Genomic DNA, 72,089 nt, shown 5'->3' with positions numbered 1-72,089 from the left:
AGATTTGCATCAATTAAATACTTCTTCACAGCAAGAAAAATGCTTATAAAGAATGTGTGGTGCTCTGTTTTCCAGTTTTCCTTTAACAGATCAATATAGAATATATAAAAAATCAACTATATCAAACACAAAAGGAAGTGAAAATGGTTAAAACAAACACACATATGTTTATATCTTTATTCTTGATGAAATCCAAATCCTATCAGTATGATACTGCATCTCATCTAACTCATGATGTTTGTCATCAAGAAAAGTAAATAAGAAACAACAGCAAAACTGTTATCAAAATAATACATCCAAACTGCTAAAGAAAATATAGACTCCTCTGCTGAGAGTTCTCTGTTTAGGTCTGTACTTCATTATTTATTGGATTATGTGATCTTTTGGTGTCCAATTTCTTGAGCTCTTTGTATATTTTGGAGATCAGATCTCTATATGATGTGGGGTTAGTGAAGATGTTTCCCATTCTGTAGGCTGTCACTTTGTCTTGTTGACCATGTTCTTTGCTTTACAGAAGCTTTTCAGTTTTAAGAGGTCGCATTTATTAATTGTTTCTCTCATTGTCTGTGTTGCTGGAGTTATATTTAGGAAGTGGTTCTCTGTGCCAATGTGTTCAAGTGTACTTCTCACTTTCTCTTCTATAAGGTTCAGTGTGGCTGGCTTTATGTAAAGGTCTTTGATCCATTTGAACTTGAATGTTCAACATCCTTAATCATCAGAGAAATGCAAATCAAAACAACTCTGAGATTCCATCTTACACCTGTAAGAATGGCCGTGATCAAAAACACTGATGACAGCTTATGCTGGAGAGGCTGTGGAGGAAAGGGAACACTTCTGCATTGCTGGTGGGAGTGCAAGCTGGTGCAACCCCTTTGGATGTCAGTGTGGTGATTTCTCAGAAAATTAGGAAACAACCTTCCTCAAGACCCAGCAATACCACTTTTGGGTATATATCCAAATGATGCTCAATCGTGCCACAAGGACATGTGCTCAACTATGTTCATAGCAGCTTTGTTTGTCATAGCTAGAATATGGAAACAACCTAAACGCCCCTTGATCGAAGAATGGATAAGGAAAATGTGGTAAATTTATACAATGGAGTACTATACAGCAGAAAAAATAACGACAGCTTGAATTTTGCAGGAAAATGGATAGAGCTAGAAAACATTATTTTGAGTGAGGTAACCCAGACACAGAAAGACAATTATCACATGTACTCACTCATAGGTGGTTTTTAAACATAAAGCAAAGAAAGCCAGCTTAAAACCCACAATCTCAGATCTTAGGCAACAATACAGACACTAAGAGAGACTTACATAGAGCTAATCTACATGGGAAGTAGAAAAAGCCAAGATCTCCGGAGTAAATTGGGAGCATGGGGAACTTGGGGGAGGATTGAGAAGGTAGGGTAGAAGCAAGGAAGGAAGCAGAGAAAAATGTAGAGCTCGATACATATCACTAAAAATGTATAAAGAAGAGCATAGGATAGCAACTAGGAAATTTAAATATGTATAGTAAGCACTGAATATACATGTCCATATAATACATTTATCTCTACAAAGTACACAGATGTTCATAAAATCAATATTCATAAGAAAGAAAAGATGAAATTTTCTGAAATGAACATCAATTAATTAGTTATGAACAAAATGTGTATACACACCCATATATTTAATTTAACAAAGAATAACACACTGGTTTTAAAATCAATGAACACTTAGTATATCAGTTACATTATAAATGTTAATCAGAAAAGTCAACATACAATGCCATTTCAATTAATATTTATCATTTTCCAGAACAATAAAAAAATCTATAAAAATAGAAAAATTATTGTTTTCTGGTGCTGGTAATGATAGAAATTAAAGAAGCAAAACTGGCTGCAAATAGATCTAATATTAACTTTCAGTGGTGCTAATGCAGTAATGAAATTTAGCATGGTGTGCATGGAAAGAAGAAATAACAGTGTGAGAATGACATCTCAACAAAGCTAAACATTTCTTTTTTTTTTTTTTTGATTTTTTTTGTGACAGGGTTTCTCTGTAGCTTTTTGGTTCCTGTCCTGGAACTAGCTCTTGTAGACCAGGCTGGCCTCGAACTCACAAAGATCTGCCTGCCTCTGTCTTCCGAGTGCTGGGATTAAAGGCGTGCACCACCACCACCCAGCTTAAACATTTCTTAAATCAAACATATTAATATGTTATAACATTACATTATCAAATGTATATCTGTGGACATAGAAGAATCCTATGAAAAAATCCAACATACTTTCTTTTAAAAAAGCAAAATAAAGGTATACTGAGGCTATAAAAACACAATAAATATCAATCATGAAATAGAGCATATCATAATCTATAATAACAATTATAATGACTGAGATCCCTGTCTTTCACACCAAGATCAAAGTAAAGATTTCCACTCATTTCAATCTTGTCTATCATAGTACGGCACCTATTACTGACTATAATTAGCTAATAAAATTATTTAAAATCAAATAGAGAAAAAAAATGTTTCTCAAGGAATCAGACCTAGAAAGTAGTGATATAATGTGGTAAAAGGGGAATAATAGAACATGAAGGGTCAAAATGGGATGTCAACAGAAACTAGGGTAGAGAAGGGAATATGGACTCTTATAAATAGCACAGGTAGCCTTTTGAAAGTCTTATTAAAAGACTCAAGGAAAGATGTCATCCTAAAACAATGGTGTTGGGAAAAACCCCAATTCCCAATGTAGAAGAATTAAACTAAAACAAGCTATCACAGTGCAAAACTATCAGACAAAAGATCCCAGTGTGCAATAAGGAACTATAAGGAGAACACTACATTTGACATGGTTGTGAAAAAGGGCTTTCTGAGGTGGAACGCATTTGCTCATCAATTAGTCTCAAAAGTGATTAATGTGACCTCATAAATTAAAACACTTCTGTACAGAAAAGTGAACACTCAGTCAAAGGGAAAACATTTGTCAGTCATGCACCCAATAAAAAATTAACAGTCAGAATATACAACAAGATAAGAAAACAACAAACCAAGAAAACAAACAAACCTGACACATTTTTTTTTAAATGATAATCCCAGTATCAGGTATAGGATAACTCCCTAGGAATTGTTGCCCTGCCCCTCACCAAAACTTGCTAAGTAATAAAAGATTTTTTTAGTTGATAACGTCTCCCTACAAGCAACAGAGAGAAAAACCCCGTGACTGAAAAAACCATACACTTTTCATACAGGTCAAAGAGAAATCAAGTTGGAACCAGTAGAAATAGCTAGGCTGCTAGTTTAACAAGTAAATTAACAGCCTTGCCCAGTTATATATCCAGTACGATGCAATATTGACCAAACGGGTAAAATGTACCCACTAATTTAATAGTGGCTTGATACTAAAGGGGCCATGGAAATGTTTAAAAGATACTTTATAACTTGATGTGAGGCCAACTCTGTTGCGAATAATACATGCCAGAAAATGTAAACCTGGTTTAAATCCTATCTCTGGGAGATCACAGGCCCAGGGTGGAATTTATCACTGATATTTTGATAAATGAACATCTTACTTGCATTTCTACATGTGTATGTTTGTGCTCTTAAACTATTATTACTCTCAGCCTTCTTCAGAGCAGAGGATTAATGGCTAATATGTGTAATATAGTATAGTAGAGTGTAACATAGAAATACATAGAACAAGGAGGCTTTAATAACTAGGGAGGGTTGAGAAAGTAAAACATAGGACACTTAATGTCACTTCTTCTGACTTGATTAATCTTCCATCAAATGGTAGCTGGCCATAGTCATGTATCACTTATACTAACCAACACTAGCAGCTTACTAATAAAAAAATATATCAAATCTATTCAGGATATGATAAGAACATTTTATTATATGTTTAGTAGGAAGATAATTTTTTCACTGTAAATTGAAAGCCTAAACTTTCTGATTCATGCAGAATCATCTGTTTTCTCATACATTGGCAAAGACGAATCCTATAATTTCAGTTTAACTGTCAACTGTGCCATCTTCAAAGTGATATGTTTCTCAAGCAGTAGTGACAGCAGTAGCAGCGGCAGTAGTAGTAGTAATAGTAGTAGTGGTGCTCAGCTGAATAACGGATATCTCTGTTTTGTGTGTAATTACCCATACTTCTTTAGATTCCAAATGCAAATGTTAATAATGATTAGGGAAATGGATTAGTTGACAAAACACGTGCCTTGAGAGTAAAAATACCACAGCTATATCCTTAGAACCAATTCGTAAATGCTGAGTGTGGTGTCATGTGCACTCATAACTAGTATTAGGAAAGCAGAGACAGGAAGGTCCCTACAGTGCCTTTGGATACCTTGTCTAACATTATTTATATACTAAAGAACAATGTAAGACCTGGTCTTAAAGGAGGTGGGTAGAATTTGCTAGAGAAGGTATACACACATATACACATACACACAAACACATACAAGCAACTAAAACAACTAAAGGAAAAACAAAGATTTTTAGTTTCTTTTTAGGGAAAACAACCAAATATTTTTAATTTGTCACTGACAAAAAGAAATTTCAGTGCATTGTATCACAGCTGTGATGTGGGTTATATTTAATAGCCAGTGGTGAAAGAAAGAGATCATGGTAGACATGACATCAAAATGACCTATGGTCATCCAAAGAAGAAAAACAGCAGCAGAGATAGACTATTTGACTCACTACTAAAAAATTGACAAATAAGAACCACATCATCCAATGACATTTTTTTATTTATGTAATCCTTTTTAGGACTTGTTAGAAGCATTAATAATTTTGAGAATGCGGTCTGACATCAATGAAAAAGAAAAAGTCATTTACTTACTTATGTTGTCAAACTGACAAAATGGTGAAGGACCAAAATTTTTCAATGCCAGATAACAAACCTACTAAAAAGAACAAGTTACAAATTCTTCCCTCCATGGTATGAAAAAAAATACAGAGAGGAATATAGAAAATATATTGACAAATATGCACTAACTCTTGGTGATATACCCACAATTAAAAAGATATTAAGTTGTGCTTAAAACTTTCTTTTGGTTAGAGTTTTTTTCAAAGCAATTTTAACATCTTTGTTCCTAAGGCTATATATTAATGGGTTCATCATGGGGACCACAATGTTATAAAATACAGAAGATATTTTTCCCTGATCCATAGACCCAGCTGAAGAGGGTTTTAGATACATGAATGCACATGAACCAAAAAACAGAGAAACAGCAATTATGTGGGAGCTACAGGTGCTGAAGGTTTTGAACCTCCCTTCAGTAGAACTTATTTTCAGAATGCTGGAGAGGATGAAGCCATAAGAGGTAAAGATGATGACCGTGGGCACAATGATGTCTTTTCCTGCTACAATCAACAGCTCTATCTCATTGACATAGGTGCTTGTGCAAGAGAGCTGTAGCAAAGGTAGGAGGTCACAAAAATAGTGGTTGATGGTATTTCTGTCACAGAAGGTAAGTCTTAGGACACATCCTGTGTGGATCATGGCACCAGAAAACCCCATCAAATATGAACCAAACATGAGGTAAGAACACACCTTAGGAGACATAGTAATGTTATATAAGAGTGGATTGCAAATGGCCGCATAGCGATCATAGGCCATTGCTGTCAGCACGTAACACTCAGAAATGACAAAAAAACAAAAGAAGTAGAATTGAGTCATACATCCTTCATAAGAAATAGCATTCTTATTTAGTGTGAAGTTCATTAGCATTTTGGGTGTTATGACTGAACAATAGCAAAGGTCAATGCAGGACAAATTAAATAAGAAAAAGTACATAGGGGTGTGAAGGTGAGAGTTCAGTACAATTAGCATGATCAAAGCCAAATTTCCCAGTGTTGTTATCATGTACATCACTAGAAAGAGGAGGAACAAAGGTATTTGAAGTTCTGGCCGGTCTGTTAACCCCATCAAGATGAATTCTGTGACTGTGGAAACATTTCCCAGAGCCATTCTTCCATTAGAGAATCTGTAGGAACAAAAGCAGCTAAGATGAAATCAAGTAATATAAAAGAAAAATCACCAAACTTTTTGCTATGTAAGTGAGTTGTCTAGTAGATTTGCCTGATGTTGATCAATTTGAAACACTTCATGGTACCACATTACTCAATGTCATCATCTTCCCCATATCAGACTTTAAAAACTAACTACATTATAGAGTCAACAACAGTGTATACAAGTTGACAGCAGTACTATCATATCCAATATGACAATTAGAAAAATTAAGGGAGAGGAAAGAAACAGGTTGTCTTTAGACAAATTGCCATTTCTCTTTATACTATTGTTTCTTTGACTTAGCTTCTGCCTTGGGTAACATATTCCAAACTTCATCTAACTTGAATTCTTGTAAAATTGTAAATTTAAGAAAAAGAACTTAATTCTGAGAATATCTAATATAATGGACATTGTGTTCACTCTTGTAGTTTAAAGGATGGCCAGGTGTTGATGGATTAACTCCTTTGACAAGGAAACCAATGGTTTATTATATATACTTCAGATTGTAGCAAGCCTGGAAAGGCAATAACTAGAGAACTACTTATTGTATCAACAGATAGTTAAAAAAATCACATTTAAAAGTATTTTTAAGGTGTAACTGAGTCTCTCTCTCCCTCTGTGTATGTGTGTGTGTGTTTATTATGTGTGTGTGTGTGAATATATATTTTCCAAGCTCCTGATTCATAAGAAAAAAAGACTGGCCAAATTGAAAAGTGAGCTGCTTTGGGAGGATATTCTAAACAATTTTTCAAGTAGCAAACTCCAGTTAGATTATCTCTGTCAGGCAAATAGGGACCTTGCTAATAAGGGCCATCCAAATAAGGATGCTTATGGTTTTAGGATAGGGTACTGGGAATAGGTTGCAGTTCATTGTGGTCAGCTGCAGCATTCCTGATGTTAAGCATTTAGGATTCCCAGACATCTGCTGAAAAAAAAAAAAAAAAACTCACCTAAGGGAACCTTCATTTTCTCAATACTTGTTGGTAGTTCCTTCTCTGATTTAGTTACTAGTCTTATCACAACAAAAAACATAAAATTCAAAAGATATATATATATGTATCTGAATTAGAACTTGTTGATTAAAACACCGCAAGCAACTCCAGTTTTTATCGACTTTAAAAACAATGTTGCAGGAAATTTTCCAGTTAATATTTGTGAAACTTTATGACAACAAAGATTGGGAAAGAAAGATCTTGAATGTTGGGCTTCAACTCAACACAAAACCATTCTGCAACATAATCAAATCAAAGCTGAAATTGAAAAACTCTTCATGAACTCTATGATACATACAATATAAATAGTTATATCCACATAAGCAGAAAATAGAATGTTGTTTACTAGTGCAAATGGAGCAAAAAAATCAAATATTTTTGAAAGGGTAGAGGATGTCCAATGTCACTGTATAAGTACTGAAAGAAAAAGAAGAGCTACAAATCCAAAATATTGGTTTTAAAAATAGAGGGAATTTCTGCTTACAAGAAAGCCATTCATTTGGGAAAGATGCCTAGCCCTAGAGATCTACTGTTCAGTAGATTAACAGAGATAATGCCCCATTGTCAACTTGAATTTGTTAAGAGGATAGATCTCCAGGACTTCTTCTCTCTACATGGATACACATTAAACCAAATAAAGATAGGTTTGTATGAAAGAAGCCATGTTTCAATTAGCTTTATCATTGGGCATTTCACAAGTAACGCATGATTCAAAACAAATTTCTTACCTCACATTATCATTTTAGAGTTTAGAGATATATCATTGAAGATATCAATTAAACAATGAAATATTGGCATAAAATTCAAAACTTACCCACTTTTGGTGAGAAAACCTTCTTGCAAATTTACCATTTTTATTTTTCCTGAAGTCCTAATGAAGACTTGATTACAAGATGATGAAGCACAAAATTAATATTCCATAATCTTTTGAAATCTTTCTGAACTACCAATCATAATTCATAATGCTACTAATTCCCTAAGACTCTGAAGAAATACAAGTAAGCATTAAGCTTATCTTTTTTATCACACTGGTCACTGAGTAAGACTCCAGAATATTTTGCACAATTTATTACTACTCTATATTTGGCTATGCATAAAGAAGTGGTTTTCTTGGACTCTTACCTGGATAAAGAGCCCAGATATAAAGAGGAAACGGGGCTTATGCGTTTACATGCTCAATAATGGTGTGTATTTAGATCTTTAGGGACCAGTTCTCTACTCCAGTACACCTTCTTCTTTAGGGATTGTACTTCCTCTTTGATTTAACCAATAATGAACTCCCATTTGCCATCACCTTTCATTTCATACGGGAAATCTGCTTCTATTATTTTTATCTTAGTTCCCAAGTTCTTTCATGGTAATGTTCCACTGAGTCTAAATCCATTATCATCTAATACCTCATTATTAATTTTAGTTTTCTTTTTCAAGGAAGTCACATTTTGGGAGTTATTTTCCTTATTTTAGTGTTTTCATTTTATGATCTGTACCAAACTTAAGAATTCACTCATACCTGGCATGACTACCTCTGAGCAATATACAAAGAATTGCAAATTCATTTTTACTATTATATGTGTAGTGACGCACTCTTTTAATTAAATCACTCATGAGGTAGAAGCAAGCAGATTTCTATGTGTTCAAAACTAACCTGGTTCTACATATTTTGTCCAGGACAGATATGACTACATAATAAGACAATTTCTCAATAAATAAAATAATTAAGCAAGCAAACAAACAAAGCCATACCACATCTAAGGTATGTTACAACTCAAGTTAATTTTTTAACAATTACTGAAAATTTCTGAGTGAGTACCCTGCTTGGTCATTAAGAGTTTAATAATACAATGAACTTTTCTTCTAATGAAAACGTTATTTTGTAGTTATACAACAAAAGAATACACAATAATCTTTAAATACTATATCTGCATACTAATAAAAATTTAATTTCATGAGAGAATTTGATTTCTTCTTTTGTTTTTGATAATTTCTTTTACTATTTTAAACATTTTTGTATTGCTATAGCCTAAAATATTGCTGGAAAAATCAAGGTAGGAAGGAAAACTATACATAAAAGATCATTAAAATAATATGTTTTAAACAGTGTTCACCATGATTAGTCAGCAGAAAATTCCAGTTAAAACTAATTTGATATTCCATCTCATCCCAGTCAGAATGACTATCATCAGTTAGTCAAATGACAAGGAATACTGGTGAGGATGTGAAGAAAAATGAACACTTATTCAAGTACGCTAGCATATAAACTATTACGAATACTAAAGACATCAGTGTGGGGTTCTTCAACAGCTATAAGCAAACTACCATGACTGAGCTATACTATCACTGAATACATGCCCAAATGACTATATATCCCATTTCAAAGATATGTACTCATAGATATTGGTCACTGCTCTATCCACAATATTTAGATAGTGCAATAATAGATACAAATGAAATATTAATGGATAAATAGTTAATCGTGTAATTCTCAGTCTTCTATTAATGCATAATACTATGTTACTGAATTTCATAAATCAACGCTTTCTTAATTTTCTTAATATTCTTATATAGATAGTTGGTCATGGATAACGACCTTTTGAATATGTTGTTGACATGCTTATAAGAGACTATTTTTGCAGCCCAGGAAAGAAGCACAATTTTTTATTGTGAATGCCTTTTGAAATGTGTTGCAACTTTAATGTACCAGTATTTTAATAAAAAATGTTTCCTAACATTTTATTAGCAATATAGAACCATGATATTTGTATTGTTTTTACCCCATTTTAGAATTAGAATATATGTTTAGAGTTTTCCAATTTACTGGAATACAGGATTCTGCAATATGCAATAAAGATACTGAAAATTTCATCAGTGTGCTGTAATGTTTCCTTTTTATCTTTTATGCTATGAATTTGAGTCTTCTCTTTATTATATTTAATATGAATAATGGATAGACATTCATGTCTATCTTCCAAATAACCTTGTTTCATTATTTTTTATATTTTTCATTTTCATTTCCTTTTTCTCTGTTTGAATCATTATTATATTTTTAAAACTGCTTATTTGGAGTTCAATTCATTTTTGCTTTCCTACCATATTCCTAAAGATTTGTCCACAGAGGAAGGAATATGCTGCTCTTGATGAGGATCTGGAGCCTTGTGAAGCCATGATGATGTCATGGAGTGAACTGAAATAAGTAAACAAGATGAAACCAGTTTTTATGTTTCCGATGAAGAGGAAAGGACAGTGGAGCTCTAGAAATGTACCTGCCCTTAAAATCCAAGAATGAAGCAATCAAAGCTGTAAAGAAAGGTTAAAAGGTTTCTTAAAAACTCATAATATGATCAAGGAACTTCACAATTTTTAGCAGACCTTGAAAACTTTATTAATGCTTTGTTATGTAAATAGTCATGTATTGTACATTTGTAGAACAATAACTTTTCTCGTTGTATTTTATTGTGTAATGAACATAAAAATAAATTATCAAATATGAAAAGAGAAAACCTAAAAATCCTTGGCTTAATTGAAACAATCTTTTATCTGAATAGCAAGGCTCTTTAATAAAAAGCATTAATAAAACTCACACCGCAATTAGTTAATATTTCTGATTGAAAAAAAAAATTCTGGAAATACGTTCTAACCCGCCTGGGCACCAAGACAATGCACAATGTTCCTCTGCTACTTTCAAGTTAATGTCCAATTATGTCAAATGAAAGCCTTTGTTCTGTTGGACTTACTGTCATCTATGATCAGGACATATAGGTCCTTCTGGTATTCGCAGGTTTGTGTTTGTTTGGTGGAAAACACTTGAAGGCATAAATTATTAAACTCATATTTATATTTGAATAGGATTAACTCTTGAGTCAAGTGAAAATATGCCTAGAGTAATCAACAAGAAATTACTGGTGTTTGTTGATTTTACTACAAACACTCTTTTTAATCTTTTGCTCTTGATTTTCTAAATTGTATTTTTTGGACAATGTGATATTTGGTTGTCTTCCTTCAATTTTTTCTTCTCTAAAATTTTTATTAAAGTTGTCTCAGATAATTTTATCTATATATGTCATTAAAATACAATAGGTAATTTTCTAATAACCGTCTAAAAATAGTCATTGAGCAAAATTTTGATAATGTTTCAGTTTTTCCTATTATTTAGTTTTAAATCTCATGTCTATCTGACTTACTATACATAAGTTAAGATCTTGTCTAACTCTTACATATTAATTTAACCCATCTCCATTAATCTGTGTATATCCACGTGGAAGTGGCTTACCGGCAAAGTTTCAGCATATCTGACTCTGGCAGTAGCTCCATGGCATCTCGCTGTCTCTGCCCTTTTTCTTCCTGCATTCAGCCTAACTTTCCCTGCCTATCTAAGTTCTGCCTTGCTATAGGTCCAAAGCCGTTTCTTTATTTATTAATGGTAATGACAGCACACAGAGGAGACTCCCACATCAGGGATTGGTCCTTAATATCCCTCTTAAAATTCTTACATTAAAATCCATATTCTAAGATACCAGTTCTAGTTAACTTGCTTTCTTTCTTAGTTGCATTTGTTTGGAATTCATATTTCTAGACTATAACTCAAGGCTGTTTCCATGGATGTGCATTTCTTGGAAGCAATATACAATATATTTTAACCCAGTCTGCCAGCATGTATCTTTAATTAAAGAAATGAGACTGCCACATTCCTAACATTTTTGAAAGTCATATTTTAATTCCTGCTTATTTCATATTTTATAATTTTATAATGTATAATTTTTAAATAAAATTTATAAATTATTATAATTTTATATTTGACAAAGTTCTAATTCTCAATTGTTTTTTTTTCTTTTTTTATCATTTTTTTATTATTTTTTAATTAAAATTTCCAACTGCTCCCCGTTTCCCATTTCCCTCCCCCTCCTCCCACATATTGCCCCCTCCCCCCGCTCCCCTCCCCCATCCCCACTCCACTTCTCCTCCCCCCAGTCCACTCCCCCTCCCTCTCGATACTGAAGATCAGTCCAAATTCCCTGCTCTACAGGAAGACCAAGGTCCTCCCACTTCTATCTAGGTCCAGGAAGGTGAGCATCCAAACAGGCTAAGCTCCCACAAAGCCAGTTCATGTATTAGGATCGAAACCTAGTTCCATTGTCCTTGGCTTCTCATCAGCCTTCATTGTCCGCCATGCTCAGAGAGTCCAGTTTCAACCCATGCTTATTCAGTCCCAGTCCAGCTGGCCTTGGAGAGCTCCCAATAGATCAGTTCCACTGTCACAGTGGGTGGGTGCATGCCTCGTGGTCCTGATTTCCTTGCTCATGTTCTCCCTCATTCTGCTCCTCATTTGGACCTTAAGAGCTCAGACGGTTGCTCCAAATTGGGTCTCTGTCTCTCTCTTGATCCATCGCCAGATGAAAGTTCCTGTGCCATTCTCCTTGGCCTCTCGTCAGCTCTCATTGTCCGCCATATTCAGAGAGTCCGGTTTTATCCCATGTTTTTTCCAGTAGCAGTCCAGCTGGCCTTGGTGAGCTCCCAATAGATCGGCCCCCCTGTCTCAGTGGTTGGGTGCACCCCTCATGGTCCTGACTTCCTTGTTCATGTTCTCTCTCCTTCTGCTCCTCATTATAACCTTGGGAGCTCAGTCCGGTGTTCCAGTGTGGGTCTCTGTCTCTATCTCCATCCATCGCTAGATGAAGGTTCTGTGGCGATATGCAAGATATTCATCAGTATGATTATAGGATAGGTTCATTTCAGGTTCCCTATCCTCAGGTGCCCCAATGAACTAACTGGGGACATTGCCCTGGGCATCTGGTAGCCATTCCAGGTTCAAGTCTCTTGCCAACCCTTAGGTGGCTCCCTTAACTAAGGTATGAGTTTCCCTGCTCCCCAATCCAACCTTCCTTTGACCCCAATCACCCCGATTCCCCCAGTTCCCCTCATCCTCTCCTTCACACTTTTCTCTCCCCATCACCCCTCATCCCCATCCCACCCCACCCCCCAAGATTCCAATTTTTTGCCCATCAATCTTGTCTATTTCCCATAGCTGGGAGGATATCTATATGTTTTTCCTTGGGTTTACCCTCTTGATTAGCTTCTTTAGGATCACAAATTATAGACTCAGTGGCCCCTATCCATGGCTAGAAACCAATTATGAGTGAGTACATCCCATGATCTTCTTTTTGGGTCTGGGTTACCTCACTCAGGATCGTATTTTCTATTTCCATCCATTTGCATGCAAAATTCGAGAAGTCATTGTTTTTTACCGCAGAGTAGTACTCTAATGTATATACATTCCACACTTTCTTCATCCATTCTTCTATTGAAGGGCATCTAGGTTGCTTCCAGGTTCTGGCTATTACAAATAATGCTGTTATGAACATAGTTGGACAAATGCTTTTGTCATATGATAGGGCATCTCTTGGGTATATTCCCAAGAGTGCTATTGCTGGGTCCAGGGGTAGGTTGATCCCAATTTTTCTGAGAAACTGCCACACTGATTTCCTGTTGGGACATAGCCCCACCCATTGGGGGCGTGTTCGCCTCGGGCTAATGTTTATGGATAAATCTGCCGGGGCGTGAGCCCAGCAGCCCTCTTTTCTTTTGCTCCGCTTTTCCGGTACACCGCGGGAACCTGTGGTCCTGTAAGTTTATTTCCTTATTAAAGCTGTATATATCTATATAATCTGTCTACATTCATTTGCGCCACCACAATTTCCAAAGTGGTTGCACAAGTTTGCAGTCCCACCAGCAATGGATGAGGGTACCCCTTTCTCCACAACCTCTCCAGCAAAGGCTATCCTTAGTGTTTTTGATTTTAGCCATTCTGACAGGTATAAGATGATATCTCAAAGTTGTTTTGATTTGCATTTCTCTGATCGCTAGGAGGTTGAGCATGACCTTAAGTATCTTTTGGCCATTTTAACTTCTTCTGATGATAATTCTCTGTTCAGTTCAGTGCCCCATTTTTTAATTGGGTTAATTAACATTTTAAAGTCTAGTTTCTTGAGTTCTTTATATATTTTGGAGATCAGACCTTTGTCTGTAGCGGGGTTGGTGAAGATCTTCTCCCAGTCAGTAGGATGCCTTTTTGTCTTAATGACAGTGTCCTTTGCTTTACAGAAGCTTCTCAGTTTCCGGAGGTCCCATTTATTCAATGTTGCCCTTAATGTCTGTGCTGCTGGGGTTATACATAGGAAGCGATCTCCTGTGCCCATATGTTGTAGGGTACTTCCCATTTTCTCTTCTATCAGGTTCAGTGTGTTCAGATTGATATTGAGGTCTTTGATCCATTTGGACTTGAGTTTTGTGCATGGTGATAGATATGGGTCTATTTTCATTCTTCTACAGGTTGACATCTAATTGTGCCAGCACCATTTGTTGAAGATGCTTTCTTTCTTCCATTGTATACTTTTAGCTCCTTTATCGAAAATTAGTTGTTCATAGGTTTGTGGGTTAAAATCCTGGTCTTCTATTCGATTCCATTGGTCGACTGCTCTGTTTTTATGCCAGTACCACGCTGTTTTCATTACTGTAGCTCTGTAATAGAGTTTGAAGTCAGGGATGGTAATGCCTCCAGAAGTTCCTTTATTGTATAAAAGTTCTAATTCTCACTTGTTTTTTTTTTTTTTTGTATTCTGTAAAGTTTATTCTTTTCCATAATTTTACATGTGTATTTAACCTTCTCATCAGTACGTAGGGTTTCTTTAGGTACCTCTTAGGTCTGTAGTCATGAATTACTTTGCTTTGTGTTACTATTTGTATTAATTAAAACATTGCTTGACCCATTAGATTTAGCTTCTTATTGGCTAACTCTTACATCTTAATTTAACCCTATTAATCTGCTTACCGGCAAAGTTCACAGTATCCGATGTTCACAAGCGGCCCCTTCCTCTTATAAAAGTATTTTCAGATGTAGTTGTAAATTGGGAGCATAGCCTCCAGCCCCTGGCATCCATCCCAGCCCCCAGGTCTAGGAGTTGCTTTTTTTGCCCTGGATTCCAAATCCCAGCATGCCAGGGTTTTTAAGTGATATTTAAATACCTAGAGGGTTTTTAAATGATATTTAAATATGCATTTGGACCATCTCGTGTCAGAGGCATGCATTTAAAGTGGGTTTCTTACGAATCCTAGCCAATTTCAAAGCCCTTAAGTGGACACTTAAAACCTTTTTAAATTGTAACATTCTAACTTAAAGCAAACTACACTCCAACCCTGTGTTTTTTCAAGTTTGGCGCTTCCGCCCGGCTTCCCCTTCTCTTTCTGTGTGTTCATTCGCCGACCACGAGTTTGTCCCGCCCCTACTTTTGTCTCTCTCTATGTTTTTATTGGCACTCCTGCTCTTTGTCCCGCCTTGACTTCTGCCTCATTCCCGCACGTGCGCGCGTTCACACACACACACACACACACACACACACACACACAGAGAGTTGCGCACCACTGCCAAGCTGTGCTGTTCTGGAATTTTAACCCTCCTTTCCAAGGTGCTCAGCCCCTGTATGCCCAAAAAACCAAAGCGCACTTTCCTATCAGTAACAGAGACGTGGCATGCTGGTTTCTGGAACTCACTTGCCCATCAGCTTCTGGGCCTGTCACCAACAGGGCGCTCCATTTTACAGGGCTGCCTTTGAAGCTCTGACTGCTGCTCCCCCACCTTTCCCTGCTGTTTCCCTGGTCTCTGTGCCTCTGCTCTCTAACTGCTGCTGCCCCACCTTCTATGCTGACAACAAGTCTAACCTACTGACAAATCTACTTTTTCCCCCGTCCTTCCTTTCACTCTAAACTCTATAAAAATGTTTCATCTCTATGTTTCTGTTCTCTCTTGTAATGCCTAGTATAATGTGGCTACAACATATCTTTATATAAATATGTAACGGTGCTCTTTTAATGTAAATTTCAGTTTGGTGTTTATATGTACTTCCAGATTACAACAGCTAAAATACCAAATAATAACACTTGGTTTTCTTTTTTTTTTTTTTTTTTTTTTTTTTTTTTTTTTTTGGTTTTTCGAGACAGGGTTTCTCTGTGGCTTTTGTGGCTTTGGAGCCTGAACACTTGGTTTTCAAGTACCTTTACAGACATGAGATCATAGCATTTTAAATAAGAGTTTTTAACATAGAGACAAGCCGTTCTTTGCAGCATCCTGTGTGTCCTCCAAGAAGACAACCTGTGTCTCCAGGCTTCCTCTGGGTTGCAAAGCACCCACACAAAAACAAAAACGGCTTTCTTCTCAGGGAATCAATCTGCTTTATCTGCAAAGCCAGGTAAGACATTCTTATTCCTCCCAGATCTGTCTAAAGAACATTTGACAACACAAGGTACTGGTCTTTAACAGGCTTCATAGTCCAGGGTTAACAGATTTCAATCTCCAGAAGTTCAAAAGTTCCCAATTTATTCTAATAGCCTTTTGCTACAGGTTCCTGGAAAAGTTTTATAGCTACACCAAAATCAGGTTTGGTAAAATCTAGGGTTTCCAATTTATTTAATTGTTTTACTACTACACTAACCCCAGCCAGTTTTAAGCTTATTTGTCAGGTTACTTCTGCTGCCTACTCAAGACCAACCTACGAAATGCTTACAGGACATTACCAAAAGTACCTGTACCAGCTCCTGGGACTTAATTGGTACCAGCTCTTCTGGATCACGGACACCTGCCAACTTAAATATGGTTTCATCTGCTATTGTGTCTCATCCCAATGCTAGCCTTATTTCATAGCTTCAGTAATAACAATATTTTTTTTCCCTAGATAGCTGCCTTCTTACCTTCCTCAAGAAACAAATACCTGGCATCTCCAAAATGACAGCAGACAGAATGCCTTTTCAGCTACACCACCCGCTAAGGTGGACTCACCAACAGCCAGCACCCCCTCCCCAGTTTGCCCCATACCTGCAGGAAGTAGCCATATGTGAGTCTACGCCCTTTTTCCAAAGAGAGACTAAATGTTTGTCACAATTATCACTTCAATTTATTGTCACCCCTATATCCAAAGGGTCTGGAATGTTAAGATGGGAGCGTAGCCGTCAGCCCCTGCCATTCATCCCAGCCCCCAGATCTGGGAGTTGCTTTGCCCTGGACCCCAAATCTCAGCATGCCAGGTCCTGACCCCCTCCCTGGACCACTCCCACAGTGTATTTAAATGGGCTCCCAGAGGAGAATCATGTGGTTTTTGAGTCTGCATGGGCTCCCTGCTTTTCTGTCTCCCTGCCATGCACTCAGCCACTGGACAGCGTCATTCTTAATAAAACGATGAACATTTTGATTTGGTTTGATTTGACCTAATTGGATTTCTTGAACTGGCAGAGCTGTCCTTTTCTTATTATTTTTTTTACTTGACAGTCTTATAAAATTTTCTTTATATTTTGAGATTGGTTCGATGAAAAATTAGCAAGATAATATAATATGGATACTGGAGTTAGTAAGAAAATTTATAGTAGTGTAAGTACATCCCTACTCTGGAGAATTAGAAACAGTGGAAATGTTATTTGAACATTTATAAATAATTGTCCATTCTATAAGAAAAGTCTTTTATTCAAATTAGGAAAACTGCAGGCAAAAAAAAAAAAAAAAACCCTGAAAATAATGTCAGCTGTTTTACTTAAAAATAATTTTTAGAGTGAAAATCAGTGTTGCCAATGGCCAACATCCAATCACAATATACAAATCACTAACAACTTACACTAAATTTGACAACACTTAAATAAAAAGTTATGATAGAAACAGTAACATACAGACTGATTTTCCAGCACAAAATTTCCTATTGTTCTTTGATTACTGGTTGTCAATGCGGTCATCTTTTGGTCTTTTTCCTCAAAAAGGGGAGCGGGATAGAATGCAATCTCTTATTCTAGAAAGGAATATAATAATTGGGTCTGACCACAAAATTTCTTTCAAATTACTTGGTTTATTCATTTGTTTAACATTTGGATGTTCAAATTTTATCAACTGAATTAGGAGATATTTTAGTGACAATAGATCTATTCAGAACCAACAAATGAAAGTCCAGAGACTAGAAATTTTAGTTGACTTCAGATATTCTGACCTTCACAAACTAATACTTCTTTAATTTAAAACTATCCTAATTAGAGAAATCTGGAAATTTCAATATATATAAAGCCTTTCAATTTGGAGATTTGGATAGTTGGTGCATTTATTTTCAAAATTACTAGCTTGAACTTCAATTATTATTCCTTTCTTGTTCTTGATTAATTAGTGTTTAATTAAATGCTTAATTATCTTATGAGTGGTGTGTGCATACCACAGTACATGTGTGAAAATCAGAGAACTTTGAGATTAGTATTTCCCTTTCATCATGTGGATTCTGGGGATTGAACGTAGGTCGTCAGGTATGGCGACAGGTGACTTTACCTGATTAACCATCTGACCTGCCCACTATTTCATTTTTTGATTCCCCCAAATGTAACCATTCCCTTTTCACATCCAAAAATCATTAGCATATACTAGCTGTGGGCTGTAGCTTCTCTAAATACTTTGAAAGTAGATGGCAATACAGTGTCTCATGTAACAGATATGTATTTACATTGGAATATTTCTTTTAATCCTGTTAGAGAGGGACCTCATATATTCTGAATTTCTGTCTATTTGAGCATAGAGGAATGCTGTTAGTCTCCTTTCTGTCCTATACTTTAATTCTTAAATATCAAACATATTAAAAATTCAAATTCATTTTTTGTAGTTTTGTACAAAACCTGGAATTTTGAGCCAATTCCCTCTAAAATAACATAAATCACAACAAAAGAGCCACTAAGTTATTTTCTGGCAGAAAGTAAATCAGTATTTACCCTGAGGAATGATAAGTGAGCTCATCTAAGAACATAGGCAGTTAGCTTTTAAAACGAAATTGCTTTTTTTTTAACATCACATTTACTGATACAAAACTCAGTAACAATAGGAGGACATCCTTTTCCTTAGACTTTTTACTAGAAAACCTGACACAATTTGAAAGACCCAGATAACTTCAGACCCCTCTAGCAAAAAAAAAAAAAAAAATCTAGCAGGGAGAGAAGAACCAAAAATCTAGGTTAATCAGTTCAGTGACTCTGTTCCAGGAACTACCTGACCATAAAGTTAGATTATAATCTTGAGAATAATCTTGAGAAACAGGGAGTTATCCCCTTGTGATTATCACTGGTATTTTCGGAATCTTCCAATGACGCCCTCCCTACACCATTTGGAAACATTATGGTTTCTTCCCTTAAATACTCCTTCTCCCAGCTACTCAGGGTAGAACTCCTCTACCCCTGTGTGGGAAATGAGTTTTGGCCTCAGTGCACTGGTTTCTGTCCTGTCAATAAACCTTGTGTGTTTTATATTTAAAAAAAAAAAAAATGCTGCAAGATCCCCGGCGGCAGTAGGCAGCAGAAATGCTGTAGGTCCCAAGTGGTGGTAGCGGGCCATGTGGAAGCAGGCAGTGGACCCTGGGAGCAGCCAGTCCCAGAGCGGTGGCCCGAGCCGTGGTGGTGGGCAATATGGCAGCATGCAGCGGGCTCTGAGAGCAGCCAGAGATGGCTGCCGATCCTCGAGCAGTGGCTGGTCCCAAGCAGGGAGACACAGGGCAGGAGGGCAGGAGACAGAGACATGGATAGACACGACTTGCAGAGTGAGGTTGAATATTTATGTACGGGGTTATGAAGGGGGAAGGGAGAAGGGGGGAGAGAGAGAGAGAGAGAGAGAGAGAGAGAGAGAGAGAGAGAGAGAGAAGAGATTTTTTCTATAAATTCTGTTATTCTAAAGAACACTGACTATACACTCTCTCTTCCATAAGTTGCCTTTGGTCATGGCATTTTATGACAGTAATGAATATAATACAGCTAAGAATGTTGAACAGTTTATTATTATTATTTTATTTTATTACTTTAAAAACTACCAATCCAAATTCCCACTTCAGGCCATTAGTTAAGCAAATAAAAAAGAAAACACCAAACAATATGAAATCAACAGAAAGACGGGAATCAGTATACATCTTTTACCAATGGTTTCAATTTTCCAATCAAAATATATTCTCTTGATTGGGGGAGGGGGGGAATGGGAGGTGGTGGCAGGGAAGAGGCAGAAATCTTTAATAATTAAATAAATTAATTAATTAATAAAAAAAAGAAAAAAAACAAAGAAGTGAATCACTCTATCTGTGGCAAAGAGGGAGACTCCCTTTTTTCAGTGATATAGCTACTGCCATGGGGCCTATGCCGTCAGCTATGCTTCTGCAATGCTCATGAGACTTACAGGATCATAAAGGGGGTCACAAAAGCAGAGAGGGACTAGTTAGGCATTTGGGAAAGAGGGAGTCAGCAGGAGTGGGGGATAAGAGAGCAATGGGGGAAAATGTGGTCTAAACATATTATATGCATGTATGAAAGTGTCTGAATGGAGTCTAGTACTATATATAATTAATGTCTGCCAATAAAAATATTTTCATGCCAAAAAAATATATATTCACAAACAAAATAAATGAAAATGGATCAGTCTGCTATGAGAACTCCTTCATCCAATAACCCTTACCATAATGCCTCTCACTGAGACGGTGTGCCTGAGCTAACGGGAGCTAACTCCAGTTGTTCTGGGAATGATCAAGCATGGGATCAAGCTGGACCCTCTGAAAATGGTTGACAATTGGGGCAGACTGAGAGTCCAATGACAATGGCATTGGGATTTATCTGGACTGCATGTACTGGGTTTTTGGCGTCCATTCTCTTTGGGTGCACACCTTCCTAAGACTGTAGGAGGGAGGGCCTTGGACTTCCCACAGGGCAGGATGCCTTGCTGTCCCTTAGAACTGGAGGGCGATGAGGAGGAGGGTGTGGGGGGGGAGTGGGAGGGAAGTGGGAGGAGGGGAGGAAGTGGGAATTTTGATTGATGTTATTTATAAAGTAAAAAAAGAAAAAAGATACTGCCCCACTTTGGGTGCGATCTCATGTACTATAAATGCAGATAAAAAGTATTTGTGGACCCCCATTGGCTGTTGGATTCAGTTCCAATTCCCAGTTCATGCAGAGAACTGTGGATCGCTACTCTTTTGTGAGTTTACTTCCTAATAAATAAATCGTTATACTTCATTCTGGACAGGTGTGGAACTCTTTTGAATGGCAACGGTTTGGTGCAAAAGTGGCCAGAGTCTATCCCCAGAAGGGCTGCAGCCTTCTTCCAGCACACACAGCTGAACTAACCCTCTGCAGCTGAATTATCATCTGGCACACAGCTGTACACCATTTGGTAGGTCTGTCTTGCGGCGACATGTTAATTTTCTGTCAACCCACCTGTGTGGCTTCAACCTGCCTACTAAGTGGCTGACTTACTCTTGCCTGCACCTTTTTGCTGAAACTTGTCCAACGCTTCTCTGGCTTCTGCCAGGGCTGCTCTGATCAGGCCCAATTCTGTCTCCAGAGCATGGGCTAATCTGGCTTTCATTTCTAGTTTGGATCCACAAATTCTTGACCTGAGCTCAGGCCTGTAACCTCGAAGTTCTCAACTTCCCACAAGCTCGAGGTTCTTTGATATTCTTCCCAACATAATATTCTTCATATATGAGAACCCTGCTCTTAAGTAGTTAACTAAATTGTTAGTAATTAAGTCTCGGGGAATTCAGGTCTTGATCTAGGACCTGCCTTACTGCCACAACTGTGACACCTGCTGGCCATTCAAAATTATTACATCTACAACAATTTTCTGAAAATTATAATGGTGGTAAGTTAATTTGATAAATAAATTTGAAAATTGTAAACCAACCCCGAGATAATTGCCGAAAATATCACCATCTATGAATTTAACAGCTTTTTTGTTTCTATTGCAAATGGAATTTACAAGAGTTATATGAGTTAACTTTTACATATATTTTTCTGCTCATGACACTTACCTTTGTTCTTTATATTATATCCTTAAAAATGGTTTGATAACAGAGTTAAGCACTAGAAACTTTTAGGAAGGATAGAGGCTTTAGCTGTAAGGGTTCATACTATTGAAAATGATATCCTTAATTTGACAGGCAAAATTCAATCCATGTCAGTGGGTTATGAAACCTTACAAAATGATACTGATGAGAGACTATCTGAAAGGATTAATACTGTTGAAATTAACAATCAAAATCTGTTAAAAAGTTATGTAAGTTAGCAGATAGAAAATTTCTCCAGGAAGGCAATATGCACGCCATCCAAATAATATCCAAGGATGAGAAAAATATCATTAATGGAAAAATGTAACACCTTGAAATCGCATGTGCAGAATGAGAAACAGAAATTATTTGATTTGATGAAATCATTAGAAATATTCACAAATCAAAATATCAGAAAATTAAAATATATTTATTGGCACCTGTTCAAGATTTCAATGGCAACTGCTTTGAGTATGGAAAAGACTGATTCAGTAGTCACACATGTACTAGAAGTTACGGCCATCATGGGTATACCTGCAAAAATAAAGACAGACAATGGTATAGCCTATGTCTCTAAGAAAATGAACCTTTTTTTCTTATTATAATATAAAGCACATTATAGGTATACTACACAATCCTACATATCAGGTAGTTATTATTAAAATCAAACTATAAATGATATATTAAACAATCAGAAAGGGATGAAATATATACCCAGAAATAGATTGCACAATGCTTTATTGACCTTGAGTTTTCTTAATGCTAATGAGAAAGGAACAATGACAGCAGAGAGACACTGGATAATAGAAAAAAAACCTCTGAATTAAATCAGCTGGTGTATTTCAAGGATGTGCTGATCTCACAATGGATGCCAGGAGATGTGCTATGTTGGCAAATTTTAGTTTCCACATGAGAAGAAATGCTATGAATACCATCAAAATTAATAAAGCTTCTATTTGAAAAAGAGAAACCTCTTGAGAAAGAGAAATGACAGAGAGGTGACAATCCTACAGGTGGTAAGGAAACTTCATTAAGTTTGGGACAGGCTTCTGTTCTTGTCTTTACAGGAAATTCTCATCTTCAAAAATTCAAGAGACCTTTGACATATAGATGCCTAAAAAAAACATAGATAATGAGAAAGAATCATCAAGTAAAGAGAAATCTGACTTATTGTAACCATATCCTCTGCAGGGTACAATTTTACTATCTAAACATACATATCCCTCTACTTCTCAGTATAATGATAGTTCCAACACATTTAAAAATCAAAGCTGGGTTTGTTGTTGAAAAGTGGCTATCCTTCTCTAAATCCAGGCATGTTGTTAAAAGAAAAGTACAGAGTTTCTGATTCATATCAGGAGTCACCTGGTATGGTACAGACAGAAGAAAAACTTTAGGAAAATTTTACTTCTCCCCATACCTATTTTAGTCTCTCTGGTACCTTTTGTTGAATATATGTCTATACAAATAATGTTTATGTTTTCCACAATGAACAATAAATTTTCCTGCAGTAATCTTTGACATTTCCAGGAAGAAGATGGATCCCACAACAACGATTTCACCTGGTTGGTATGATGTCACTATGCTGATAGCACCTCTTTAAGATCGGTTTTGGTTTGCAAACTGCTCAAGGTGATTCCAACTTGACTAGCTGACATGGTGCATTTTCTTTTAAAGTTCTGCTCAAAACATCAAATAAGAACTTCAGAAAAACCCAACTGACTACTCTGATACTATCTGCAATTGTATCAGACAGTAATCTTGAAAATTAACCATCATTTTAGTTTTACAGGGTCCCATAGAAATAACATCGCCCCATGACAGCTGGAAGTAATTCTAGAAGACGATGTCCCCTCTCCCAACAAAGGTTGTCCTCGGGGTTTACGATATATACTAGGGGATGGTTATAAATGGTTTAGGGTTGGGGTGGAAATTATGTAGGCTCAGGGATCTCTTTTGGAAAAAAAAGGATTGAATGGGATAATAGATTAGTGTGAGCTTACTTACTTTTGATATTTTGATTTTGATCAGAATACTTTTGATCTATTATTTATAGACTATTTACCTTGATATAGATTTTTGTATTTTGATACTAATTCAAATTATATTTGTGATATTTAATATGTTCCTATTTCTGTTTATAATATTTGTTCACCTATGCAAAATTATTTTCTCATAATGTATGCATTGTCCTTTTAACTCTGCTTAAAATATTTTGTATATTGTTGTAATTTTAGGATATATATATATATATCTGTCATATTACACTACACATTTCTACCTCCAATAAAGATACTTATATATTGTTTATATTTTGAGGTCATTGACCTCATTTGCTGCACATTTGTTTAAAGACTATTTAATGTTTTAATATGAAGCCTTAGTCTTTAAGCTATATAGGTAATAAAATTATAGGTCAATAGTCATCCATTTTTGTCACACTTATAGTTAGACTAATCAGGTTCTTTACATGTATAGATATTGTATTCCTCATAGATAGGTAATTTTGAACCAATTCAAAGAACTGTATTATATATATGGCATTTAGATAATTTAGGATACTGTTGACATGAGACACGATTGCTCTTAGTAGCAGCGATCTGTTCCTGAGATAAATGTTGAGCATCAAAGACGCTCCATTCGGAGTTTGTTTTCTTTTTGGCAAAACTTGTCTTTGGGCAAAGAACTGCCCTGCCTTGACCCCTTACAAAATGCATGGTATCATGACGCCCAAACCTTGCCAAGACAGAATAAGATGGTTTTGAAATTTTTCCTGCCTCTGAAAATGGTCTGTCAGTGACCTTAGTCAAAGTTAGTTGCTTCAACAATGCAAATGAGACTTTGGGTGATTGCCCAGGTAGCCATTTATCTCTGTCATTTCTTGCAGCTTTTGAAAGTTGCTTGATTGGACGTCCTGTTTACTCAAGTAACATTATTTCCCTTCTCAGGACTTTGATGAGTTTGAAGACTAGATACTTTCCTCTCATGACTTAGTCAAGCCATTTCTCATATAAGATGTAGACTCCTTAGGATAGACTAACCATTGAAACATTTGACATATGTTTCTTGCTTGATGTTGTTCATGCTGGTTGTAATTCTAATTTTTATTCTTGATATTTTTTATTGTACGTAGCTTTGTATTGGCTTAGAACTCCCTTATTTATACAAAAGGAGTAGGTACTATGGAAACTCTTCATCCAATAGCCTTAAAGATACTGGCCCACTTTGGGATTGGTCTCATGTACTTTAAATGCAGAGGTAAAATGTGAGCAGACCGATTTTGGCTGCTGGGTTTGGTTCCAGTTCCCAGAAGACACAGTGGACTGTGGATCACTACACTTTCTGTGAGTTCACCCTTTAATAAAAAAAAAAAAAAAAAAAAAAAAAAAAAAAAAAAAAAAACCTTTGTTATACTCCATTCTGGACTAGTATGGAACTCTTTTGTATGGCAACACCAATCTATTTGTTGCCACCAAGAAATGTATTTTGCTTGTCAGTATATTGACTATGAGAACAATCCATTAAGATTACATTTTAGTTTACACACACAATTGATCTATTTAATTTCATGAAATATGTATTACTACATAAAAAATGCAGGATAACTTCAAAACAGTAATAGTTGGGAATTTTAGTGCCCTATCTTCATCAATAGAAAAGTCATTTGAGCAAAATTAAGCAGAGAAGCATTTGAGTTAAATGAAGGCTATGAACTTACATGTTCTCCAACTGGTGGTTCTGTTTGGGAAAGCTGTAAAATCTTTGGAAAATAGAACACTGACAGATGATAAGGGTCCCAGAAGTGAGTTCTTAAGGTTTTATGTACAGTGCCCATTTCCCATCCACCCTCTACTTCCTGGCATGGGATATTGTTAAGCTATTGTGAATAAGAATGATTCCATATCTATTCTTCAGGAAGTTTGCTATTGATGTATAGAAAGTTACTGATTTTTTTCAGTTGATTTTTTATCCTGCCACTTTGTTAAAAATTATTTTGATAATTTCTATAGGTTTTCTATTAGAAATTTTTGAATCTCTGCAAACACTTTTTCCAAAAGGGGGTTAATATTTATACTATATAAAACTACAAATTATTAAATGTCAATACACAATTATTCAGTCAATAACTAGATAAATGAATTAAACATCCAGTTTTCAATTTCAATAGTATAGTACAGATGTTGTTTGTGTGTGTGTGGGGGGGGGGAGTTCATCATTCTTGGCTACCATGGAAACACAAATCAAAACAGCATTGAGACTCCTTTTTACCTTAGAATGTCAGTTGACAAAAAAAAATAACAAACAGCAGAAAAATATATATTGTGGAAGATGGAGATAAGTGAAACTCTTATTTATCATTGCTGGATATACACATTACTACAGCCATGATGGAAGTCACTACAAAAGACCATAAAACACAACTATTGAATGCCCCACCTACATCACCCCTGCCACATAGATTTCATAGCCTTGGTTCCCTGGTACTAACCCAGAAAATGAACACACAGCATATCGCAAATGATAGAGTTTATAACACAGTCAGTTGGGGATTCCCAGGGGATAAGAATGGACATTGACCAACATGACCATTATAGAGCAGAACATTTATAGATGAGAGCATATAATAGTCAAAGAGACTGTGGTACTGGTTTGTATTCCAGGAAGAACATATGTCTTCAAAAACTTTTAAAGCAGACAAGGATATTTCCTTCCAGGTGATTGACAAGGTGCTTGTATTCAATTTTAACCGAATCAAAAATGCTATGCCCCTATCAAAGGCTTTGAAGGGCCAACCTTAGAAGTCTTTTGTAAGAAGAGATGCTACAGTAAGCAAAGGAATGAAAATCTAAGAGCTACAGAAAAAGGATCTTCTCACAACAAGATCTTTCTGTTCATCTTTATATTTTTCTAAAAAACATTCTCCTTCTGCAGTAAGGGTACCGGTACATAAACATTTGCAAAAGTAAGAATCTATTAATCAGTAGATTTTAGGAATAAATTAAAAACTGTTATGTTTCCAAGTTCTGCTTCCAAGTGGCTCTCATACTCCATTTTACCAAAGGGCAGGGTAAGCTACTGAGGTAGCTAGGCAACCTTCATAAAGCAGCAGCACGTGAAGCTTTTTGTCTGCTACTACACTTTGCTATTTTCAGTGGCTTTAAAAAAGTTTCTTAGGTCTAAGGATAACACCCATTGCTCAAGGTTATAGAAAAAGGGAGGATTTATGATTAGTTTGCACAAGAAACTAAACCTGACTTGGTGGTGGAAGTCTTCAGCCAATTTATATGAATGTTTACTTTTCCTCTGAGGATGAGGAAATTGGCTGAATACCTTTCTTGTTATTTTAATCAAAAACAATAAATCCCAAAGCTAAAATCTTGGGTTACCAGACCAAGTTGAAGGTTAAGTGCAAGGAGTTAAGAATCTTTTAATGCAAAGTTAGTTTAAGTTATCACTTCTCTTATCTGCAAGTGAGGTAAAACCAGGGCATGCTTATTTTCTATCTATTTAAGTAACAATGAATCAACAATTTTCAGTATGTAGTAATTCTATGTCCTTAAAACACTTTTGCCTGGACACTTAAGGCTGACCAAATGACTGCCAATAAAGATAATTGAAGGAAGGCAGATGTCTCTATTTACATTGGAGAAAGGAACAAAGATATGATGATGGATCACAGGCTTTTGACTGTGGCAGTTTTCCCAGATAATTAGAGTTATCAATATATAACAAATGCATAGGGCAAATTGTGCCCAAAACATAATCAAATAGAGCCCAAATATGTAACAGATGGAAATAAGCTACAACAAGAATTCTACAGCAAGAAACAGTGAATTCATTCAAAAGGCAATAACTCCAACATACCTTACATCTTGGTTTAATCCACCAACAGAATCCTTAATTCTGATGGGATGACCTTATGAAATGATGGCTGAATAATTACTGCATAATCTTGTGCTTCATAGTATGCCCCTATTCTCTATCAGGAAGTGTCTTGCTATACAGAAATTGCATGCTGATTGCTATATTGACAGCAATAATGTCTTGACCACCCTTCAGGCCATAAATATAATTAGGTTTTCAGTCATATGACAAATTATCAGAGTCTTACAGTTTAAATTCTTAATTGTAGAAGATGATGATTAGAAGAGAAAGCTACATCTACAATGACCCCAAAGCTTGCTAAGGTCATAATACTCCTTTGTATAAACTCAGAAGAATTAAAGACAATAATCCACAGAGCCCTTTGCACATACAAGTTTATTATAGTACTAGATACAACAGTCAATAAAAGGAAAATGCCCAGATGTCTACCAGTGGATGACTGAATGAATGTGGAAGATGTGGTATTTATAAACTCAATGGAGCTAATTTACCTGTAATAAAGAACACCTGGGTAGTTGTAGAAAATAAATAAAACAGAAAATCCTTTGGTTAAATTAAATAAATGAGTCTCAGAAAGACTAATTTCATAATTTTCTGTCATGTTCAGGATCTAGACCTAAATGCATATGACATGAAGCTGAATGAAACAGTATATATAGAGAAGGAAAGAAAACGGGTTGGGGAGAAAGGAAGAGTGGAATATAAAGTAAGGAAAAAGACACAAATATCATGATTTTCTCATTTGAAGAATCTAATATTAAATATATATGTACCCATATATTGATATGAACATTCCATGACATGAAAGATGATGGATGAGCATCTATGGGGACAATGCTGATTAGCAGGAAATTAGTGCAGTGAGGTGTGTTTATGAAAATTAATTATGTTAAACCACTATTTTGTTACATAAAAGATACAAAGAAAATAAAGTATGCCTATAAATAAATAATAAATTTAAAATCTCACTAAATAGATTGCTTTCACACAAACTATCAATTATAAATACAACCATAGCTTTCTTAAGTCATTAATTTAAATGTCTTTCTTTAGGAGGCAGCTAATGCTTACCTAAGTATCTTTCATAAAAGAAACTGTAGCCATAGATAATATTGTTGGTAATTGTAGCAAATGTTTATTATTTAACTAAAAATTTGCAATAATCACATAGAGCTGATATCTCCCTGACAAAATCATGTACATGTACTCATAAAGGCTAAGAATCTACTTTTGTCAATAGGGCAGGTAATAAACAAAAGCTATATTACAAATAAAGGAATAAATAACTCTTTTTAACAAACTAATTAATTAATTTATTTATATTGTGCCTGTAGTTTCTCCTTTTTCCTAATTTAAGAATTTGCTCTTCTAACAGCATTCCATAGATTGAACAATCAATTATAATCTTGAAGACAGCAGTTCAAAGTTCTGTGTGTCACACAGTTTATAGTTAAGCGGTCTGAATGTAGTCGGGGGTCTTTGTGTAGCAGTATCTCAAGTCAGAAGAAGATATAGAGGCTTAAAACAAACAAGAGTCATGACACAAGGAGGAGAATGAGAAGTAGAGGGAGTCCACTCTTATTCAAAATCCTCTTTATTATTGAATCAGGTCCTGCAAGATCTTGCCTAGCTATATACAAAGCTTCCCAACCAGGCAAAATGTATCCATTAATATAATAGTGACATGATGCTTAGGGAAAATGGTAAAAGCTGTTTCATGAATAGATGTGTGGCTCACTCTGTGGGAAATAATATACGCCTGATAGGGCAAACCTGTTTTAAATTTAATATCTTGAGAAATCACGGTCCCTGGGTGAAGTTTCTTACTGATAATTTGCTAAATGAACATCTTGTTTGCATTCCACATGTTTATGCTTATGCTCTTTGACTAGTATTACTCTTAGCCTTCATCAGAGCAGAAGATGAATGGTTAATGCGATTAATATGGTATCGTAGAGTGTGGAATAGAAATGCTATAGGGTAAGGAGAAGATTTTATTAACTCAGGAGGGTTAATAAAGGGAAGTACAGTATATGTAAAGTCATTTCTACTTTTGACTTGGCTAATCTTTCACCAGATGCTAGTTGGTTATATCATATATCAATAATACTAAGCAATATTATCAGCTTACTATTAGAACAAAAACATCTATTAAAACAATTCAGTTTTCTGGAATCCTCTTCAGTTTCTTTCTTCAAATACTTAAAGTTCTTGTCAAATAGATCTTTCACTTCCCTGGTTAGAGTTACCCCAAGATACTTTATGCTATTTGTGGCTATCGTGAAAGGTGATGTTTCTCTGATTTCCCTCTCTGTTTCTTTGTTCTTTGTTTATAGGAGGGCTACTGATTTTTTGGAGTTGATCTTGTATACTGCCACATTACTAAAGGTGTTTATCAGCTGTAAAAGTTCTATGGTAGAGTTTTTGGGGTCGCTTATGTACACTATCATATCATCTGCAAATAATGAAGCTTTGACTTCTTCCTTTCCAATTCAAATCCCCTTGATCTCCTTATGTTGTCTTATTGCTATTGCTAGAGCTTCAAGCACTATATTGAAGAGGTATGGAGAGAGTGGACAGCCTTGTCTTGTTCCTAATTGTAGTGGAATGGCTCCTTTGTAGAAAATCAGGTGTTTAAGGTTTGTGGGCTAATATGAATCCTATGATGTCTGGTTTATCTCTCAGTGTGCAGACATCAATCTGTTTATGTCTCTCACATAGCAGTGGTAGCAACAGTGGTAGTATTAGTTGTAGACATTGTCGTATGACTAAAGCATAACTCTTTGTATATAATCACCTATATTTGCTTTTATTCTAAATACAAATTTTAATAATAATTAGAGAGTTAAACACTTGTCCTGGAAGTAAAAGAACAACTGTTATATCCCCAGAACAAATGTGTGAAAACTGAGTGTGGTGGCATGTGAACTCATAACTAGCACTAGGAAGTCAGAGACAGGAATATTCCTATGAAGTCTTTGGATATTTAGTTTAGAATTATTTGTGTACTAAAGAACAATGAGAGGCCTGGTCTCAAAAGAGGTGTGTAGAATTTGTTAGAAAAGTTATACACACACACATAATCAAGCAACTAGAACAAAGGATAAAAGACTAAATATTTTGGTTGTCTTTAAAAATATTAGGAAACACATGCTCAACAATGTTCATAGTAACTTTGTTTGTCATAGCCAGAACCTGGAAACAACCTAAATGCCTCCTCGACCAAAGAATGGATAAGGAAAATGTGGTACATTTACACAATGGAGTACTACATAGCAGAAAAAATAATATCTTGAATTTTGAAGGAAAATGGATGGAGCTGGAAAACATTATTTTGAGTGAGGTAACCCAGACACAGAAAGATAATTATCATATGTACTCACTCATAGGTGGTTTTAAACATAAAGCAAAGAAAACCATCCCACAAATCACAATCCCAGAGAACTTAGATAACAATGAGGTCACTAAGAGAGACTTACATAGATATAATCTACATGGGAAATAGAAAGTAGAAAAAGATAAGATCTCCTGAGTAAATTGGGAGCATGGGGACCTTGGGGGAGGATTAAAGGGAGAGGCAAGGAGGGGAGCAGAGAAAAATGTAGAGCTCGATAAATATCAATAAGAATTTACACTAAATTTTACCACACTTACATGCAAAGTTTCAATAAGAACAGTATAATAGAGAATCATGTGCAACACAAAAGTTTTATTTTTCTTTGATTACTGGTTTTAGCACAGGTGTCTTTTGGACTGTTTCCTCAAAGAGAGGTTAAAAGAAAGCAAACTCCTCTTCTAGAAAAGAAATATAATAATTTGGGTTTGACCATGTGGAGGCCCAAAAATATGATCCTATTTTCTCCTAGATTCAGATCAGAGATTTCTGCTCTCACACGGTTATTGTCAACAGGTGTGGCTAATATCCAGACCTTGTACTTCAGGTACTGAGAAGTAGATCTGTTTCTACCTCAAACAAAAGCCTAAGGATCCAACTAAGTTCCTACTCTCTTAGTGAGAGAGTGGAGTGGTTTGCCTACAGAATGTTTGGTTTAAGGTGTAAGCATTATTAGTCTTATTCTAGCGACAGAATGTTTAACTTAGAATGTAGCATGCAATCTTCGGCTGATCTGTTCATTTCCTTGCATCAGTTTAATGCAGTTTTTTATCCTACTCCTACCATTTGGGGAAAGGGGAAATTTAAACAAATGGAAATTAAACATGGGCAATTTCAATATTCACTGGATTTATTTTTTTTTATAGAAGGAAAACTTTATTTGGGATTAAGCTTCTAGAGGAATAAAGAGCTGTGATGGTGGGGGAGTGGTAGGCTTGGTGACAGGAACATCTGAGAACTTCCAACTTGAACCACGAACTGAAATAATGCATGGTGTTAAAACATCCAACTGCCCTCAGTGACATGCATTCTTAGGCAAGGCCACAACTACTAATCCTACCTAAATCATGCCATCAATTAGGTACCAAATATCCAATAATCTAAGTCTGTTAGCCTCTAGAGAACATTCCCATTCAGATCACCAGATGTAATATATATACACACACACACGTGGTGTGGTGGGGCCTTGCCTTTCTTTGGCAAGCGCAGGTGTATCTCTTTGAGTTCACAGATAGGACTCCATAGCTAGTTCTAGGAGCGCCAGTGAGACTCTACCTCAAAAAATACATGGACCAACAAGTAACCATGAACAAAAAAGGGCAAAAACAAAAACTAACCAAAAAACAAACAAAAAGCTAAGAGTAGGAGCAATAAAAATTACTCATGGAGCCATAGTCAAAAAATGACAGAGGAAAGACATGATAGATATAGATACAGAACTTTTAAGTTTCTAAAGGAAATGTTTGCATCACAACAGAGCAGGCTTCCATGAAGAACACTGCTTTCAAGTGCTTTCAAGTGCTGTGACAGTGAGCATTGTGTTCTATCTTTTTACTTTATACTTTCACTGAATATAAGTTATCTTCATAATTTTTATTTCTTCACACCAGGAACACAGGTGAGTCTTATTCCTATCTTCCCTTTCTTTAGATTATTATTTTCAGGTGCCTTCCCAGTTCCCTCAAAAATCTGAGACATTTTCAAGGTTCCATTTTATGGATTTCACAAACCATTTCACCCCCTCACACATTTTTTCTTGAAGCAGTCTCAAACGCAAATCCTTCTTCTTTAAAAATTTTTCTACCTGTTTTCAGTCTGAATCCTAGGTATACCATTTACCTGAAGCTACTTTTCTTAGATAATCATGGATTATGAAAGACAGTTGGTGTTAAAAATCAACATTTTCAATACTAACATTTAACCAGTTTACAGAGGGTTTGAAGAGCACCTCAGAAGAGGGAAGGGTCAGAGTTTAAGATTCAGCTACTGGAATGATTACTGAGAGGTATTCACTGGATTTATAATTTATTCACTGGAGTGATAATAACTTCCGTTACTATCGTATGTTTCTGTTTTATTATTTTCACTTGTGTCTTTTTTCTCTTTTCTTATTTTTCTAGTCCCCATGCCCCTCTCCTAGTAAGTGTTATTTTTATTGAACCTGGTCTCTGACATGACCACAAAATTTCTTTCAAATTACTTGATTTGTTTATTTGTTTAACATTTTGAGGTTCAAATTTTCCCAGCTGAAATAGAGGATCTTACTGACTATATATCTAATATATAGAATCAGCAAATAAAAGTCTAGAGATCAGAAAAGTTTAATTGTCCTCAGATACTCTGACCTTCAAAAATGAATACTTCTCTAATTTAAACCTATCCTACTTAGTGAAATCTAGAAATTTTATTATACTTAAGGCCTTTTAATTAGGAGATTTGAATAGTGTAGTGCTTTAATTTTCAAAATTCCTAACTTGAGCTTCAATTGTCATTTCTTTTTTATTCTTAAATCAGCTTAGTGTAGTGAATGCTTACCACAGTACATGTGTGGAAGTCAGAGAAGAACTCTGAGAATCCACATTTTTCTTCCGTCATGTAGGTTCTATGGATTGAACATAGGTCATCAGTCATGGTGTCAGGTGCTCTTAACTGAGGAACCTTCTCAACCTGTTCACTATTTTATTTCTTTATTTCACCCAAATATAGCCATTTTCTTCTCACATCCAACATCATTAGCATATGCCAGTTGTAGACTGCAGCTTTTCTCAAAAATTTGAAAGTGGAAGGCAATGCAATGTCTCATAGAACAGATATGCATTTACATTGCCATGTATATTCTAAACCCTGCTAGAGATGGACCTCATATATTCTGGTTCTGTGTATGTTAGAGCATCAAGGAATGTAATTATCCTTCTTTGTTTTCCTATTCTGTCATTCTAAAATATCAAACACATTAAAACATTTCTAATTCATGTTTTCTATTGTTTTTATACAACATCTGACTTTTTGAGCTGATTGCCTCTAAAATATCTTAAATCACAACAAAAAGAGCCACTAAGTTATTTTCTGGGGGAAAGTAAATCAGTATTTACTCTCTGGAATGATAATTGAAGCTCATCTAAAAACAAAGGCAGACACCTTTTTTTAGTTGAATTTTTGTTTGTTTCTTCATATTACTGACAAAAAGAACATAAATAATAAGAGGGCATCCTTATACTGAGACTTTTCATTAGAATAACTGACACAACTTCATGATCAATATTGCTGCACATTAGTACACTATTCATGTCATAAATATATATGAAGAATATATAAAATAGATATGAGAATGTAGTGTGATTTTTTGGTACAATGATGAATATAAAGAAATATAAGAAGAAAGCTAAGTGTTTACAATAGCAAAATGGGTTGTACTCAATGGTCTTTGTGGAATTTTGTTTATACCTGAGATATTAACTTTGAATATGGATAATGGAAATTAAAATAGAAATAGTATCATTTGTAAGTTCACCGGAATATAATTAAATAATCTGACACCTTATTCATTATCAAAATATCATCTTAGCATTTGCTTGATAGTTTAATGAATAATTAGTCTTTCCTAAAAGAAAAATTATCAATAATGACAATAAAATGCTTAGTATTAAATCTTTTTATCATGTTAAATCATTTGTACTAAATGATGAGAGGAAAGGAATAGCTATTATGAAAAAGTCAGAATATAACTAATAATTTCACAATAAAATAGGAAAACGTATTTTATCTTATCTAAGATTTTAATAAAAAAGGTAAACTTTCATATAACTACAGACATTTAGAGAAGCTGTTTCTATCATAGTTTCCACCTTCTCAGGCTTTTCCTCAAGGCAACTTTAACATCTTTGTTCCTCAAGCTGTAGATTAAGGGATTCATCATGGGAACCACATTTGTATAAAAGACAGAAGAAATTTTTCCTTCATTCATAGACCTAACTGAGGAGGGTTTAAGATACATAAATGCACCAGATCCAAAGAATAGAGAAACAGCAATTATGTGGGAACTGCAGGTGCTAAAGGCTTTGGACCTGCCCTCAGCAGAGTTGATACGGAAGATGCTGGAGAGAATGAAACCATAAGAGATAAAGATGGTGATGCTGGGCACAATGATATTGATGCCCGCCACAATGAAAACCTCCAGTTCATTGACATAGGTGCTGGTGCAGGAGAGCTGCATCACGGGAAGAATGTCACAGAAGTAGTGATTGATGATATTTGCATCACAGAAGGTCAGTCTCAGCATGCATCCTGTGTGAGCCAAGGCACCAGAAAATGCCATCAAGTATGAACCAAACATTAGGTATGAGCATATTTTAGGGGACATAGCAATATTATATAAGAGTGGATTACAGATGGCCACATAGCGATCATAGGCCATTGACATTAACACATAACACTCTGAAATAACAAAAAATGAGTAAAAATAGAGTTGAGTCATACACCCTGTATAAGAGATAACATTCTTGTTTAGTATGAAGTTCAACAACATTTTGGGTGTAAACACTGAAGAGTAACAGAGGTCTATCAAAGACAAATTAAAGAGAAAAAAGTACATGGGGGTATGAAGATGTGAATTCAGTCCAATTAGAATTATCAAGCCCAAATTCCCCATCATAGTCACCATATACATTACAAGAAACAGGAAGAACAGAGGGACTTGGAGATTTGGTTGGTCTGTTAAGCCCATCAGGATGAATTCAGTCACAAAAGACCTATTTCCAATAGCCATTATTTTCCTATTGGAATCTGTAGGACAGCATGTTATACTTTAAAACAATTTGGCTCTTTTCATATTTTATCTCATCCCACCAATGTATAGTCACTGGAAATCTTCAAGTCTACTCCAATTTCAAACTTTAGAATCAGCCTTTCTCATGACTGTGAGTGCCATAGAGTTTCACTTATTACAGTCTTTCCAAGTTAGGCATTCAATGTACCTTAGTTCCTTAAATCCTGAAGGAAAGATAGGTCATTTCATGTAAACATGACTGTTCACAAACCAAGGTATAAACATGGTGTGAGTGGACAGAAACACCTTTATCTCATCTCATTATTTCTTCTTTTACTTGATTAGCTTGCTTTCTAGAAAAAAAAAACAATAGAAGCTTTAACAATTAGTGTTGTCCTCTGTTTAAATTAGACAGTGGTAGAAAAGGAATCAAAATATTTTCAAAGTAAAGACCCTGACTATATGCACTGTTACTAACAACTGTCACAGAATTCAACTTCAAATTCAACTTTAAAAGTTTTTCACTTGTTCAAGGAATTTATTTTAACTGTATATTAAAAACATCTCTCCTTTGTATATGGAATATATTTATGTCAATTTTACTTATTTTTCAAGGTTTAATAGATAGGAAAGAAATGGACCTGTCATATATCTGACATCTATTTATTGCAAACAAAGGCATTATGCTATGTAGCATTCATAAACTCACCATTGTTGAACCAGAAAACACTGATGTTTCCACATTATTGCTTGAAATGAAAATTCCAGGATTCATGGCTTGAGGCTTTTGTTGTTACTAAGATTTGTTTTGCAAAGTTCCTTGAAAATATTTATGATCTGTAGCTTTGATTTGCTAATTATGATCTTTCACTACTTATTCATAACAGAATAAAAGTCCTCATATTGGTCTATTTGTCACTTTATAGTATGGAGATGTTTCTGTGTAAGTGGAATAATATTAATGTAATATATCAGACTTTAAACAAAATAAAAGCTTGTTATTTCTTTTTCCTTGAGAACAGAATCTTGGTGTAAGAAGGGTTTTAAAGGATTTTATTTACACCTTGAACGAAGATCTGTCTTTAATTCCTAAAGGACCCACAATTTTGATGAAGTATTTCATTCACCCTTGGGCTTGTACAACTCCCAAGACAAATCCAAAACATTGTCACATCTCCATATTGTATTCATATCTAAAAATATATTTCATTATCTCATTTCTTCCCATATCCTAAATAGAAACATTCTACATGCTCTTATTCTATATTTCCTACTTTTTTTCTGAAATAATTTAGTAATTTCAGTAGCTTAGTTCAATAGTCTCTCATTTAATACTTCACTTTATAAAATTTCTCCCATCAAAAGTTGTTGCTTTTACAATGATTAGAAACTCCAATCTGACGTTTGTCCAGAGAATTTAATATAACTATTTTAAATTAAATTAACTTCCTTTCCTTTGTGTCCACAATGTATGAATTAGTGATGGTGACTAAAAGCACATATTTTATCAGATTGCTGTGACAACTAAATGAAATACTGTTACTAAATTTGTGATAACATGGTGGCACATGCAAATACCTAAAACAACACAATGCATTGCTATTGCTCTTATCTGCCCCTCATAACCAGATGAAAAGACACTATTTCTGAAGAATACATATCGACTAATAGACATAGAGAAACGAATCTTGAAAAGAACAAGAAAGTTTCTTCCTCTTTCCCCCCTCCCTGCCCTCCCTCTCTCTCTGTGTCTGTCTGTCTCTTCTATCCTAGCTAACTTTTGGGATGGTCAGGAGCACAACATAGGATGATAGTTAAAAAAAAAAAAAGATATTAGTTTATCCATTGATAGACCCTGCAAAGAACAACACCAACCTGCATGGCAAGATGTCCCCACTGGTGCAATAATGGAAAAACTGTTGAATGGTGTATTAGTCAGTGTTCTCTAGAGTCACGGAACTTATGGAATGTGTGTGTGTGGGTGTGGGCGTGTGCCTGTTTGTCTGTCTTAGTTATTGGTTTACTGCTGTAACAAAACACCATGACCAGAAAGCAAGTTGGGGAGGGATGCTTTATTTTTCTTAAACTTCACCATTGATGTTCACTGGAGGAAATCAGGACAGGAACACTAATAGGACAGGATCCCAGAGGCAAGGGCTGATGCATGGGTCATGGAGGGAAACTGCTTGCTTATTATGGCTTGCTCAATCCACCTTCTTATAGAACTCAGGACCAACAGTCCAGGGATGGGACCACTCACAGTGAACTGGAGAGTCCCACATGGATCACTCGATGAGAAAATGCTTATAGCTGAACCTAATTGTGATATTTTTTCAACTGAGCCTCCTTTCTCTGATGACTCTAGCTTGTGTCAAGTTGACACACAAAACAGGCCAGTAAATGTGTGTGTGTGTGTGTTCACAAGTGTGGGAATCTATTTGAATGACTTACAAGTTTCCTTCCTATGATGGCTATCTGTGAATATAGTAGTTTCTCAGTCCCGTGATTCTAGGTGTTTAGCAGGTCTTTTTCATATGCTGGAGGTCTGAAGAAGTAGGTTCCAATTCCAGTGAAAGAATTCATGTGCTGACAAAGCAATGGCAAACAGGAAAAGAATGAATAAGCCATTCCCTCTTCAACTGTCTTTATTGAGCCTTACAGCAGAAGGTGTGGCCAGGTTAATGGTATGTCTTCCTATCTCATATCTCAAATAAAGGTGACAACCATCCAACCTTTTGATTGGTATCAAAAACCCGTGCCTTCCAACTTCAAGATCCAAATCAAAAGCATGCTACCTTTCTTGCCTTATGATCTGAATTATGTTTGCCCTTTCATTTCTAGATTGTAGTTAATTCCAAATACGGTAAACTTAGCAATCAAGATTAGCCATCAAGAAGCATGTAAGCAATTGCTCACTTTGTTGAGTTTGTGTCCTCTTCCACAGGAGAGATTTCTTATATGGTACTATAAACATAGCCAAAACCATGGGTAGGTGGACTATTATCCTAGGGGAAATTTATTGCTAACAATTTATGCTTATTATGCTTATTATATTCATTATATAAATAGTAGTTGCTTATTTTCATTTATTATATAAATAAGTAGTTGGTTACTCTCATAATATCATAATAAGTATAATCTATTATAAACATATATTTTATGTTTATTATGAAACAGTCATGGCCTAAAAAATATTTATATCTATTTTCATAGATTTGTACTGCTCTTAAGTATGGTCAAGAAACTTAATCCATAGTGATCTGGAAAGACACAGGTAGTTACTTTAATTTTTTTTGTATATGTGGAGGTTTGCTTTGTTACCAAGTATGTGGTCAATTTTTGAGAAGGTTCCATAAGGTTCTTAGAAGAAGTTATATTTTTTGTTTGGGTGGAATGTTCTATAGATGTCTGTTATGTCCATTTGATTCATGACATCTGTTAGTTCTCTTATTTTCTGTTAAGTTTCTGTCTGGTTGACCTGTCCATTGACAAAAGTGGAGTGTTGAAGTCTGCTACTATTGTTGAATGGGGTTTGATGTGCAATTTAAATTTTAATAATGTTTCTTTTACATATGTGGGTGTTCTTTTTTTTAGGAGCATAGATATTCAGAATTGAGAGTACATATTGATGGATTATTTTTTATGAATATGAAGTATCCTTCTCCATCTCTTCTGGTTGATTTTTGAAATCTATTTTGTTTGCTATAAGGATAGCTACACCTGCTTGTTTCTTAGGTCCATTTGATTGAAATACCTTTTCCCAACCCTTTGCTCTGAGAGAGTGTCTGTCTTTGAGTTTGAGGTGTGTTTCTTGGATACAGCAGAAGGCTGGATCCTGTTTTCATATATATTCTGTTAGCCTGTGTCTTTTTAACAGGTGAATTGAGTCAATTGATTTTAAGAGATATTAATGACCAGTGGTTGTTAATACCTGCTTTTTCAGTCATAGTGTTTGTGTGTTTTTCTTCTTTGTGTTTTGCTGGTGGGGGTTATCTGTTGCCTGTGGGTACAGTTAGCTCCTTGGGTTGGGGTTTTCCTTCTAGTACTTTCTTTGGGGCTAGGTTTTCTCTAGGGGAACAGTGGGTGGAGAAGGTCTATTGGAAGCTCACCAGGCTCTCTGGCAGTTTAATAGGCAGAGTTGAGTTTGAGCTAGGGGTCAGGATAGAATGTAGAGTTGTAGAAGAGATGCTATGAAAGAATGGTCTGTAGAATCAACAGGAGACATGGGCAGGAGCAGAGGGAAATAAATTAGGTGTTAACCTGTTACAGGGCTAGAAAGTAGCCAGGGACATTGGATCTGGATGAACATAGAGTGTGGAAAGGATCTGAAGGTAGCTTATTTAATCTTCTCACATATGTTATGTGTGGTTTAGCAGGAGATGTCTCCCTGAACTGGAGCCAGGTATACAATGATGAGGATGGAACGGAGGCCAAGAAGAGATGGTTTGTGCATTCCACAGAAGAAAGAGTCAGGGAGGAAGGGAGGAAGAGAGGCTGAAGCTTTTGTTCTGTGGCAGTGCTAGAGAGAAGTCCGAGGGATAGGATCGCAGAAACAAAGAGAGTAGAGAAAGATTTTGGGAAGCTTACCTTGTCTTCCCCAGATTGTCTTTTACTCTTTCTTGCGCATCAATTTGCCCCTTGGAAATTCCAGTGCTTTCATGATCTGGGTGTTTTAATTGACCATTTTTTTACAATTAACATTACCACTATAAATAATATGTATCTGACCTTCTTTGGTCAATCAACTGTGTTATATTTATTTCACAATTATTAACCAGCAGATGAGGAATATAAGTATTATGTAATAATATAGAATCCTCCTTGTTTTAGAGAGAATTCTTTCAGGTTTTCTCTGTTCAGAGTGACACTGCCTATGTCATACATAGCCTTTACTACTTTGATGTGTGATGTCTAATTTTTTTCAGTTAATCAATATCTTAAGAGGGTATTTATAACATTGTTAAAATATTTCTACATTTGCTGAAATCACCACATTGCTTTAGCTTCATGTTTTTCAATATTCTAATACTGACTGTGTATGATGAACAGCCTTATGCAAATTAACTTGATTATGTTGTATGATGTTTTTTAAATGCCATTGAGCAATTGGCTTTAAAATATTTTTATGTAATCAAAAGTGATCAGAAAAAAAATAAATGATAGCTTAATGAAGTGTTTATCTAATTATTCTTTAGAATACTTGGAAATATCAGGGTAAGAACTTCAATGATCAGAGAAGCATCAGAACAGTCACCAATGACCTCCCCTCACTCTTGTCCTTGATCGAAAGGGGCCAAGACTCTCTCTAAGCCTTGCCCTACTATTTCTCTGTCTGTCTCTTCAGTCTCTATCTGTCCTTGGCCTTCCAAAGGTTCTATGACTAATTTTTGGTTAGCTGGTAGCTAGCTACACCCTCTGATTCAAAGCAAACTTTACGGGCAGTCTCAGAGGTATCAGAATGCAATCAAAATATCCCCCAGAAGTTTAACCATTCCGATTTTACACAAATAACCAGGGAAACAGAACTGTTTAGTAAATTGTCTATCTAGCTACATATCCTCTATTCTTATTATGATGAGTGTAAAATAATCATTGGCCTCATTAATATTCTATTACATTTAATGACTGAGCAGTGTACTTACTTTAAGTATTTCAGTATTTATTTTAGATGTTTACTTGGGGTGTGTAGTGGTTTGAATGAGAATGGCCGTCATAGGATCATAGGTTTGAATACTTAGTCCCCATTTAGTAGAACTTTTTGAAGGGATTAAGAGAGATTGTCTTGATGGAGTAGTTGTGGTCTTTCTGGAAGAGCTCTGTTACTGGGTGTGGACTTGGAGTTTCAAAAAAAAAAAAAAAATCCAGGCCCTGCCTTGCCTACAACTTGTGGATTAAATATGATCTCTAAGATGTTGCTCTGGCCCATGCCTGCCTCCCAAGTGTTCTCTATCATGTTGTGCTTGGACTAACTGGTGCATTGAAAGAGTAAGAAGTCCCCAGTAAAATGCCTTCACCTTACAAAGTGACTTGGTCATGGTTGTTCATCACAGCAGTAGGAACACTAACTAAGACAAAATTAAACATGGCAAAAGTGATTCTGGAGGATAGGAATGCTGATTCAAGACAGAGTACTTACTCAGGAGCAGGGTTCATTTTGTGAGTTTGGTTCAGGTCATTGAAAATAAATGCAGTAAAAAAAATTTCTAAAAAGTGCTTTGGATAACCTCACGAGAGGTGATACATTAAAAACATTCTCAAATTTTTGAAAACTTTGAAAAAAATGTAAGAAAATGTTATTGGAACCCTATGGAATATAACTATACAGTATTCAAAAACAAAGCAAAAAGTAACCAAAACAAAAGTTTTCCCTTATGAGATGAAGGTCAATGAGATATGGGAGTTCAATATTGGCATAAGTATGGAAGATGTACCAATCCCTAAGAGAAGGTCACACCTGATTCCCTTAGGACATAAAGATATATCATGGTCTAGCATGCAGAAGAAATCACCTCCTTTCATTTTTATGACTGGTATCTGTGCTCTGGAAATAGACTGAGGAAGATTCTACTGTGTGTTAACAGGCAAGTACAGAAAAATACATAAAATAGTGGTAAAATACATAAAATCTTCTTCTGTTTTATCCAATGCCAATAGTGAACACAGGAAAAGTGACTTACTTTTTGTCTAGTGCTTCAGAGGATTAAGGGTTTACATTACACTTTATGAGCCGCATTTCAGAAAGATTTCCATGAAATATGACAAAAGATTTTTATGTTCTCAGATTCTTAGAATCCAAGAAACACTGAATCTTGTCTTTAGATATTATTCTTTGACATAACAGAGCCCTTTAATTATACAAATTAATATTTAAATTTTTTGCTTCAATTTTTTTAAGATTATCTAAACTTTTCATGGGATAGTTTAAAGTGATAAAAAGGAAGTCTATGTTCTCTGTCAAGTTCTTGGCCTCTTTTCATTAACTACATATATACATATTTAATTAAATATAAATAAATAAAATATATGTGTGTGCACATATGTGTATATATATATGCACAATTTGATCCGTCTATATGTTATTTGAATAGATATTTTGAAATTTATGCCAATGTCAAACTTTTATGTAAGAAATTTCTAGTATCCTGAAATCTGGAGCAAATCATATATTATTTACACCTTGTATGGAAAAATTTATTCATTGTGAGATGCCCAACATGTAGCTAAGTCACATAGGCCACCCCTCCACATGTACTATCTTTTATGTGTTTAAAGCAAACATAACATAAATAAAGTGAGAAGACAATAGTAAGATGTAATCATTTATATAGCAAGGTTTTATTAAGTATTATTAACATGCTGACCTCTGAGTATCCAGAAGTTTATTGTATTTTATGACTGAATCATTCTATTATTTGGTTAGTATCTCTTGACTTTGCTTCCCATCGACTATAGCAACCCTGTGGGTGATTCCCAGTCACTCCCAGCATAAGTGTCACATGTATGAGAAAACAAACATTTGTAATTTCTCTCTGATACTTTATTTCCACTGTTTCTGTTATATCTTCACAGATTCTGTTATAGAAGAATGTTACTGACAAATGGCTCTTTGGTAAAAGAATTTATTCTCTTGGGACTAACAGACAACCCTGAGCTGCAGATTCCCCTGTTCTTGGTTTTTCTAGTAATGTATTTGATAACTGCCTTGGGAAATTTGACTTTGATCATTCTAATTGTGCTGAACCCTCACCTTCATACACCCATGTACTTTTTCCTCTTTAATTTGTCTTTCATAGACCTCTGCTATTCTTCCGTTGTTACACCCAAAATGTTAATGAACTTTGTACTAAAGAAGAATATTATCGGTTTTGCAGGATGTATGACTCAACTCTACTTCTTCTGTTTTTTTGTCATCTCTGAATGTTATGTCCTGACAGCAATGGCCTATGATCGCTATGTGGCTATTTGCAACCCACTAATGTATAATGTTGCCATGTCCCCAAAGGTCTGTTCCTATCTTATGCTTGGTTCATATTTGATGGGAATTTTTGATGCCATGATCCACACTGGATGCATCCTAAGACTGACCTTCTGTGCTGGAAACATCATCAACCACTACTTCTGTGACCTCCTGCCTTTGATGAAGCTCTCCTGCACCAGCACCTACGTCAATGAGATAGAGATTTTCATTGTAGGGGGTAAAGATATCACTGTACCAAGTATTGTAATCTTTATATCTTATGGCTTCATCCTTTTTAGTATCCTCCAGATAAGGTCCACTACAGGAAGATCCAAAGCCTTCAGCACCTGCAGTTCCCACATAATTGCTGTTTCCCTATTCTTTGGATCATGTGCTTTTATGTACCTAAAACCCTCCTCAGTTGGATCTTTAGATGAAGGAAAAGTATCATCTGTCTTCTATAACATTGTGGTCCCCATGATGAATCCTTTAATCTATAGCTTGAGAAACAAAGATGTTAAAGTTGCCCTTAGCAAAACTCTAAACAGAAGAAAGTTTTGATAAGAAACGTTCTGTCTTGGTGACAAACAGCCACAAATCCAAGATTTTCTAGGTGTGGTGCTTGCTTCATTATCTCACATCTTCATCATACTGGGGTAATGATGTTTCAGCATGATGGTGGAGAATGGTGTTTTATTATGTCTCTTTGAAATGATGATTCCATATTCAGTGCTTTCTCCATTGGTTAAATATAACTATCAAAACCATCTTTTGTCATATTAGTCATATGCATATTTTAAAGATATACCATCACAGCTTGGTGATGTGTGTGTGTGTGTGTGTTTGTGTGTATGATGAGCAAAATTCTAGAGTTTAGTGAGAGTATTACTCCTTAGACTAAAAAGCTTATAAAATTTCAAATCAAGTGTTTTTTAACATTTAAATCCATTGCATTTTGAAAATATTTTTTAAGTAAAACAAAATATGGGTTAACAGTTCCCTTTTAAATCAGGTTGTGATTTCATTCTGAATACAACATTTGTTTCTCTTCTTTCTTGTATCCCTTTTATTTAGGAAAACAAGCGAATATTTCTCTTTTTGAGCAGAAGGATGTATCTTCTGCCAGTTAAACTGGGAAACAATTGGATGAAATTTGTAACAGGTGTTTCTTATCAAAAGATTTTTAAATGATTTCAGAAACTTGTCTATCTATTAACAAGGCTTTTTGCTGTGATTTCTACTTGAATGATTGATCATCTCATTTCCAGTGTTTCTAGTAGAATCTTTGCAGTGTCTTAGTTTCTTTGCAGAAATTTTCCTCTATGCTTTCAATTTCTTCTCTGTCTGGATCGTAAAGTGACTTCCTTACTTTATGAATATACATAGTTGAGTCCTCTGTGTGGTCACTGCTCCCTTTGTAAAGAAAGACTGTTGAATTCTTTCTGACATTGCAGCTACCTCAGTGTCTTTTTTTTTTTTTTTTTTCTGGGGCTGTTGTGGATGTGTCATGGTGATTCAGGGGAGGTTGAAACCCATTCTTATGGTTTTAGTCTCATAAAATAATTGAAGGATAGACTCACAGAACATTTGGAAGACAGTTTTATTCGAATTTAAAAGGCAAAAAAAAAAAACAGAGATGACAAACTGTAAATCTCAGCAGCTGCCTGGCAAAGAAGAATGGAGAAGAAAAGGAAAATAAGCCATACTGTTTAAATGAGGATGAAGTTCAGACACATGGCAGTCTAGCAGTCACACGGCAGAGAGGGAGCTCCAGAGAAAGAGTAAAAGAAATAAATAAAAATAAGCTCAAAAAATTTTGGAAAGTAAAACAATGTGTGCTTGGGAAAACAGAAAGAATAAAATATTTTCTAAATAACATTAAAAATTTGACAGACTCATATATCTTCATGGCTATGAGCCAGTAAGCTACTATAATATGAGTAAGAATCTGGGATAGTCTAGGCTAGTATCTCATTAAAGGACCAATTACCTATTTTTTTTAACCATAGCATAAGATGGACCGCCTTCCTAGAATTATCTCTTGGCCAGGTGACTGACCTGGACTAACTGTGATAGCTTTTCTTCCTTCTGTTTTTGTTTTTTGTTTTTTTTTGTTTTTTTTGGGGGGGGGTTTCGAGACTAGGATTATAAACATCCATTTATAATCCAGAACTGGAGATTAGAAGCCTTTAATCCAGACTGTGAGGTTGAAAGGCACATCTTTAATCTCCTTTCAACTTATATAAGGGCAATGAAATATGAAAAGGTTCATTATTTGCCGACCTGCCCTTACCTTGTCAACACATCCATTTCTTCACTGGTATTGTAGCCTGCTTCTGAAGGGGCCCACAATATACAAGTGAACAGCAGGGACATCCAGGCTCATGGGACTGACTAAGCAGCTACTAGATTCTTGGACTTGAAGCCTGGTAGTCATTCCAATAAATTTCCATATATATAGCAAGAGGTAGGGAGGGAGAGATGGGGGGAAGTTCATTCCATAAGTTCTTTCAATCTAGATAACTCTGACTAATTCACCAACCAAGACAGACATGCTATTCTCTCTTGAATACAAACATTGTTTTTGTTTGTTTGGTTGGTTTTTGTTTTTTTGAATAGGCTCTATGATATCCAACAATTTTTGTGGTTTGTTGTTGTTGTGTGTGTGTTGGGTGTATAATGGAATGGATGTCTGTTCCATTGTAATTTTCCCCTTTGCTTACTTTGCTATGTTTTCTGAGATTCTTCTTATAGGAGCTTTCTTATTTACTAGAAATTGTTCTCTGCTGCTATTTAGCAGGGAAGGAGAAATGACTGCATATCCTGGAATGTGTCTCCTATAGTCCTGAGGTAGACCTGAAGTAGGAAACACTTGCACACATCACTTGTGTCTCTGCTAAGACTCAGGTATAAAGGCTTTAGACTTTTTTTTATTAATTAATTAATTTATTTAATTATTAAAGATTTCTGCCTCTTCCCCGCCACCACCTCCCATTCCCCCCTCCCCCAATCAAGTCTTCCTCCCTCCTCAGCCCAAAGAGCAAGCAGGTTTCCCTGCCCTGTGGGAGGTCCAAGGACCACCCACCTCCATCCAGGTCTATTAAGGTGAGCATCCAAACTACCTAGGCTCCCACAAAGCCATTACGTGCAATAGGATCAAAAACCCATTGCCATTGTTCTTCAGTTCTCAGTAGCCAGAACCTGGAAACAATCTAGATGCCCTTCAATGGAAGAATGGATGAAGAAAGTATGGTATATATACATATTAGAGTACTACTCAGCAGTAAAAAACGACTTCTTGAATTTTGCATACAAATGGACGGAAATTGAAAACACTATCCTGAGTGAGTTAAGCCAGACCAAAAAAGAGGAACATGGGATGTACTCACTCATATTTGGTTTCTAGCCATAAATAAAGGACATTGAGACTATAATTCGTGATTCTTGAGAAGCTAAATAAGAAGGTGAACCCAAAGAAAAACATATAAGCATCCTCCTGAATATTAACCTTCATCAGGCGATGAAAGAAGACAGAGACAGAGACCAACATTGGAGCACTGGACTGAAGTTTCACGATCCAAAGGAGGAGCAGAAGGAGAGAGAGCACGAGCAAGGAACTCAGGACCGCCAGGGGTGCACCCACACACTGAGGCAATGGGGATGTTCTATCGGGAACTCACCAAGGCCAGCTGGCCGGGGTCTGAAAAAGCATGGGACAAAACCGGTCTCGCTGAACATAAAGGCTTTAGACTTTGATTGAAGGAAAATGTAGTCAGGGAAAGGGAGATCAGAGCATGTATTATGAAAGACAGAAAGTACATGTAGAGAGACTATTGTAGGTGCAGAAACCTATAAAAGAATATTTTGGTATAGAAAGTTAGTTACAACAGTCATTTCTTCTCATATAAATATTAAAACACAGTAACTTACTAATTATATAAAATGCAAATAGTTTTATTGAAAAATAAAGAAGAATCTTAGTATAAGTAGTTTCAAAGTGGACAAAAAATAGTAATATCATGAGATAGAAGACATTAGACATTATGTCAGTTTTTCTTCAGTGATGGGATGGTACTATTTTTCAGCCCTCGACTGTCATTGATTGCAGCATCCACAAGGGGAGGGAGGACTACTGTGCTAAGTCAGCCGTGCCTTTCAGGAGAAGTATTTCTCAGAGTGTAGACTACTTTGGGCCAGAATTCCTGACCAGTATCTCACTACTTCCAAGCAAGTTACAACTGGTCCACAGTGAACAGAAAATGAACACTAAACTGGCAAGACTTTCTGTGGCTCAGGAACTGATGGTGTTTGATATTGCATATCTAGTAACTCTGTGCTTGCAGAGAATGTTCTAAAACCAAGGATGCTTCCCATGTGCAGCTTGCATCCAGTAACACCCGTTTTCCCTATGTGGCTGTCTCGGGTTCACATCACCAGGTTACACCTCGGCTACATACTCTGTCATTTGAACTGTTCCTGTTCGATGTCCATGCTTGCTTTTAAACCACCAGGATCTTCTCTTTATTATTCTCCTCGTGTTGATTCTGTAAGCAGTTTACTACTGATGATAATTAATTGTGGTCAGTGAGGTGACTGGAGGAGGTTGTGCTTTGGCAGTAGCTGCAGTGGTGGCAAAAAAGACTCATGAGGGACCTGAAGTTCATTCATGGGAGAAGTTCATTGGCATGTTCAGTGGTGATTGTCCATCTATGGAGGAACCTTGGTAGCATCTCGGAAGAATGGCACAAGTTTTTCTCCTTCCTTTAATTATCTTCTTCTTCTCATGACTTTTATCTCTCCAACTTACATAAATATTCTAATCTACTTCTATGGATTTCTCTGTTCTAGACAATTAATAAAGTAAAAGTGCATACTATATTGTTCTTTCTAATTGTCTTCTTGCAGTTCATGTATATGTTTGCAAGGTTATCCAAACTTTAGTATGAATCTCTGATTCATTCCTTTCTGTGAATAAATAATATTTGGAAAAGGGTTATACCACAGTTTGTATATCCATTCATTAGTTAATATATATCAGAGTTAAATTTACATTAAATGAACCCCATGTTTTTATGGGGTTTTTATTTAATTTTGTTTTGTTTTGGGATTTACTATTTTATTGGTTTTTGTTTTGTTTGTTTTTGTTTCATTGGGAGAAAGAATATAAAGTTGACTGAATAAAGAATTGGGGAGATCTGGAAGGAGTTGGTAGGTAAAATGATGATGAAAATAAAATTCATGGAAAATATTTTCATGAAATATTTTTATTAAAAGTATAAAACCAAGTATGTAGTGACATAAATAATTTCTTTATGAATACATAGATTAACCTATAACCAAGTTTATTGTGTGGACATTTATTTTTAATTTCACTTAGTATATATTTAGAGATAGAATTGGTATCACCCATAGCAACTGTTTCTTTTTAAACTGTGATTCTGGACTATTAAACAAAGTTTCTGTTTCATTGTACATGGTTATGAGCAACACGTAAAGCATGTCAAATTTGTTTCATTTTCATAAACTTTTTTAAAGTTCCTTCTTTTATATTCCCCATCCCATATTTGGTTTTGGTGGCATTTATAACAAAATCAGCTTGAGAAAAAGTGAGTATCCTATAAGTTTAACAGTAGTAGACAAAATACTCTAAGAAAATAAAAATATTTTCCAACCGACTGCAGGATACAATCCACTGGAGGATGTAAAGTTAGTGTCACTACTCATTGCACTGCCTGCTTGCACTTTCTGTGGCACCTCTCAATGAATCAGAAGAGGGCATCCTTAAAGGAGATCTGCACAGAAGCAACAACAGTAGCGACAGTAGATTTGAACCATTTAGAAATGTAAACTTGGGAATCCCACTGAAGACACACTCCACAAACTTTGGGAAGAGCCCCAGCTCTCTTTGAATACACATGATTTTGGTTTGTGCTCAAGAACAGCAGAAGGCAGAGTCTACTGCCAGCCATCTGCTCTAATAACATCAACTTTCCTTCCTGCAAGAGATAAAGGCGCTATCATCCTTGCAATGAGGATGATAAGGGAAAAAGGCAGTTTTTAACGGAGCATTAATTGATTGAAAGAGATCAAAACTCCTAATATATATATATATATATATATATAAACTCTAGCTAGTGAGACATATTTTATGCAAATTATTCACCATCAGTTATTGACACAGGAATACTGACTAGAAGCTGATGGCATTTTGTAAAGAGAATTTCTAAGATTTTAATGCAATTTTATTTAGATTTGCTGATCTGTTTTGCCTAAGGAAATTTTCAAAAAGTATATTATTATTTTTTTCTGCTTAGCAGGAAAGGGGAGGTCACAAGCCTCCCACAGACTAGTCATTTGAAGGAGCAAAGACGGTCTCATGGAAGCATGTCAGCATCTCTGACATATGTTCAATGGTGTTTTAAAAATAATGGAAACTCATTTTGTTTTCATAGAACAATATGTTCTTGAAGACAGAGTTTCTTTCATATACTACAGTTTAAAAATCATTACTCCTGGACTATGCACCCAGAAATGAAGCAGCTATAGCACTTGATACACACACTTTTAGTTTTGGAAGAACCTCCGTTTTGTTGTTAATCATGTCTGCGCCTATTGGTTTCCCATGGGATGCATGGGATTGAATGGATAACTAGAAATTAGATTTGGTCAGTGCATACAATTTGCATTAATGAATACACCATATCTGATTAATCTGAGTGTATACTTGTCTTTAAGAGAATCTATACCTTTCTTGAAAACTAATAAAAATATGCATTATTATGGCTGAAGGCACTTTAATGGCTACATTATTGCTACTCTTCTTAAATAGTGACAGTTTCACTGATTCTCTGTATGCTAAACAGGAAGATAAATTGTAAGTGTAATTTCAAGAAAATTTTAATGGGGACAACATTCATGTTGACTAATTTTTATGTAACTTTGACATAGGCTTGGGTCATCTGGGAAAAGAAATCCTCAGTTGAGAAAATGGTTTCATAAAATTGCTCTGTGGGACATTTTTGTGATTGATGATTGTTATTGAAGGGCCTAGCCCACAATGGGATGAGACCACCCATGGGCAGGTTCTGAGCTATATAACAAAATAGAATGAGCAAGCCCAGAGAAGGAAGCCAGTAAACAATTTTACTCCATGGCCTCTACTTCTGTTCCTACTCCCAGGTTTTTGCCTTGAGTTATTGCCCTGATTCTCTTTGATGATTGACTGTGTTGTAGAGATGCAGACTGAATAACGCTTTCCCCCCCTCAAATGTTCTTTAATCTTAGTGTTCTACCAAACCCAAAGAAGCTCAGTAAAGTACCATGCAGTAGTGGACAACCCAACTCCCAGAAAACTACATATGGTTGCCAGTTGTGCAATACCTCCTTGTGATTTGTGGTTATATATGCAATAAAGGGCATTGCTGTGGGTCTTGATTGCCAACTAAGAATAGATTCTATTGCTGAAGGCACCATCAATTTTAATGACAGGACACAGAGAAATCGAACTAGAATTGAACTGAAAGCATCTACTTTGTTGGCTATTTTTTGTCATTGCAGAATATACCATGCAGGATGCTGGGGGAGAAAAGTTATCAACATTATTACCCAAACATGAACTCTAGAACCTGTAAAATCCTCCTGACATCATGATGTACTCATTAGACCAATATTAGTGTAACTGTTCTAAGAGTATACAATCATTAATTATTTGAGATTCACTCCACAGGAGGGAATTCTGGGTGTATTCTAACCCTCCTTAGAGGGCCATGGAAAGGATGGCCATAAGCTTTGGCAGGAAACCTACTAAATTTGTTTTACTAATTAGCATGATGTTATATTGGATTTTTAAATGCATGCTTCTATTCATATATTAGATTTCCCTAATCTTAGGTAGAGAAGTTTTGATTAGTAGTGAGTAGCAGAGTTAATGCTGAGACCCGTAAGAGTGGTAATAGTTGAGAGTTGAGTGTGTATCTCTATAGGGGACATCTGTATTACTCCCATGTCTCAAAAACATCACTGAAGAGAGTCAAGAAAACATGCAAGACCAAAGGATAGGAGGTGAAATATTGAGTGTCATTGGAACATGACATAACCATTGCACTCATGAGCTTACAATAAATATGGTGACCCCCATATGACCATCACAAGACTGCCCTATCATCACCATGTCATGGATAGTAGGGATATTATGAGAACCTACCACTTCCTGAAGAATTATTGACAGTTATTGACTGATAAAGGAGTCATGTCTTCCAGTGGATAGCTGCTGGTAAGTTTTCCATCTTTTAATAACAAACCCTAAATTTGCTAATATAAAAAACCCTAACTAATCATAGTGAGATGCAAGCAAACCTGAAGTCAAGAGGAAAAATAACATGGAAGTAGGACAGGGATTTGTTGGGTACAATAACTTTTCAGTAGAACTAGAAGTGGAAGAAGAGTGGGTGATGACAGTGAAAATCACCAGAATATATTATAAATGTATGTAATTCTCAAAGAAGGATATATCGAAACAAAGAGACCATAATATTCCCTACAGGTTGGTAACTTCTATTGACTGTACAGACTGTGAACAGATTTAATGCATATTCAAATGTGTACATGGATATAGATACTGACCGATCCACAAAGTTAGAGACTAAAAATAATGAGACATAAATCTTATGTCTGAGTTATTTGGAACTTTTTCACAATCATAGTCCCATTAGTCTGAATTTTTGTTTATATAATTTAATTCAATCACTTAACTATTCTTTAGGACTTTCATAGATCCCTAAAATCATTTAGCTGTTCTTTTAAGTTTTAAGTAATATCCTTAACATTTACATTTATGAAATGTGCCAAAATTTTAAGAAAAGAATATGTCATCATTTAAAAAGTGTGTTGATGTCCAGTTTCTTCTTACAATTTTTCTGCTGGGTTTAGAATCCAGGGAATATTTCACTTACACAAAGATTATAATATTTTTGTTGCTATTTATTTTAGGTGACAGTTTGAGAACTGAAAACTTTTGGTAAAGTTTACAACCAACTTGTCCATGTCTATAGTTTCTTTAATATTAAATATTTAACTGAAAATGCAATTTCTTTTTTTTTTTTTTTTTGGTTTTTTTCGAGACAGGGTTTCTCTGTGGTTTTGGAGCCTGTCCTCTTGTAGACCAGGCTGGTCTCGAACTCACAGAGATCCGCCTGCCTCTGCCTCCCAAGTGCTGGGATTAAAGGCGTGTGCCACCACCACCCGGCAAAATGCAATTTCTTATATCCAAGTCTAGTTAAATTGCCTATTTTTAAAATTTTATACTCCCACAATATAATAAAGAATTATTGCAAGTGATAGTCTATCTTAAATGGTTATCCCCAAATGCATGAACATAAGAATCACTAATTGTACTCATTAAGGGATGTGTGTATGTGCATGTATATGATTCTGTGTGTGTTTGTGTGTAACACCAATGAATATCAAAAGGTCATTACTTGAGAGATAGTTAGAAGGGAAAGGTTGTGGGTGGAAGTATTCATGTATCAAATTCTAAATAAGTATTTCAATAAAATTGTTAAAACATTTATACATATATACAGTGTATCATGGAAATATGCATTTCCACTCCCTGTCAAAGCTGCCACTGAGCACCTCCCCTACAACTCCCTCTCAAATTTCTTTCTTAATATAAAATCTTGATGAATTGACAGTTTTTCACTATATGGCATTTTTATTGTTTCAATTTATATATTTTGACCTAGCATCCATTTTTACCAGATGTAACTATTCTCATTCATATTATATTTACACAGAATTTGTTTGTCCATTCACCACTTTCTTTTTTTCTTTTCTTATTAATAAAATTATTTTTTGTTTTGCAGACCAACATGACTTCCCCCTCCTTCCCCTTTTCCACCCCTTATCTCTCCCACTTTTCATTCCTCACCCAGTCCTCAGAGGGGGTAAGGCCTGCCTTGGGGAACCAACAAGATCTGGCATACCAACTTGAGAGTGAAGACTGAGCAAGGTATCCCACCATAGTGAATGGATCCAAAACTCCAATTTATGCATCTGGGACAGGTCCTGCTGCCACTGACAGCCTATCGAACAAATCAAACTACATAACTGTTATTCACATTCACAGAATCAACTTTGGTCCCATGCAGGTCCCCCAGCTGTCACTCCATAGGCTGTGAGCTCCGACTTGCTTGGGTCATATGTCTCTGTGGTTTTCCTAATAATGATCCTGACCCCCTTGCTCATATGATTCCTCCTCCCTCTCTTCAACTAATTCTAGGAGCTCAGCCCAATGTTTGACTGTGAATCATTGCATCTGCATCCATTAGTAACTAGATATAAGTTCATTGAGGACCAGTATGGTGATCACTAATCTGATTCTAGGGGAAGGCCAGTATAGGCACACTCTCCACTATTGCTAAAAGTCTTGGTTGGGGTCATCCTTGCAAATAACTGGGAATTTTCCTAGAACTTTAGGTTTTACCCTAACTCCAAAATGGCTTCATCTATCAAGATATCTCTTTCATTGCTCCTCTCTCCATCTGTCCCCCAACTGGGTCTTCTTGATCCCCATGTTTCCACTCTCTATCCTCTCCACCTACATATCAACCCATCTACCCCTCTTCTGGTTTACCAAGGAGATTGTAGCTATTTTCCTTCTGGAGCCCTCCATATGTGTCCTACTTAGGGTCCCCTTTTTTAATTAGCTTCTCTGTGATTGTTGGTTGTAGTTTGATTATCCTTTGCTTTATATCTAATATCCGCTTATGAGTGAATACATACTATGTTTGTCTTTCTGTGTCTGTGTTACCTCACTCGCTTTCATTCTATACATTTCTTTAAAATAAAAGTGAATCATATGTAGACATAATATGTATATATCTTGCTTTGCTATATTGAAACATGCTATATCTTTTACATAAGGATTTGTTGATTATTTTCTATATGATCACTAATAGTTGAAGATGTAGTAATGCTATTTTACTAAATTATTTTGTTGTTTTAGGAAAGTTTTTTCCCTTTTGCTATCTTCTATAAACTGGTATGTTATGGTAATATAGTTTTTAGAGATGATTATATTTTAATCTTTTCCATTTTTTTACATTTGCTATGGATTTTTCATTTTATGATTACTATAAAACTCAAAGAAATTATCTTATCTAGTATGTATTAATAAGACAAGAACTTCATATTTCTTTCCTTCCTCTCATATCTGTCGTTCCTCCATCTTAACTATCTCATTTCCTCAAGTTCTTCCCAACCCTCCACTTGTCCCCTTCTCTTCTCCTTCTCTCCTTCCCTCTACCCTCTGCCCTCATGTCCCCATTTTTTGTCAGGCGATCTTGTCTGTTTCCAATTTCGAGGTGCGTCTATATATGTTTTTCTTTAGGTTCACCTTATTACTTAGCTTCTCTAGGATCATGAAATATACATTCATTGTCCTTTGTTTATGGCTACTATCCTATAAAATGTATTGCCTCTCTCAAGACAGTTTTTCTATAGCTTTGGAGCCTGTTCTGAAACTAGCTCTTGTAGACTAGGTTGGCCTCGAACTCACAGAGATTCATCTGCCTCTGCCTCCTGAGTGATGGAATTAAAAGCACGAGTCATCACTGCCTGATTCTCAAAAATCACTTTTAATGAGATAGTTGACCAGAAATAAAAGAACATGTAATACTTTGCAATATTTATATAACTATTATATATTTAATATATGTAAATATATAAATGAAATTTAAGGAAAATTCCAGCAGGGGAATATTTGTTTAAGATTAATAAATTGATGGTCTTTCTGAACTATAGCTCAAGATTTAATTATAACAAGAGACTAACATAATAGACAAGTGGACTGCTTATGCTACACTTTAAAATGAAAAAGTATGTAATGATGCTTGTAAAAATGAAATAATAACAAAATATTTACAGGGTATCTTTAAAATGTATAAGCTGTGCTTTAATAATGTGATTTCAAATCCTTTCTTCATTTTGTAGTAGCCTTCTTTTATTGAATTAGTATCTTACAGATGGTCATTTTTGCCCCTTTATCAAAAAGTCATAATTGAACATCATATTTTATGAAAAACTTTATCATAACTTAGCTTAATCTCTAAATAGTTCTTTCAAGTTTAAATTCCTCAGTTCATCCATCATTTCCAAATTAATCTGACTCAAAATATATCCTCTATTTCAGAAAAAAATACAAAACTCAGCATGGCAAATTAACTAAGAGAACTCCTTGCTTAAAGATATTTAGTTCAGCCGAGCGGTGGTGGCGCACGCCTTTAATCCCAGCACTCAGGAGGCAGAGGCAGGCGGATCTCTGTGAGTTCGAGGCCAGCCTGGTCTACAAGAGCTAGTTCCAGGACAGGCACCAAAGCTACAGAGAAACCCTGTCTCGAAAATCAAAAAAAAAAAAAAATATTTAGTTCATAGTGCTTGTGTATATGAGTGGGCAAATGTAATTTGTTATGGTTTGTTATGGAACCTTTCATTTCTGATTTGTAAAGGGGACATTCTCCAGTGGGAAGACAGAATGCACATCATAGAAACACACCATAACTGCATGTTTCTAAAGACAATTCCAGACAAGTAATTCCAATTACTTGCCAGAGTTATAACAAAACATTGTGAGATGAGGCCATTATCAGACATTGATCTTCTGTCATGGGAAGAAAAGATGAAAGTGACCATAATTTTAAATACACAAATTTCCCTGCTAGAGTTTTTAATGTACATGTGAAAGAAAATGAGAAATTGATCATGCCAAAGGTAGGCAGTAGAAGTCAATTACTTTAAAAACTAGAAATACATTGTTGAAAGGGCATTCAAATGTTTTCACTTAATTATCAAAAAATTAAGGAAAGATAATGGACACACAATGGAACTAATGAAACTGACTTTCCAAATCCTGTAACTATGTGACAAAGACACTTTCAGATCAATACTTTCTTTTAGTCAGTGTCTTTTTCCAGTCAACTTTTTTTTCTTCAAGATGTTTATTAAAGGATTCATCAGAGGAACTGTATTGGCATAAAAGACAGAAGATATTTTACCTTTATCCATTGACATGGCAGAGGAAGGTTTGAGATACATAAATGCACCTGACCCAAAGAATAGAGAAACAGCAATTATGTGGGAACTGCAGGTGTTGACGGCCTTGAACCTGTTTTCAGTGGAGTTAAATGGAAAATATTGGAGAGGATGAAACCGTAAGAAATAAAGATGGTGATGCTAGGCACAATGATGTTGATACCCACAACAACAAAAACCTCCAGCTCATTGATGTAAGTACTGGTACAAGAGAGCTGAAGCAAAGGGAGGATGTCACAAAAGTAGTGATTGATGGTGTTTGCATCACAGAAAATCAGTCTCAACATGCATCCAGGGTGAGCCATGGCACCAGAAAATGCCATCAAATATGAACCATGCATAAGGTTCAAACATAAATTAGGAGACATGATAATATCATACAAGAGTGGATTACAGATGGCCACATAGCAATCATAGTAATCATAGGCCATTGATGTTAGCACATAACAGTCAGAAATGGAGAAAAAGCTGAAAAAGAAAAGCTGGGTCATGCATCCACATGATTCTTCTTGACTGTGTTAGAGGAAAATGCAGCCATTCCCACAACAGCTTTGCATGTAACATAAAATAACACCTACCGAATTTGCTTCTTTTCACTAGGATTCTGAGCAGTGCTGTTAGTTTTCTGTTCTTGTTCACAAGTTTCCTCTTTTTTTTTTCTATTTCAGTGTTCTGATTTCATCACTCAACTCTTTTATTCATTTTCTGTGTCTGCTATGTGGATTGTTCAAATGACTAGTGAGATCAAATATTGTTGGTGCATTATCTCGACTGTAACATAAGGACTAGTTCTACAGTTATATAGGTCTCAACGTATTTGGCACACAGTCGATGATGCTTATTTAGCTGATTGGGTGTTTGTCTTCTAAGTCTGCTCTCCTACATTTTTCAACCCAATTCTGGCATCTGGCCTGATCCCGAGGGAACCTGAAGAAGGCCTAGTCCGACTGCGTGCTCTTCCATGTGCAGTTCGGGGCAGCACAAAAGTTCGGCATGGTCGTCCAGCCACCAGCTGGTCCAGCCCTCCCCGCCTCGTCAGGGCAGCAAGGCCACCCCACAGGCCAGGGGAGGGTAACTGGGCTGGCCGGCTCTGCCAGGGTGCGAACGTGGAGGAGGGCTGCGCAGAACCCCAGTGCAGAAGCAGGGACACCAGCAGGATGGAAGCGTGTTACCTCTCACCCTTGAAGAGAAGGAGAACAAAGAATACCTCAAGTTGTTGTTTGAGATCCTGATCCTAATGGGGAAACAGAACATACCCTTGGATGGGCATGAGGCTGATGAGGTCCCAGAAGGCCTCTTTGCTCCAGACAACTTTCAGGCCCTGCTGGAGTGCCAGATAAATTCTAGAGAAGAGGTGCTGTGGAAGCGATTTGAAATCACAGCGGTGAACAGGTGAACAGGTGAACACGGTATTCTGCTCCAAAGCTCAGCAGAGACAGATGCTGGCGATCTGCAAGAGCTGCATCCGGGAGGAGACACTCACGGAAGTGAGAGACATACTTCTTTTCTATCGTCACAGACGACGTGGTGGATATAGCAGGAAAGGAGCAGGTACCCCTGCTGGTGACATTTGTCGATGAAGCTCACAACCTGAGAGAGGAGTTTGAGGTCTTCCTGCCATATAAAACCAATGCAGAGATTTTGGTTGTGAAATTTCACACTACGATAACTGAGAAGTGGGGGTTGAATATGGACTATTGCCGTGGTCAGCCCTACATTGTGTCTAGTGGGGTTTCTTCCAAAATGAAAGTTGTTGCTTCCAGACTATTAGAAAAATACCCCAGGCCGTTTATACCCTCTGCTCTTCCTGTGCCTTAAATGTGTGGCTGCCAAAGTCTGTCCCTGTGATTGGGGTGTCCGTGGTTTTAGGGACAATCGAGGAAGTCTGTTCTTTTTTCCACCGATCACCACAGCTTCTCTTAGAACTTGACAATGTAATCTCTGTTCTTTTCCAGAACAGTGAAGAGCGAGGCAAAAAACTGAAGGAGATTTGCCATTCCCAGTCGACAGGCGGGTATGACACCTTTGAGATCTTAGTGGATCTCCTGTAAGCACTTGTTTTATGTTTAGGTGGCATAAACAGCGACACAAATATCTGGTGGAATAACTGTATGTATATGTATATATTTCGAGCATTTGTACTCTGAAGCGCGGTGACAGATTTTGATTTCATTGTTAACATTGTTGTTCTTAACAATGTGTTATCTTTTATGAGAGCCTTTGGGAAAAATCTCCAGGGACAAACCTTGGATGTCTTCTTTGCAGGCAGAAGCTTGACTGCAGTACCTCATTCACTTAACGAGATGATGGAGAATATCGAAGTTTATCACGAGTTTGGTTTGAGGAAGCCACAGACTTAGCAACCAAACTTGAGATTCAAATAAAACTCCCAGGAAATTCCAGAGGGCCCAGCAAGGTGACCTGGAATCTCAGCTAACCTCTGAGAGTTACTATAAAGACACCCTCAGTGTTCCTACAGTGGAGCACATTATTCAGGAGCTTAAAGATATATTTTCTGAGCAGCACCTCAAAGCTCTGAAATGCCTATTCCTGGTACCCTCAGTGACGGGGCAGCTCAAACACATCAGGAGAGCACCATGCCGATGTGTACAGAAGTGACCTGCCCAATCCTGACACGCTCTCAGCTGAGCTTCACTGGTGGAGAATCAAGTGGAAACATATAGGAGAAGATATCGAGCTCCGTCCACCATCTACAAAGCCCCCTATCTTCCTGACATCAAGTTTTTCCCCAATGTGTATGCCTTGCTGAAGGTCCTGTGTATTCTCCCTGTGATGAATGTTGAGAATGAGCACTATGAAGATGGATGAAAGCATCTCAAGGCATATCTGTGGAACACATTGACAGACCAGAAGTCAAGTAATTTGGCTTTGTTTAACATAAATTTTGATATAAAACATGATCTGGACTTAATGGTGAACACATACATCAAACTCTATACAAATAAACCAGAGCTTCCTACAAATAATTCAGAAACCATTGAAAATGCCTAAAAGATTTCTAAAATGACTATTGTTTTTGTGTTTGTTGTTTGGAAGAAAAGTGGTAGGTATAGCAGGTCAGTTAATTGCTGCATAAGTTGCTGAGAGACCTCCAGTTGAATGCATCACTACCTGTTGGTAATCCACAGATTGGCCCCTGATTGAACTCTCATGCTTTCAGCACCTGTCTGTTCTTCTAGAAGTTGGTATTGGGAATGTCAGAATGCCCACCTGCTAGTGGTACTTGGGAATTATTTTAATTAAAGTTATTTTAAATATTATCATTGTGGATTCAGTTGTCAGGTGTTGCGCTATCGGGCCGTTGAAAAATAAATTTTGTGAGAGATACATTTTATAATGCAGTATGATGAGGTACACCATTGACTTTTGGCCTATAGGAGTTATCGGTAGGTGTTTAAATTTTGTGGTAGCAACACTTGGAAGGCAGAGGCATGAGAATCACAAGTTTCAGACCAGCCTGGACTACATAGTGACACTGGGGTGTAGCATATGCCCAGCATGTGCTAGTTCAAGCCTCAGGACTGCAAGAGCAGAAAAGAAAGGAAAAAGAAAACAACAGAATCCAACTGCATGATGATCAGTCCCAGGAATTACAAAAGAAGTCTGTGAGCTCAGCAAGCAGGTTTCAGCATAGTTTGTTCAGGATGGAACTCCGAGGAACAAGTGAATGGCAGAGCCAGGCACAGTCACTTCCCATTTGGTTGCTGTTTACATTCCTTTGTTGAGCCCACCATTCCACAGCCCTTTTCACAGGTAAATTCACTTCTGCTAAGCAGTGAAGACAGGCAAAGGCCCACCCATACAGGCAACCGACTTGTCTGATTTCTTGTCCTTCGTGATTATGTCTACCGCCGTGTCTTGATTTATAAGCAAAACCTACAAAAATAAATGATTTTTGGTTCATGCAAAAAGTAATACAGAAAATATTACTCTTATTTTTGGTTGTTGAAGGGAGCTGCGGGCTGTGTTTCTGCCACCCAGCTCCCGGCCGCCTGGCTAGCTTATGCCCCGAAATAACAACACACAAACTATATTCTTTTAAACACTGCCTGGCCCATTATATCTAGCCTCTTCTAAACTAATTCTCATGTATTAATTTAGCCCATTTCTAATAATCTGCGTAGTACCACTAGGTGCGCTTACCGTGAAAGATTCAGCATGTCTGACCTGGTGGCTGGCATTGCATCTGGCTCTGAGGGGAGCTGCCCTGCATCTGAGCTCACTTCCTCTTCCTCCCAGCATTCTGTTCTGTTTACTCCACCCACCTATGTTCTAACCTATCAGGGCCAACCAGTTTCTTTATTAATTAACCAATGACCTTCCTCCATCATTTGGTGAATAAAATCAATTTTGTACAGTTTATTTCATTCTAAATAAAATGTGAATTTTGTTTTAATTTCAAGAAAGAATGTACTTCTTTAATAGTTATGTTTCTCTTATCCAATTTCTTTCTCATACACACACATATATAATACTGTTTCATATTTGCTTTGATCATATTCACTCTCGCTCCCCCAACTATTCATAAATCCATCCTACTTCACTACCTACCATACTGTATTATCCTTTTTTATTCATCAGGCTAATTTGTGTTGCCCATATATTCTTGAAAGTATAGCTTTTCACTAGAAAGTCAGCTGACTTACCAAGATACCTTCTTAGAGAAGACTGACTCTTCCTCTTCCAGAACCTGACAACTGCCAATAGCTCTTAGCTAAGGTTGTGACTTCTTACCCCATTCCTCTTTAAATGCAAAGGTTGGCTTGTAATGGACTTGCAGATATCTTGTGAAAGCTTTTTTAACTACTGTAAGCCTGTATATGTAACTACCATTCTGTGTCTAGAAAACATTTTTTCTTTATATTCATCTATGCCCTGGCTCTTAGACTCTTTCTGCCCTCAATTATCAACAAGAAAAATAACAATGTACAATATCAAGCCCATCCCACAGATGACTATCAATACTTTTATATGAAAAGGTGACTCCTGAAACCCAAGGAATATGAAATGTGAGAGCAGAACCAAGAGAGACTCATCATCCTCAGCATCAGTTTTTCCATGTCTTGAATTGTGCCTCACTGCTCATATTGGAAGTATATACCCTGGCCACATGTGCTGACCTCTGACACAGGATAGACTTTGATGAACTGAGATCAGTACATTGTTCTAAATAATCAGAAGTAGTTTAGCTAATCCAATGTCATAGAAAAAGCCATGGGTATAGAGTAGTTTGGTTCTGTCCAAGGAAAAGGAACCACATAAATCTTTTGCCTTTCTTAAAGTCGTCAGTGTATCTTCACAGTCTCCATGATCCACTTTGAGTAGATATTTACATCACTCTCATTTGAGTCTTAATACTCCACACTAAGGAAAATAGTGGCTTACATCTTAGGTCTGTGAAATTTAGTCTTAAAGAAGACAATAATGTAAATTTACCTCTGAACTTCCCATTTATTAAGTAAAAATATACAGTGTTTCCTCATTATTTGGATGATCCTGGAAGAGAAATGAAATCACAGATACATTTATAGTATGTATCTAGTCAGTGTCTTGAACCTAAAAGTCATAACTTGTTATCATAACTTACAGCTGTCTCAAGTAGCAGAGAAAGTTTTTTTAAATCACATTTACCTTTGATTAGTAAGAGTTTTAATATTTGATTAATGTTCTAATACACTTAGTTTAAACAAAGTAGATTATCACACAAACTTCTCAAGAGAGTAATTTTATGTGGAATATGGAGATAAGAAGTTTTCAACTATTCCTTAGATATTAATCTGTCATCATTTCCTAAGGGTTTTGAATTTTATTCAAGTTTCCCTTCACTTTAGGGATTTGAAATCCCCCAGGGAAAATGAAAATATTTTTTTTCTAATTCACCAAGATGATTGAGAATGAAGTTAGGTACCCTACATTTTTAACACAGAAAATAAACAACGGTTATTAAACCATTAAATCTGTGAGAAACTACGAGGAATCTGAAAATTAAGCGTGAGGTCCCTTCATCCAGAACTGACACGAAAGCAGCAACTCTGCACCTGGAAGCTGAAAATAAGCTGGCTACTTAGTGTTCACTGTTCTTGACATAGCACCACAGACTAAAAATGAAAACTTAACCTTAGGAAATAAATGTGATGCACATATACACATCCAATATACACATATACACATCCAATCTATGAACATTTGTTTATAGATTATTCAGAAAATATTTTTTTGTCTAGCCTGTTCATAGGTCTTTCAGAAAAATACAGTATATACTCTGATGCCAAATGCCACTGAGAAAGGTATGGTGGTTGAGATTGGCCTTCTGCATACTTAATACTCTTAGGTCAATGTAGGGGAAAGAGTTGAAAGTTCTTACCTACTGATTTCTACCTATAGAAGAAAGAAGTGCATAATACTTCCAATGCACTAAATCATCCTTGGATAAAACAGATATTTGGCTACTATCTAGAATGCTAGACTATGCTGGAGTATTAATGGTAATTAATATTCAGTAGCCTTGTTTTCAGTCCCAGTAAGATTAGACATATGGATGTGGACCCATGATCACCACACTCCTACCCAATGTGTTTCAAATACAGGAGATATGAAAGCCCCTAGCCACACTACTACCTAGCATCTCCCCAGAGTGGAAGAAAGTATGTGAAACGTCATAATGCAACTTATTTGTGTACTGCTGTGCAGTTGGTTTCAGTCTCTGCGGTTTCAGAGCACTGACTGTGTTTGTCATATTTTGAACACCTGGTTCACATATTTGAACACTCAGAACAAAACAAAACAAGAGTGAATGCTATATTCAAGCCCATAAAATAGTTAATAACAATATTTTTCAAACTCTTCCCAAAAGTTAAAGAAAAGTGAGAACATCAAAATTAATGCTATTATCCAATTTTACTAAAGTCAAACAAAAAAATATCATCCCATGGACATCTTTTAAGTGAATTCTTGTTTCTTGTTTGCTTGTTAGTTCATTTCAGCTAAGAATGTAGAGGCTAATTTTCACATTGATGCTTAAAATATTATTTTCCAACCTACTAAGATGATACGTTTCCTTATATTTATGTCTTATTAATTTTGTTCAAAAAGATTGGTAGATTTTATGGTTTTTAGTCTCTGTTGGGATGCATTAGGATTCATTAGTATATATGTTTATTGTCTTCATTTTCTCTTCATACTACTCATGGTTAGTTTATTTAAATGCAATTGATATTTAAATGTTAATATTTATAGATTGTTTAATGTTTGTATTAATTATAGGATTTTCGTTTGGTTCATTACACCTTTGGACGGAGAGGGACTTATTATCTGTAAAGAGAAATCATCCTTCAAGATATCTATTTTAATGGAACAATAGCAGTTGTTGGTTTTTCTTTCCCAATGACTCTTTTCTAGAACTTTCATTACTGTAGTGAATAAAAATTTCTAAATGGTTGTCAATGAAATGTTTATCATAGAGTCCTTGTTTCTTACTCTACATAATACCCTAATTCTACTAAGATTTTGTTATTTTCAGAATTACCTGTTTTTTACAACACATTTTACTTTCTCAATTTTTCATGTGTCTATGTATGTATGTGGTTTATGTACTAGTTTTATAGGAGTTTGTGGTGTATATACTTTGTGTGTATGTGCATACACAGGTGCACATAGACACACATTTAAATATGTACGCATGCATATGGAGGCTGTACCTTCTGACTAATCTGTATCTAGTTCTCTAGAGCAATGCTTATCCAGGGGGGTGAGCTACAAAATGTTCTAACACAGTATTATATGACTCAACACAAAGTTACTAAGTACAGAGTATCCTACAAACTTGAATTGGAACTGAAATACCTCAATGGGATTCTGTAATTATATTTTATGACATTTATGGAAGTTGAACAATACTTTGTATGTTAAGCATGAACCCTAACTGATATATGGAAGCTACAGTGAAATAAATGGCTGCTGAGGAAGACAAAGCCTGAGAAGCAGCTGGGATTGCTTTGCTGGGGTTTGTCCAAAGCCTGAGCTTACGGGTAAGCAAGGGTGGTCACAGAAGTAATGGCTGACAGGAAAGAGTAAGTTGTTTTCATGACTCCAAAGTCAGATCTTAGTGCCAGTGACAGCTACCTGATTCCAGCTTTCTTAATTGTGATATTAAAGAAACAGTGGAAGCCCTGTGAATATTACCTGAGCTACCCACATCACATTTACACTGATCCACAACTAAAACTGTCACATTTATTTCCTAGCACAGCACATAACTCTTTGAATAAATAACAATCTGGACCTGAGAAATGCCAGCCATATTTCTCCCACAGAAATCTAGAAACAAGCACATTCAAAAATGAAAAATTTAATGTGCTGTCAATGGTCCTCTAAAGTGTCATACTTACCTAGTACATGTGAATCCCTAAGTTCTATATCCAGCAGTGTAAAACAGTGATAATAATAGCACATACTTGAGTGAATGGGAAGATGCTTAAATGATTAAGGGCTCTTCCTACTTGCATATATAACATTCATTTGGCCCCCAACTCCCATCACAAGTAACTCACAATCATGTTTTCCTGCTCTAGGGAATCCAGAGTCCTCTTCCAGACTGATGGAGGTGGGTCTTGTATTAATCTGTTGCTTTCATTGGTTAATTAATAAAGAAACTGCTAGGCCCATTTGATAGTCCAACCCTTAGGTGGGTGGAGTAAACAGAACAGAATGCTGGGAGAAAGAAGCCAAGTCAGGGAGTCGCCATGATTCTCCCACTCCAGACAGACGCAGGTTAAGATCTTTCCTGGTAAGCCAGCTCGTGGTACTACACAGAATATTAGAAATGGGTTAGATCAATATGTAAGAGCTAGCCAATAAGAGGCTGAAACTAATGGGCCAGGCAGTGATTAAAAGAATACAGTTTCCATGTAATTATTTTGGGTAAAGCCATGCAGGCAGCCGGGTGCCGGGGATGCAGCCCCGCCGCTCATATTACAACAGACTTCCTGGATATCTTCACACATACATACGTGTGCGTACACACACACACACAGAGAGAGAGAGAGAGAGAGAGAGAGAGAGAGAGAGAGAGAGAGAGAATTTTAAAATAAACACATATTTGAAAAAGTTCATCAAGGCAAAGCTTTATTGAGATAGAACAGTTTAACTGATGAAATAAAAAAAATCTAGACTGTAAATTAGATATAAAGTCAATGTTTGGACCTGCAGATCTGCAGAGAATATATAAGTATATGTCCCATTGCTTCTTTTGATTTGATTCTGCTAGATTATTTCCAGGTAGGTGAATCTTTTATACTGGGGTGTTTTCTTGAACATGTTATTAATCACATAAATCACAATCTAATTAAAGTTTTATAACATTTTACTAAGAAAATTGGTATTAATTCGTTTGAGTAAAGAATCCACAGCACAGTTCTATAAAATGAACAACTTATTATGATTATGTGTTGTTATAAATGGAGGTTTTACAATATACCTGATCCTTTCATGCACTACTGTTTAAGCATCTTACTGATGATCAAACTGAGTAATTCACACATTAAGTAAATACTTTACCACTGAGTTTTAATCTAGCTTGCCTCATCTCTCCCTCCTTCTAGCCTCTCTGCCAATTTTAATTTTCAGAATTTTTTCCTAAATTGCTCTGGTTAGACTGGTTCTGATCAACACCTCAGGTAGGCCTCAACTTTACCATCATTTTAGCTCAGTTTCATGAATAAAAGGGATGGCCAGTAGGCCTCATTAGCCAATGTCTTTGTAATCCTTCCTGAGAGAAACTTAATCCATGTATGCCTTATCTCTCTGATTGTGTTGTGATAATTTTCTGAACTTTGCATTATAGATCAAGAACTTAAGTGAGACTTCATTATCTCCACCCTGCCAAGAAAATGGCCTAGAAATGTGGGCGGGTGTCAAATTTGTCCTGGAATGGTATCTGCAATGTCTAGAACAATCCTGGTACACATCAAGGCACGAAGGACAAAAAAACTCTGTCTTTCTTCCAAGAGTCTCCAGGGCCACATGCTCTCTTGAACTGTCTTTACTGTGCTCTATTTCCTATAAATGCAGCCAATATCCATCTCCCAGTGTAAGAGTTCCTATTACCCAAAAGTCTGCTGATGTGCAGGCATTGGTGATAGCTGGTGTTATGTGGCACTCAGGACGTTGATGATCTTCAAATCTTCCTTAAACAATATCTGCAATCACAGGATCTGAATATCTAGCCTATTTTATTCCTGGTTTAAGACCTATTTTGGGGAGGAGGGTTGTTTATTTATCCTATCATCTATTTTGTTCTTTTGTATTACAGAGCAAAGAAAATACTTATATATTTTTTTCATAATATTATAGATAAACTCAACTCTCTATTCCAAAAGGGTTTGTCAGCTGCTACAAAACAATAATCTTCAAAAAATTAAAACTGTAACCATAGACAAAAAGATACATACCACACAAAAATAAACCATAGTCAAATTTGAAAATGAAACTATTGCCACATAGTTTTAACTCCTTAAATAAAAGTAACATAAATTCAGAATACAAATATGTACTAACAGTTCACTTGAAATTGTGGAAAATAAGAAACTTTACAATTTAATCTATGGGATTATAATGAATCCCTTTGATTTATTAATCTCTGGACATCAATATCTGTTATACACAGAAAGTGAATCGTAGCAAATAGGAAAGACTGATGGAGTCTTTTATGCTTCCCAATACAAGCATAAAACAGAGGGAGCAGGTACAAATTGTAACGGATCTGACAGATGGTTTAAGAAGTTATATACAGGCTGGGGGCAAATCCTCAGGGCAAGTAGGCAGGCGAGACTTCCTTTGTTTCACTGGCCTGCCTGCACCAAGCAAGGTAGGCGCTTTGTTTACCAACTACCCAACCTGCACGGAGATCTGATCTCGGCACCAGGAGAGAAAGCAGTGGGGTGAGTTTGTGACCGGCGGCGAAAGCAGCCCTGGACAGGGAACTCTGAAGTTCCTCATCCCCCACCCTATACTCCCTGGGCTCCCTGCAGGGGCTCTACACCCCGCATACTGCCTTTCTCTTCTTGTCCCACCCAGCTTGCATCCAGAACCCTTCTTCCTTCTGCCCCCTTTCCTCTTTGGGCACATAACACCATCCAGCTCAGTCTGTCTGGCGCTGGGGGCAAATCCTCAGGGCAAGTAGGCAAGAGAGACTTCCTTTGTTTCACTGGCCTGCCTGCACCAAGCAAGGTAGGCGCTTTGTTTACGAACTACCCAACCTGCAGGGAGATTTGATCTTGGCACCAGGAGAGCCATCAGTGGGAGAGCTAATCTTGGTACCAGGAGAGCCGTCTTTGGGCACAGAGATCTGATATTGGTACCAGGAGAGACATCACTGGAGCACCAGGAGAGCTATCACTGCAGAGTGCCATCACTGGGAAGGTACATCAGTAGGCAAGGAGACCTGATCCGGTAAAAGAAGATCCAGAGGGGAGTATTCGGAGAAAGAGATGGGCAGGCACCAATGCAAGAATTCACCCAACAATCTGAAAAACTATATGAAACCACCAGAACCCAGCGACCTCACAACAGGAGGACATGAACACCTTAATCATGAAGTAGATAAAATTGACTTTATGAAAGTGATTGACGCCCTTAAACAGCATGTAAAAAATGCCCTTATAGAAATGGATGAGAAGTATAACAGAAAGTTTGAAGAATTGAGTAAATCAGTGAATGATACCCTAGGAGACCAAGGAAAAACAATCAAACAGATAATGGAAACAGTTCAAGACTTAAAAACCGAAATGGAGGCAAAGAAGAAAACACAAACAGAAGGCCAGCTGGACAGGGAAAATCTAGGTAAACGAATAGAGACTACAGAAGCAAGCATAACCAACAGAATACAAGAGATAGAAGAAAGAATCTCGGATTATGAAGATACCATAGAGAAAATAAACACGCTGATCAAAGAAAACAGCAAGGCCAACAAGTTCTCATCACAAAACATTCAGGAAATATAGGACACAATAAAAAGACCAAACCTAAGAATAATAGGAATAGAAGAAGGAGAAGAAGCGCAGCTCAAGGGTCCAGAAAATATATTTAATAAAATTATAGAAGAAAACTTTCCCAACCTAAAGAAAGATATACCTATGAAGGTTCAAAAAGCATACAGAACACCAAATAGGCTGGATCAAAAAAAAAAATCCTCTCATCATATAATAATCAAAACACAAAGCATACAGAATAAAAAAAGAATACTAAGAGCAGCAAAGGAAAAAAACCAAGTTACTTATAAAGGTAAACCTATCAGACTTACACCTGACTTCTCTATGGAAACCATGAAAACCAGAAGGTCCTGGATAGATGTACTGCAGAAACTAAGAGTCCATGGATGCAAGCTCAGACTACTATACCCAGCCAAGCTTTCGTTCACTATAAATGGAGAAAAAAAAATTTTCCAGGATAAAAACAAATTTAAACAATACGTAGCCACAAATCCAGCCTTACAGAAAGTAATAGAAGGAAAATCACTAATCAAGGAGTCCAACAATGACCACAATAACTCAGACAACTAGAGACCCTTTACCAGTGCAACTCAAAGAAGGGAAACACACAAAATCTACTACTAAAAAAGTGACTGGAGTTAACAACCACTGGTCATTAATATCACTTAATGTCAATGGACTCAACTCACCTATAAAAAGGCAAAGACTAAGAGACTGGATATGAAACAGGATCCAACATTCTGCTGTTTACAAGAAACACACCTCAACCACAAAGACAGGCACCTACTCAGAGTAAAGGGTTGGGATAAGGCTTATCAAGTAAATGGACCTAAGAAACAAGCAGGTGTGGCCATACTAATTTCTAACAAAGTTGACTTCAAACTTAAATCAATCAGAAGAGATGGAGAGGGACATTTTCTACTCATAACAGGAACAATTCATCAGGATGAAGTCTCAATCCTGAATATCTATGCCCCTAATATAAAAGCACCCACGTACGTAAAAGAAACATTGTTAAAACTCAAGGCAGCCATCAAACCGCACACATTAATAGTAGGAGACTTTAATACTCCTCTCTCACCAATGGACAGGTCAATTAGACAGAAACCTAACAGAGAAATAAGAGAATTAATGGAGGTAGTGAATCAAATGGACTTAACAGACATCTATAGAATATTCCACCCAAATAGGAAAGAATATACCTTCTTCTCTGCAGCTCATGGAACCTTCTCAAAAATCGACCACATACTCGGTAGCAAAGCAAACATCCACAGTTACAAAAATATATTAATAACCACCTGTATCTTATCAGATCACCATGGATTAAAGCTAGAATTCAGCAACAATGCTACCCCCAGACAGCCTACAAACTCATGGAAACTGAATAGTCAACTACTAAACCATACCTGGATTAAGGAAGAAATAAAGAAAGAAATTAAAGTCTTCCTTGAAGACAATGAAAATAAAGAAACAACATACTCAAACCTATGGGACACTATGAAAGTAGTCCTGAGAGGAAAGTTCATAGCACTAACTGCCCACTTAAAGAAAACAGAGAAAGCACACATTGGAGAATTAACAGCCCACCTGAAAGCTCTAGAAAAAAAGAAGCAGACTCACCTAGAAGGAGTAGAAGACTGAAAATAATCAAACTGAGGGCTGAAATCAACAAAATAGAAACACAGAAAACAATTGAAAGAATCAATGAATCAAAAAGTTGGTTCCTGGAGAAAATCAACAAGACTGATAAACCCCTATCCAAACTAATCAAACGGCAGAGAGAGAATTTGCAAATTAATAAGATCAGAAATGAAAAGGGGGACATAACCACAGACACAGAGGAAATTCAGAGAATCATTAGATCTTACTACAAAAGCCTGTATGCCACAAAACTTTAAAATGTAAAAGAAATGGACACTTTTTTAGATAAATACCATAAACCAAAGTTAAACCAGGACCAGGTGAACAACCTAAATAGACCTGTTAGTCGTGAAGAATTAGAAGCTGTTATCAAAAACGTCCCTTCCAAAAAAAGTCCAGGACCAGATGGTTTCAATGCAGAATTCTACCAGAACTTCCAAGAAGAGCTAATACCTATACTCCTTAATGTATTTCACAATATAGAAACAGAAGAGTCATTGCCAAATTCCTTTTATGAAGCTACAGTAACTCTGATACCAAAACCACACAAAGACCCAACCAAGAAAGAGAATTACAGGCCAATCTCACTCATGAACATCGACGCAAAAATCCTCAACAAAATTCTGGCAAACCGAATCCAAGAACACATTAAAAAAATTATCCATTATGATCAAGTAGGCTTCATACCAGAGATGCAGGGCTGCTTTAACATACGCAAATCTATCAATGTAATCCATCATATAAATAAACTGAAAGAAAAAAACCATATGATCGTTTCATTAGATGCTGAAAAAGCATTTGACATAATTCAACATCCCTTTATGATAAAAGTCTTGGAGAGATTAGGGATACAAGGGTCATACCTAAATTTAATTAAAGCTATATACAGCAAGCCGACAGCTAATATCAAATTAAATGGAGAGAAACTTAAAGCCATCCCACTAAAATCAGGAACACGCCAAGGCTGTCCACTCTCTCCATACCTCTTCAATATAGTTCTCGAAGTTTTAGCAATAGCAATAAGACAACATAAGGGGAAAAAGGGGATTCAAATTGGAAAGGAAGAAGTTAAACTTGCATTATTTGCAGATGATATGATAGTGTACATTAGCGACCCCAAAAACTCCACCAAAGAACTCCTACAGCTGATAAACGCCTTTAGTAATGTGGCAGGATACAAGATCAACTCCAAAAAATCAGTCACCCTCTTATACACAAAGGATATGGAAGCAGAGAGGGAAATAAGAGAATCATCACCTTTCACGATAGCCACAAACAGCATAAAATATCTTGGGGTAACTCTAACCTAGGAAGTGAAAGATCTATTTGACAAGAACTTCAAGGCATTGAAGAAAGAAATTGAAGAGGATACCAGAAAATGGAAGGATCTCCCTTGCTCTTGGATTGGGAGGATCAACATAGTAAAAATGGCAATTCTACCAAAGGCAATTTATAGATTCAATGCAATCCCCATTAAAATCCCATCAAAATTCTTCACAGA

The 72,089-nt window shown here is 36.3% G+C and overlaps 3 protein-coding genes and 2 pseudogenes across 3 annotated transcripts; 2 read left to right on the top strand and 3 right to left on the bottom strand.

Annotated features, from left to right (window-relative positions):
* Positions 1-5,026: 5,026 nt before the first annotated feature.
* Positions 5,027-11,100, bottom strand: LOC130872782 (olfactory receptor 145-like). The gene is made up of 2 exons (XM_057767027.1): positions 11,084-11,100; positions 5,027-5,960 (listed from the first exon to the last, which is right to left on the bottom strand). The coding sequence occupies exons 1-2, from the start codon at positions 11,098-11,100 to the stop codon at positions 5,027-5,029; spliced, it is 951 nt and encodes a 316-aa protein (XP_057623010.1).
* Positions 11,101-34,960: 23,860 nt separating this feature from the next.
* LOC130872725 (olfactory receptor 8B3-like) lies at positions 34,961-42,626 on the bottom strand. Its single transcript, XM_057766940.1, has 2 exons — positions 42,613-42,626; positions 34,961-35,900 (listed from the first exon to the last, which is right to left on the bottom strand). Exons 1-2 carry the CDS (start codon positions 42,624-42,626, stop codon positions 34,961-34,963), a joined length of 954 nt encoding a protein of 317 aa, XP_057622923.1.
* Positions 42,627-43,475: 849 nt separating this feature from the next.
* LOC130872813 (olfactory receptor 8B3-like) lies at positions 43,476-44,411 on the top strand. Its single transcript, XM_057767082.1, has one exon. The coding sequence runs from the start codon at positions 43,479-43,481 to the stop codon at positions 44,409-44,411; it is 933 nt and encodes a 310-aa protein (XP_057623065.1). The 5' UTR covers positions 43,476-43,478.
* Positions 44,412-56,804: 12,393 nt separating this feature from the next.
* Positions 56,805-57,934, bottom strand: LOC130872735 (olfactory receptor 8B3-like; annotated as a pseudogene).
* Positions 57,933-59,951, top strand: LOC130872734 (52 kDa repressor of the inhibitor of the protein kinase-like; annotated as a pseudogene).
* The last annotated feature ends 12,138 nt before the right edge of the window (positions 59,952-72,089 follow it).

The sequence above is a fragment of the Chionomys nivalis genome, chromosome 4, assembly GCF_950005125.1.
Source record: "Chionomys nivalis chromosome 4, mChiNiv1.1, whole genome shotgun sequence".
Classification (NCBI taxonomy): domain Eukaryota; kingdom Metazoa; phylum Chordata; class Mammalia; order Rodentia; family Cricetidae; genus Chionomys; species Chionomys nivalis.
Note: the sequence above shows the minus strand (reverse complement) of the source record. Positions and strands in the feature narration are given on the sequence as shown.

Bases quoted from the DNA above. Each gene is read 5' to 3' on its own strand.
- LOC130872813 (XM_057767082.1), top strand. From the start codon at position 43,479: ATGTTACTGACAAATGGCTCTTTGGTAAAAGAATTTATTCTCTTGGGA.